Source organism: Magnolia sinica, chromosome 9 (assembly GCF_029962835.1).
Source record: "Magnolia sinica isolate HGM2019 chromosome 9, MsV1, whole genome shotgun sequence".
Classification (NCBI taxonomy): domain Eukaryota; kingdom Viridiplantae; phylum Streptophyta; class Magnoliopsida; order Magnoliales; family Magnoliaceae; genus Magnolia; species Magnolia sinica.
The window spans coordinates 73,834,154-73,906,242 of record NC_080581.1 but is presented as its reverse complement, the minus strand read 5'-3'; the positions used below and the strand labels follow the sequence as shown (position 1 = coordinate 73,906,242).

Genomic DNA, 72,089 nt, shown 5'->3' with positions numbered 1-72,089 from the left:
CCTTCTTAACCATTCCTCTCCTTTGCTAGGCTGGTCTATTTAATGGCTTCTTAACCTCTAAGTCAAAGGTTCGACGAGTTGGTGCCATCATCCTCAAAAGAAAAAGAGAAAAAAAAGAAGACTTGATTTTACAGTTTTATCAAACAACCCATAAGAATTTGTAAGATATTTCCTTTATTCTTCTCAGTTTCATTAATTTCTTCCTCCATTTTCTCTACTGATATGGTAGAGCCAGAACTGGAATATGGTAGAGCCATTTCTCCACAGCACACGTAGATGAGTTCTATCGATCAAAGACTGTCAATATACTGGGTCCCCATCATGGATGGCTTATGTTAACAGGTCACACCTGTTTAGAATTCTACCCATCAATATCCCTCACGGAATATTGATCTGCAATCATACTAGTTTTATTCAATAGACCAGACATCCAGGTTCAATCCAATGTGTTTTTTGAACATTTTCTGTTCAAAGAAGCTACTAGGTGGACAGTCTAGATATGTCTCCATGCTTCCAAATCTACTGTATCATCTTCCTTCAGGAGAGCTATTCTGCTGTGGATATTCTGTTTATATTTTGCTCTTATCAATCTCTAAATATTCACTAGGCATTTGTAAAGTTGTTTGTTATTTCAAATCGAAAAGTTGCTTGATTTTTGTTTTCCTTCCTAATGCCTGTCTCCAATTTTGGATATTTTACAGTTTTCGGTTCTTCTCCTCATAGATCATTGTGATCAGATGGGTTCTCTGATGTAGTGTGATCGCTACATCTCTGCTGCCCTTTTCCTGTCACGCTTTTGCTGACGTAAGAAACAACGGTGGGAGTTTGATTCTGCAACGTAGTCGCTTCATGACCTTTTGGACAACAGATTTCCCTCTCTTTGTAGCAGTGTCGGCGCTTGAGTCTGTCGCCCGCTCGAGAGAGAGAAGGGGGAACCCCGTTGCCGCCTCTGCAGGCCCTGTCAATCCTCAAATCTCCCCTGCGTTCCATGTCTCCTAACTTGGACAGCCCTGTGCAGACCCAGATGGCAGTTGCAGTCTTTAAAGGCACCCTGAGCAGTGGTGAATGTCGTGGAAACAAGAGGGTGGAAGGAAAGCCTGCTGGGAGGCGCCGTGTGTTTGTGCAAACTGATACTGGCAGCGTCTTGGGGATTGAATTGGATCGGAGTGACAATGTCCACACAGTCAAGAGGAGATTGCAATTGGCTCTGAATGTTCCAACCGACGAGAGCTCGCTGACTTTTGGGGATCTTGTGCTGAAGAATGATCTCAGCGCCGTCCGGAATGATTCCCCATTGCTCCTCACGAGAAACTTCCTGCATAGAAGCTCGTCGACTCCGTGTCTTTCACCTACCGGAAAGGATCTCCAACACAGGGATCGAAGTGGACCGATTGAGATACTGGGTGGCTCGAGTCGCTGTTCTAGAACCAAACAGCTTGTGAAGGATGTCGTGAAGGCGATCAAGAGTGGGGTCGATCCAATCCCTGTCCACAGTGGGCTTGGTGGCGCTTACTATTTTAGAAACAGTAGAGGTGAGAGCATTGCCATTGTGAAGCCCACGGATGAGGAGCCCTTTGCTCCAAACAATCCAAAGGGTTTTGTAGGGAAAGCTCTCGGCCAGCCGGGCTTGAAACGGTCAGTTAGGGTCGGTGAGACAGGGTTCCGAGAAGTTGCTGCCTACCTTCTCGATGATGATCACTTTGCTAATGTGCCGCCCACAATCCTTGTCAAGATCACCCACTCGGTGTTCAACGTCAACAGTGGGGTGAACAGTAGCAAGGTTCATGACAGGAAGCAGGTTAGCAAGATTGCATCATTCCAGCAGTTCATTCCCCACGACTACGACGCTGGCGACCACGGCACCTCAAGCTTCCCCGTTGCTGCTGTGCACAGGATAGGGATACTGGACATTAGGATCTTCAACACGGACAGACATGCTGGCAACCTTCTGGTTAGGAAGCTTGACAAGGTTGGAACGTTTGGTGACGTGGAACTTATTCCAATCGATCATGGCCTTTGCCTGCCAGAGACCTTGGAGGATCCGTACTTCGAGTGGATCCATTGGCCTCAGGCATCGGTTCCATTCAACGATGAAGAGCTCAAGTACATTGCAAATCTTGATCCAGACAGGGACTCTGACATGCTGCGCATGGAGCTGCCGATGATCAGAGAGGCGTGTCTCCGGGTCTTAGTCCTCTGCACGGTCTTCCTCAAGAAGGCAGCTGCATATGGTCTTTGCTTAGCTGAGATTGGTGAGATGATGAGTCGGGAGTTTCGGGGGCTTGAAGAGGAGCCGAGTGAGCTCGAAGTTGTGTGCATTGAGGCGAGGAGGTTGATTGCGGAGAGAGAAATGATGTTCTTCCCCAAAGATGAAGCAGGGGAGGAAGAGGAATTCCAGTTCGACCTCGACTGTGATGCAGAATTCTCCCCCAAACTGACAGATGATTTCACAGCCAAAGCATCATCGCCGTTCAGTTTTGGGTTCAAGGGGGCACATTGCAGGAACCCGCTTTCCAAATTAGAGGAGAGTGTGGAGGAAGAACAGGAAGAAGAGATTGAGGGTGAAGAGGAGGCCAAGCTTGCCCCAGGGACTGGTGGAGTTTTGGGCCCACTGCCTACTCGTGAGCGGGTCCCGTCAGTTTCCAAGCTGTCTGCATCACTGAAGAGCATTGGCCTGGGCGAGAAGAACCAGCGGTACCAGGGCTTCTCAAGTGGCGAGGGCCTTGCGTTTCTGGCATGTGGGGCAGCTGTGGGAAGCAGCAGCAGCAGCAATCGTAGGAGTGCAAACGAGCAGCTGCCAGCGAGTGCAAGTTTTGTGAAGCTGGCGGACATGAGCGATGAGGAGTGGACGCTGTTCCTCGAGAAGTTCCAGGAGCTGTTGCACGACGCGTTCGCCAGCCGGAAGTGCGGCAGTGTGGGGCCTAGGCAGAGGCAGAGGCTGGGGACTTCTTGCCAGTTTTGATGAGAAGGTTACTTGTTTATGCTCTGTTTGGTGTACAAAGAGGAGACGAAAGCCCAGGAAGAAGAAGAATAAGACATTTGGGAAGAAGAGGATTTGTAGCCTTTGTTTTGGAGATAGAATAGTTGGGAGACGTTTGTAAATATTCTTTAGAGGATAAGCCGGCTGCTGCTGCTACTCGAAGAAGGAGAGGTGAGTATGATTTTTCTTTTTATGCTCTTCTATGGAAGATGATCAGTAAAATAACCCCCCTCCCTCAATATCCCCCCCACCACCACCACACACACACCAAAAAAAAAGAAGAGAGAGAGAGAGAAAAAGGCCATGTACAGTTGCTCTATTTAGATTTTAGAATTGTATGCCACAACGATAGTGTATTAGTCCTTTTCAGATGATTTCCATCATCATCAACATGGGTTTTCTTATCTCTTTGTTTCTTGCCAGAGATCAACAAGATCCTTGTGTGACTTTGCAAGGGAACAATTGGATGGAGTTTGATATTTTGGGCTGCTGGATTTGGATTTAGGGGGTGTTTGTGGTTAGATGTTGTGGTCGATTCAAGGTTGTCGGTTGTGGGCCATATTCAATCAGATGCTTGCATGTATCAGATCACCGACTTGATTCTGTTGTGTTTGTTTGGTTGTGTTGTTGTTGGTAGGCAGGGAGTGTGTAGTTCTGTAACTGAATTTTTTTTTTTTCCTTTCTGACAATTGCTGTTAGATTACTTAGTCTCAGTCAGCACATGATCCGGTCTTATAAAAGGATTCTTGAGAGATGTACGTGGATGATTTATCCCCCCTTTTATTATTTTTTCATTTTGTTGTCTTTCATTGATTGGCTCAATCGTCCCATCAATGCAGGATTGGCCCAGCTTCTGGTGGTGGGCCGACTGATTCTTGGGCCAAAATCGATGGATCCATCTATATCTACCACAGGCAAGCCGCATCCTTCTGGAAAGGTCACTATGAATTGAGATTGGATATGATTCATGACAATTGCTGTCATTGTCTTCCGTTATAATTATATGATGAACACCGCCCAGTGGTTTCAGGGCCCATTCATGGATACTGGTATTTGGGGCCCACCGAGATAGGTTATGTGGAGCTACATAATAGCCAAGATGGCTGAAACTGTTAGGGCTAGCCTTTCTGGTCAGAAACATGTGTCGGTGGGCTTGTGTTAGCTTTAAAGGACGGGAATCATCAACCTGATGGGCCAGCATGGAAAGGCTGTGGTATGAAATTGCATTAATGGAGTCTACATGAGTGGTTAGATCGGTGATTTGGCAAGGATGAAAACTAAAAGAGAAGCTGTTTTGTGCTGCTGATCATTGCAAAGAAGAGGCATCTTACAATGGTTTTCAGCTTGTACAACGATCTAACTTCCAAGCCTTTGATACGATGGGCCCCCATTGTAAGCAGGTAATTGAAATTTCCCAGATTCTAGCCATTGAACCATTGGTTTTTCTTTATGTTTTTATTTTGTTTTTGTTTTTGGCCTCTGCATATGTTCCGCAACTATATTTGCCTTCTCTCTTGAATGTACGTTTGGCCTATCATATCAACAAAATGTTAGGCTTAGTGCATTCCGATCCTGGCCCCTTAGGTTGCTAATGGCTACAAAGTAATGGAGTCTTGTTGGAAAAGAGCAATGTTCACATGCAACTTTTGTGTGTAATCGTAGAAGAGAAATGTTCACATGCAACTTGATTTCACCTGCAACATTTGTATGTTATTTAAGTCACAACGATTGATTCTACCAACATATTACTGTTTTACATTTGTGCAGTGGGCTTACATCATTTTAGTAACCTGAGGCAAGAAGTAGGTGGTACATTCATCAGCCCATGGTTGGAATCAGCATGTCAAAGAGAACTTTTGTCTAATCCAGATGACTTTGTTCATTTCTTTCTTTCATTAACATTTAAGAATGGGTAATTGTTTAAAATTTGGGCATAATTGTATTAGTGTATTGATCCTATCCTCATGTTTGGGCCATCTTTTAGTCAATCTTAGCTAACGGATGTTTTCAGAGCATGCTGGCTAGGTAGTGTATTTCAGCCCAATTTCATATGAAAACAATTCATGAAAGACTGATTAATCCGCCTAGATCTGGATAGGATCTAACCATTTTGAAGGACATCACTCGGATCATCTTTCACCTAATTATGACCAGTAAACAACTTCTACTCAATGAACGATCAATCTTGACCATCTAATAAATACACGATCCAAAATCCAAGCTGGATGAGTGACTGTTTGTTTTGGAGCTCTGGATGACAAGCCAAGGGTGGATCCACATCCCCAAATGATCAGATGGGTGCACAAATCAATGGATTTAGGCGCATGGGTCCTACAATGACTGAGGGCGTAGAAAGCTATCTCGATTCCAGCAATAGGTATGCCCAAAAAGGATGAGGACCAGGCCTAAGGCTGCAATGCCAGTCCCAAAAAGATAAGAATCTGGCCCCCATGCCAGAATTTCTCACAGGCTTAAAATGCCAAGGTCTAATAAGGCCCATTGCAATGTACTTGTGGAATCCAAACCATGCATCTGCATCTGGACAGCCATGAAAGGCCAAGATTCGATAATTCGACCTGATCCATACCTCAAGTGAACCACACCAAAGGGAACAACAGAGAACACAATTTTTATTCTCAGCGTACACTTTAAATGCTGTAGTCTCAGTCACATCATACAATTAATATCTTTTCCATCTTTAAGTATGTAAGGCTACAGATGGTCCATGGGATTTGGTGGTCGTGGCCTTCGTTACACGAGTATATATCTAAAAATGAATGGTTATTTATATTCAACGCAGGAGTGTCATCTACCTTATGAATCGATGGTGGGTGGATTTTCCACCACAGAAAAATCTTAGCCGTAGAGATTATATGAAGATTGTATTGGGCTTTTATTGGTTGAATGGAAACACTATGTTGCGTTTTCCCTCTTAGTCGTTTTATATTTTCATTGACCACCCATTTGAAAGGTCTAGTATTCCTCACTCCTGGAGATTTTTGGTGCATGGACCGCTCATTGCATGACCCAAGTTATGGGGTTGCCAATGGGACGGGCTAGCTAATCGGGATTTAATTATGGGCCTGCCGGTCTGAGCTTGGGCTGAAAAGTAGGCCTAAATGTTGGACCGGGCTTAAAATTTAAGCCCGTTTATTCTTTGGATGGGCATGGGCTGTGCCTTAAGCCCATCATCTGGCCCGGGCCCAATTTAGGGACGACCCATTTAAGTTTTCAAGGGCATTTTTGTCAATAGTTTGCATGATTAGGCACGCCTAATCACTAGCCTTGCACCTAAAAAGGGTGGCTGGGCGGGATTGGGCTAGAGTCACACCTAGCTGATACATAATCATCATGATCTAGGCTCCGTTTTGGCCTATCATGGGCTTGGGCTGGATCGGGCCTAGGTTTTCTTTCCAGGCTAGGCTTGGACAGCTTGGCTGGCCCGAATCCGGCCGTTGACAGCCCTACATGATACTAACCGTTCCTTTATTCTCTCTTTGAACCGTCAACTTGGTGTCTGGAGATTCAAAAGATTAAGAATATCCTTCTGTAGAGAACTTCAGGGAGCAGTCCATCCATGATGGCTCCACCCGACCAGTGGTCTTGATCACTGAACTGGTGGGCCCCACTTTTACGAACTAAAAGACGACGTCAAACAGTCCAGATTCTAGCCATGTGGCATGATGAAGATGACGGAAGACCCTGACTTCCATGCTTCTACATGGATGAAGGGAAAACACATATATCAGCTTGATCCGAAACTTGTGTGGCCCCCAAGAAGTTATCAACGGCTTCCAATTCCCACTGTTTCAAGTGGTGTGGTCCACTTGAGCTTTGAATATGCTTAAATTTTGGGCTCATGCCTTAAAAATGAGCTAAAAAAACTGATGGACGGTGTAGATAAAACACAAAGATCGCGTCGGCCCCCAAAGAATCCACTAGCGTGGTCAGCTCAATAGACCACACAAGGCCAAGGGGAAACAGTGGGAATGCCTGTTCTACATCTTCCATCCTGTAGATGTAGAACTCACAATGGAGACTCTCATATGGTGGGAATCTTCTTTGTAATGGATCTGTGATAGTCAGCAGTGCATGTCGACCTCAGAGACTTTGTGGCCTAAGGTGGTGGGATTGCACCATTTTAATCACCATATGAGGTTGATAAGCTTCATTTGAAGGAATAAATGTTTGGACATTGGTAAGAAGAGCTGATGAAAGGCTTCTTCAAATTTTGTTTTTTTCTTTTTCTGAAATTACTCAACTTGTGAGGGTGATCGTGTTCTGCGTCATTCACTACACCTGTTAACATTGTTGGGCCTACTTATATTGAAGCCGTTCATCCGTTTGTCCACATCAATGTAGTGCATGAGCCCTATAGTTTGACGCTTTGAGGGATGTGATGAGGTTGATCACCATCTTCCTTACGGGATATCCACTCTGAATCCACATAGCTCTCTGGACTCCTCAGAGAGCTTCATCGAATCCATGAGGAATAAAAGCAAGAATAATTCTTAATAAATTTGAAATAACTTAATTAATTATATAAAAAAAATTACAACTCAAATAAGGAACTCAAACTTAAGATCGAGTTTTAGACTTAGATTCAACTCAAACACCCTAAAAATGTGACTAACTTACTATTTATAGACGGCATCTATTCCTACTACACTTCATGGTTTTCAGCCAAAAATACTAAGTGTCCAATTTGGCCCAACGACGTTATTCTTCTAACTTTTCTAAGCCCTTATCATTTTGAACATGACTTTTACAACTCAAAACGTTCAGAAGTTATACTGGAACTAAAACTTACTATTTATACTAAAAATGATGTTTATTTGTCATCCGATCTGTTTATAACGTCACATAGAGACATGGAGGGTAAAAACATTAATACCCATGACATTTGAAAATACCTGTGGGCTCACAAAGTTTTCAACGGAAGCCTTCATTTGATGGATGGGCCGCACTGAGTTGACTCAGAAAACTACAGCATAGTGAGTGACTCATTACACAATCCGCCTCCATCCGGAACATGACCCAGAATATATATCAGAGCTTTCTTATTCTTTGAATGATTTCAATGCATAAGATCACCACAAAAAAATAAAAATAAATCTCCACGTAATGGCTGTGATCATCGGAGGAACTGAAGGACATGGACCATTATATTTGGTGCATTTCCCATACCATACCTACTGCTAACAATGAAAACTCCGAATACTTTTGATGATTTCAGCAACTTTAAATCGTCATTGCAAAACATTGTCAACTTCTCTAGTAACAATTAATCCATCTGGGTTAATAGGCTGGAGTACATTATATTCATGGTTGTCTATATCAGCTACCTTATAGGCGTATTTAGATAGGATTTAATTTGTTAGATGATATATGTAATGTGGCACTTTTACCTCTATATATACATGGTTATGTTGGACAAAACAACACTTGCTCTCAACCGTCTGTTATATGCCCTTTTGTTGGCATTACAACATTCATCTAGTAGGTATGTAAACCATAATATACTGATTCCTATATATGCATGCCTTATAATTGACCTTGCTATAAACTAAAAATGGGACAATAATATATAAACAAGAAAATCAACATCTCAGCTACAGATTCCTATTATACTTTCATAGCCCACCTAATGGTTTTTAATTTTCTATTTATGATTTCTACTTGTTAGAATCTTCTAATGGATCAACTAGGATGGATAGAGGAGTTGTTATTATTTGTAATAATGATTATGACTCTGGCAACTATGGCCGTCGGGGAGTAGTGCCGAACATATTTATTTCACGGTCCCCCAAGACATGCAGATTATGAACGTGCTTGGATCATTGACGTTATCATTAGAGCTAGAGCATTAATTGCAATCTTAATTGAGAATGTGCCAAGCTTCTTTCTTCAAGCTTTGCTCTACTCTCTAGGACTAACATTCATTGAATCATGTGAAGTATGTATGTAAGAACAACTTATAATGTTCCTCCTCCATATGGTAGGGCATAATCTTCGTAACTAAGCATTGGTTTTTTAGGCCCTATGAAATTGTAAGCCGATAATTTAACAGAGTGGGATTTGATATTAACTATATTCCCAGACTATATGAAACAATCACGATCGAAAACCCCTAGTGAGATCATCTTGAATTCTAATTGGAGAATGTACTTCTAGGTAAGGGAAAGTACAATCCAGCAAATGGCCATGTAAGAGATATACCTATTAAGCAACAGGATTAATTATAGTTTAACAATAAATATATGATATTAAAATTAAACAACTTTAAAGCTAAACTATAAAAAAAAAGGAGGCTTAATCTTTAAAATTAACTATTAAGCACACTTAAAATGATGCTCAAAATCCTCTGATTTATCTATATGCTCATAACAAGGGTAAAATTGATGCTAAAATCCTTAGATTTTCCTATCTTCTGAAAGTTAGGGACGATGGTTTTATGATAAGGGCCAAAAATGGATTTTCATATTGTATTGCATATAGCCCGCTGCTTCTCTATTTTGAAAATTGCTAATTTGGGAGCTTTTTTGTGATCCAAGTACAATTATAGGATTGGATATGGCGGATCCTCCAAATACCAATTTGTGAGACTTATCAAAAAATTGGTTACTGACGTCATTGGTTTCTTTAGAAGAACACGATAAAGTTTTACATCAAGGAATCATGATATACCCAATGGTTTGTTGATATATAATACATGCAAGTCACCAAATGCTCGGGTTCTTATTAATAGGCATAAATATTGTGTTGGTTGAATTTTCTCACTCACTCATGAAGTCTCCAAAGGCTTGGCTTCATTTTAGATAGCAGGATATCATGTTAGCCGAATATCCCTCCACCATTTTTTTTTTTTTTTGCAGGAAAAATAGGCCTTTTATGTTATTATCATTATTAATGTCTTCTTTTTTTTTTTCCTTACTGAGAAAGGGAAAATCAGACACTATTGCCTCACAGACCCACTAAAACCACTAACGCAAGAGAATTGCAATGCATGAGTTTCAAACACAAGCAACAATCGAAATACAATGAAGGCTGATGGACCCATGAAGATCTGAAGAAGATAATGTGGCAGGCCCGCACTTAGTTTTACTTCAACAGGATGGTCGTTTTGGCAATCATGGAGGTGACGGTATATGGGTCCATGTTCGAAGCAGGCCTCCTGTCCTCGAAGTAGCCTTTGCCAGCTTTCTCCGTGTCTCGCCTGACTCGAAAGGAGGCCCCACGATTCGCAACTCCCCATAAGAAGGTATGGATGTCAGCCGTCTCATGTCGGCCAGTGAGGTGTCGCTCGTTCCCTTCACCATAGGCAGCAATATGTTCTTTGGTGGTTGATAAAGAAGATTTTGAAGATTTTTTGGCTTCAAAGGAGGACATTGGTTTTGGCCTATTTGAATCTTATTTTGAACCACACAAAATCAACATATGAGATAGTTTTGGATGAATCAGTGCAGAGTCCACGTTAGGTGAAATTGGTTTGATGTCCGAGTTAGGCTATGATGTAAATTTGCTATTTATTGAAACTTTTATACTTGTCAAATGTTTCTTGTCTATGAAGTTCTTGGTTTAAAAAACATTCAAATTTCTTTCTTAATTAATCAATATATATATATATATATATATTCAATCAGGTGCAATTGATTTAAAAAAATAAACATTTTTTATTTGTAGAAATTTTAGCGGCGTACCAAATCCGTCGCTAATGGCAAACTAAGCCGAAAATTCACATATGGATTTGAAGCCTGTTGCTTCTCCTACAAGTAGTGACGGACCATATCCATCGCCAAATTTTGGAATGACGAACAAAATCCATTGCTCGGTGGAGTTCCAAGTATCTGCTTGAGATCATGTCTTCTTAAATCTATTTTGGATGTAGAATATAATTTTGGTGCTTCTATATGGTTTCTCTTGCATTGCTAGGAATGAGCGGTTTGGTTGTAGAATTAGTAGCTTTTTTTTTTTTTTTTTTTAAAAAGAGTTCAACGACTAACATTTTGAGTTTTAAGGTGGATATGATCCATCGTTTTTTGGCGATGGACCAGATCCGTTGTTTAGGTTTTACGATATAACAAACTTCGACGAAACAACCGACGGACTGAGTTCGTTGTGAATCGCATTTTGTGATGGACTTTGTCTGTCATTTTTTTCACTGTTTTGGCCTAATGTCCCTCAAGGGGGAGTAAGTAAGAATTGGTTGATGGTTGGGTCGAAAAGACCCATGTAGATGTTGGGCTGTTGTGCACTATGGATGGACTGTGAGGCCCCTACTTGAAGGAGGTTGATCACAATGTCCTCTAGCTTACTCATGTTGAAGGCTAGATCGGCTACTGAAGGAGTGACTGTGGATTGAGGGGCTTGTCGCCTAGGTGACTTTGGAGGAGATCCTGAAATTTCTCCTTAGACATTGTTTCCTATGCGCAAGTTCGGATAATGCTTTCGTATGTGTATGTTGACTTTGCAGGGAGGTAGACCCACAACGGATGTTTAGGGTGCAATGGTTGCAGAATGGCCTACCACTCACTAACAATTGGTTCTTTTTTTATTTTATTTTATTTTATTTTTTATTTTTTATTTTTTATTTTGAATTCAATGTAGAGGTGTCTGCTTCCAAACAGAGAACTCAACTGTAGAGGTTTCTACTCCCAAACAGAGAACTCAACTGATCGCATCCTTTAATCTGATAACAATTATAACTAATAACCGAATTACACAAACGAACGTGATGAAAACATTTTAATTCCTCAATTCCCAAATCAAGAAAATATTTTACCCTACTAAAATTAAAACAAACAGATAATAAGAAAATCAACAGAATATCAACATCAAGATGATGCGTGCACGAACCAGAAGCTTGAGCTCTGACAAATCTCGCCTTTGCCTTCGACCTGATCATGATATCTACTCCCATTCTGCAGCAAGTAAGCCCTGCTCCATACTCTTCGCACTGAGATCGGATTGGCCGCAAGAGCTGCTGTTTACCATACGCAGGTTACTCAGACCTGGAATAGTATTCCGGAACCCGCTGAAACTGGACGAGATTCGACGGTTCCGAAGCTCCGAACCTACGCTTCCCTTCGCAGCTGCGACGGTTGAAGCTTGCATTTTACCGTGATGAAGAAGATCTGAAGCGTTACTATCTTTCTCGCGCGCCGAAGAGCAGCTTCGTTACTTACGCTGCTTGGAAAAGCGAAGGAATTTTTAAAAAGGGAAGAGTTGCTTACTCGCTACCAACTCAGCAGCGGAAAAACTCAAGCTCCTTGTTAGCTTTTTTTCTGTCATTTCTATGATACTCGGCCCGAGCATGTTGTAACTCCCTTCGGGCCACTAACAATTGGTTCCTTGCGCTTCTCTCATTTTTCTGTTTTTTCTATTTTTGATTCTATCGTCTTTTGCCTCCTTTTTTTTTTTTTTTTTTTTTTTTCTGGTTCTTACTCAAGGAAAGCGAACATATGGAATGTAAATGACATGATAGTAAATGGAACCAGTGTACATTGGAACATTAGGATATATGGGCAGAAAGGTAAAAAGGACCAGCGTAATAAACTAAATAGAGCAGAGGCAACTAAGAATGTAGGATGCTCGTGAGAGAGTAAAAGGGACTAGTGGGTATTGAAATGCAGGATGTAGGCAAGGAAGTAAAACAAACTAGTATAAATTATAAAGTTAGCAGATTGGTAGATTAGTAGGTTAACATAGAAGTAAAAGTGGAATGTTAGCAGGCCAATATTACACTAGAATATTGAAGTTAAAGAATCCCTGGAAAAAAAATTATAAAATCCCATGTTTCGAGTCGGGCCTTGGCTCGTGGCTAGCTATCCCTAGTGGAGTCGTCATTTTGTGAATGCCCTCCCTCATGCGGACGTGGGGGCATAACCATCACTTATCTCCGGCTAAACTTTCCCGTGGTGCTTTCTCAGGTTTGGATTAAGTGTGGGGTTGACTCAGGTGTTAATTTTTAATTTTTAATTTTTTTGACTTGGAGTCGCCATTAGCCAAATGTAGCTTTATAATTTATGATTGGTTAAAAATCATATAATCAACTAAATCTTAGAAAATTACAAGATTTCTTGACTTGAGAGTAAATTGAGTGATTCTTGTGGTTGATCTGCACCAAATAGGTAAGGGCATCGTTTATAGAAAAGGAAGGGGTTAGGTACCCTTTTCCGCCCATGTGTTATATAGTTTCTACTTTATAGGGCTTTACGATTAAAAAAATAAAAATTAGAAGAACTTCAGTGTTACTCTATTAGTCCATACTGCACTAGCCAAATGTAGCTTTATAATTTATGATTGGTTGGAAATCATATAATCACCTAAATGTTAGAAAATTACAAGATTTCTTGACTTGAGTGAATTGAGTGATTCCTGTGGTTGATCTGTACCATATATTCTAGGTAAGGGCATCATTTATAGAAAAGGAAGAGATTAGGTACCCTTTTCCACCTGTGTGTTATACAGTTTCTACTTTATGGGACTTTACGATTTAAAAAAAAAATTAGAAGAACTTTAGTGTTACTATTAATCCATACTGCACTGGGTTTTGAGACCCTGAGTAGGTGAAATAAAAATAAAAAATAAAAAAGTAGTAGAATAATATAGAAAGGATGTGCATGTGTGGAAGTAGTTGATGTTTATAGAATGTGCAAAGTGGAATGAAGTTTGATTCGATATGTGAGATGAAAAAGGGGAGATCGGACACCCTTTGTAATTAGAAGGGATGGTAAGATATCCTTGCTTCAACCTTGACTTCAACATCTTTAGCTTCCAAGGGCTCGTCCATTTGTTAGACAGAGTGGCATTACAATTGGACCTTTTTTGAGATGATAGAGGATGGGATAGGTTTAAGCATTTGTAGTTTCAAGTAAGTGATGACGCGTTGCACCCATAACTAAGCTTGAGAATCGGTTCCCGAGGGATTCTCCAACATAGGTTTAGCCTTTCCACGGCCTCTCTCTCTCTCTCTCTCTCTCTCTCTCTCTCTCTAGCCTGTTTCCTGTTGTGACCCTTAAATAGGCTGAAGAGGCCCAATAACAACCCTTCATGGGCCATTTTTGGGCCCACTCTTTTTAAGTTTACACATGAGTTGCAAAGCCTTTCGCAAAATATGCTGCAAAACCAGGCTACTTTCTAAAAAAGGCCCATGAAGGGCCATTTTTCCAAAAGGTCCTTTTTCCTAGTAGACCTTTTGGTCCCGTCACCTACCTGTTCTGGCTCTGGCTGATTGGATCCGGTGGTTATTTCCAAAGCATCTCGAGCATCCTTTAACTCGATTTTTGTAAGATGTTCATCCCATTGAAGTCAAGAAAATGCGATTCAATTGATTTACAGATTACTAACATCTTTGGGTGAATGGCCGATATTGAGTTAAGTAGGCTATGGTATTATTGATATGGGCCGTTAATCATTTTCGGGTCGCATTAATGGCCTTCTCAGGATTTTTTACTTTAGGCCTTTTTGGGTTTTATGCTCAGCCCGAGAGTATTTTTACCCAAATATTATATGCTTGACCCTCCTGAAAACATATACAATTGTGTAAGAAAACAGATTGATGGGCCACCTGATCGGCTGATCTGGCTCATTGGCTTCCTTCAAAACCATCCTGGGTAGTACCTTGTCTAATCTGCATGGCCGAATTCCCGAGTGTCAAGCCATGCTGCACTTTAATTGAAGTTGGTATTAAAGCCGATACTAGTTCTGGTCTCGTTCAAGGTGGGGTATATGTGGTAGTGAGTTAGGCTTGAGCTAAAAATGCCGCCCATTTATGTTAATGGGCCAGGCTTAAGTTGAATCCTACTTGACTAGACCCATCCGTATAGGTTATTAATGAGCTAGGCTAATAATCTGACAAAATCCATAGCCTTGAAAGAAATAATAGAAACAAGTTTACATAAAGGGCTTGACTGTCTGTAGTTACCTTATCCATGCGCAATCAATTTATGAACATGTCGGTAGAAACTCCTCCTTTGTATAGGATATGATAGGTAGGCCAGGGAACAAGAAAGGGCTTGACTGTCTATAGTTACCTTATCCAGGGTTAGGGTTTCCTCTAGCGTATGAGGAACGAGACGGGGCGCCCGAGAGATAGGGCTCCCTCAAGAGCGACATCAAAAATTGATCACCGATCGGATGTGAGAGTGGATAGATTCAGCATATTCATAGGAAATCTTCCCTTAAGCTGCTCAATGGAAGACATCTTCAAGATTTTTCAAAAATACGGTAGGGTTACAGAGGTTTTCCTCCCCCTTTTCCCTGGCACGAACAAGCCTAGAGGGTACGACTTTGTTCGTTTCCTCTACGAAGACAATGCTCGAGCGGCCAAGGGAGTTCTGGATGAGAAGAGGGTGGACGGAAGGGTAACCTCTGTTAAAGACACTCGCCCCAAAGTACACCAGAAGCCGAAGTTCCGTAATCGTCCTCCTCCGGCAGCTCTTCATCCCTCGATGTCAATCCCAGCTCCCTTTGTTCCAGATTCCCTGAGGTAGCCCATTAGAGGTTGGGAGAAGTTGGTATCTCGCCCAATCCTAGATCCGCAGAGGGCCAGATACGTCATTGCGGACCCTGCTTCTGTCTCCCAAAAATGCAGAGAGCTGGAACTAGCAGTGATGGGCTATACAGGTGAAAAATCAATCTCCATTCTTCATATTATAGATGGTTTCAGTGGTTCTGGATTCGTATCATCGGCTATTGATATAGCTAGGCTCTCCCCATTCAGTTTCATGACTGTATTCAAAACCAAGCCGGAACTTTCACAATTTGTTGCTGACTCTCCATTCTGCTAGAAGTTTGGCTTAGTAGAAGTTTTTCCATGGACACCTGATACTCATGTTGAGAAAGAGGAAACTTGGATCCACATCTTCAGTATCCCATCACATGCCTGGTTTGAATCAGTGATCCGGGACCTGGGAAACTGTTTTAGAAAGGTTACTCAAATAGACTCTCTATCCTGTTATGGTATTTTTCAGATGTTTGCCAGGGTTAAGGTTATCCTGATGGAGGAGCCTTGCTTCGACACACCTATTCGCCTAGAGGTTGCAGGAAAAGTTTACAGCATTTGGGCAAAATTAGAAGGTAAGTCTGATATAGTACCTGATAGTCAGGCAGGCACCAATGAAGAAGACAGAGTGGGAACCGCTAGTCCCAGAGATTGTTCTGATTTAGGTGATCTACCTGTTCGACGAAATGCCATGGAGATCCGATCCCCATCCCTAGCCAGATCAGATCAGCAGCGCTTTTCCCCTCATTCCAGAGAGATGGTGATTTATGATACTCCTTCGAATTTTTGAATGCTGATTGGTGACATAGATCTTGAAACTTCCCCAGCGATATCTCCCCAAGCTGCTGTACAACCCAAGGATAGTTCACTTTAGAACTAGGTCAACAACTATGTCTGTATTTAGGATAAGTCCCGGATGCTCAGTCCTCTTGCAAGTCTTCAAACTGCTGATCAGACGCAACCTTCTTCCAAGCAGTAGATAGTGGAGCACCATCGCTCAAACAACTAGTGGGAAGGTAGACTTGGCAGCTTATCTGTGATTAGATCTAGCTCTGACAACCTGTGGGAAGGCGGACAAAGATCAGTAGGTAACTCTCCTTTATCCCCTTGCTCTGATAGATTTGGAGATTATAGGAGTGATTCAGAGGACTCGCCCATTCCTCTCCCCGGGTCATTCCAATACAGTGGCAGGAGCTTTCCTCCTCTGAAGGGGTTAACAGATGGCTGTACATCTGTTTACCGATAGTTATAGCTAGCTGTTGATCTCTCCCCATGTAAGTTAGCCCTCAACAATGGAGGACCAAAATCCAGGAGAGAACAGAGAGCCCTTGAAATTGATTTCTCCAGGGTCATGGAGAAGCCCCTGCCTGAGGTTAAGCAGCTCTCAGAGGTGGAAGATCCCCTGGTTCAGGAGGGGGGCAGGTCTGTCTCAGGGTCTAAACAAGCCGGCCAACTGAAAAGGACGCAGCAGTTGAAGAATAGGGTTGGATTCTTTGGAAATGTTTCCGATGGATAGTATTCTAATCTGGAACGCCTGGGGTTTGGCCAATGCAGCCACAATTCGGACTTTGAATAGGATTATTCGGGCCCACAACCCCTCCATTGTAGCCATTTTCGAACTAATGGCCCGAGATAGCAGAAGAGTGGGTATTGGCCTGAAAATAGGCTTTCACTCCTCCATTTCTAATGAAACTGAAGGGGGTAAAATCTGGATATTCTACAGAAATGAGATTAATGTTTCAGTGATTGATAAATCTAACCAGATTATTTCGATAGATGTTTATTTGCATGATCAGTTAGACTATCGTAGGATTTCCTTTGTATACGCTAAATGCTCCAGGTTCAGCAGAAGATTTCTCTGGAGATCCGTGGCAGTTACGGCCTCCGGTACTATAGGTCCGTGGGCAGTGTGTGGTGCTTTTAATGTGGTGACTAATTCGGCTGAAAGGTTAGGCTATTGGAACTAAGATCCTGATAGTTCTAGAGAATTCATCGAAGCCATTAATACTGCCGGTCTCTTGGATGTTGGTTTTGTGGGTAAGAGACACCTGGAGCAACAACCAAGCGGGAAACTCAAGAGTGTGAGCCAGACTTGACAGAATCCTATGTAATGTTGATTAGATTAGCAATTTCCCAGGATTTTTTGTGAAACATCTTCCTAGGCAAAATTCTGATCATGCTCTGCTTTTGGCTTCCTTTCCGCGGGTCTGTCCCTCCGTTCCTAGGCCTTTTAAATTCCAAAGGATGTAGTTTCTTGGGGAAACCTTCCATCAAGTCACTGTAGAAGCCTGGGCCGAGGAAATGTCTCTCTCGCCCTTAATCAACCTTTAGCTGAAATTAAGGAAAACGAAAGCTCACCTGAAGGCTTGGAATAAAGACGTGTTCGGCAATGCCTTTGAAAATATAAAAAAAGTTGAGAGAGAGTTGGTGCAGCTAGAGGAGAAGGCCCAATCAGATCCTAGTATTATCCTGCTGCCTTAGAGGGAGCAAAGCAATTGTTGTCCAAGATGGAGCTAGCTAAAGAATTTTTTTTTTTTTTTTTGGAAATAAAAGGCCCAGACCAATTGGCTCAACGAAGGAGATAGGAACACGAAGTTCTTTCATCTATCGGCAACTGAAAAAGTTAGAAGAATGATGATTCAAGAGGTTCATTTGGAAGGGGCTGGAGTGATTTCTAACCAGGGTACAATCCAGGTGGAAGCAATCAGTTTTCTGTGCTCCCTACTATCTTCCAAGCATGCTGATGATTTGACTGAAGACACGGAATCGCTCCTTGGCTGCATTCCTTCTCTCATCTTCGAGGAGGATAACGAGATGCTGCTCGATGCCCCAACTCTCGAGGAGGTTAAGAAGGCTGTTCTTGCTCTTCCTAGAGACGGGGCGCTAGGCTTAGATGGGTTCTCTGCAGCCTTTTTTGCGGGTTGCTGGACCATCATAGGCAAAGATATTCACTTTACCGCTGTGGCCTTCTTCCGAGGTGACTCCCTCCCCAGGGCCTTCTCTGCCACTCTTGTATGCTTATCCTCAAAGTCTGGGAATGCAAAATCTTTTGCCGACTATCGACCTATTAGTCTATGTAATGTTGTTTATAAAATTTTTGCCAAAATCTTAGTAGATAAGCTGTTAGCTCCACTCCCCAAGCTGATTTCGTTGGAGTAGGGTGCTTTTGTTAGAGGATGCTCCATTACGAAAAACATTGCCTTGGGCCAAGAAATATTCAGAGACATTAACAGAAAGGTCCATGGAGGGAATATTGTCTTACAGCTTGATATGGAAAAAGCCTATGATTGAGTTGAATGGGTCTTCCTTAAGTAGGTTATACAGAAATTTGGCTTCCACCCCTCTTGGATAAAGTTGGCTGAGTCCTGCTGGAACAATAATTGGTTCTCCGTCCTTATCAATGGTGTGAGCTGTGGCTTCTTTAAATCCTTTAACGGTTTGAGACAAGGCGACCTGCTATCTCTTAGCCTTTTCATCCTTGCCTCCGAAGCTTTCAGTAGAGGCATCTCTAACCTGGTTTTCTTTGGTCTTTGCACTCCATTCAAGCTAAAGCAAGACTGTAAATAGATTTCACACTTGCTATATGCTGATGATACTATGTTATCTATCAATGGTTCCTTTAGGTCTCTTGGAGCAATTCAAAATTTCATTTGAAAATATCAGGCTGTTTTTGGACAAAGAGTGAATCTGAGGAAAAGCTCCTTCTTCTGTTCTGCCAAATTGCCGGCCTCCAGGATTAGAAGCATCAAAAGTCTGCTGGGAATAAACAAAGCATCAGCAGGTTTTGTGTATCTTGGGGTGCCTATCATTAAAGGGAGGATAAAGTGCAATGTGTTCAGCTATTTGCTAGACAAAATGGCGGCCAGAATTCAAGGGTGGTCTGTCAGAATACTTTCTCAGGTGGGAAGGATTGCTCTTATTTCCTATGTCCTAAGTGGGATCCCAGTCCACACTCTAGTGGCTATGGTGGTCCAAAAAAAATTTTTGAAGTCTATAGAAAGCTTATTTGCTAAGTTCTTCTAGGGGTAGCGAGAGGGCAAACAAAAATTACCATGGAGGAAGTGGAGCACCATTGCTACACCAAAGGATGAGAAGGGGCTGGGCGTGAGGAGGCTAAAGATGTTATGAAAGCGCTGCGGTTGAAAATGGCCTAGGAGGCCAAGTTCAGCCAGGAGGGTAGCCTTTGGGGTGACTTCATGCGCTCCAAATATATGGTAAACGGGTCGAAAAATCTGGATATCAGATCCCTCACATCAGTGTCTCCGTTATGGAAGGTGTTGGTAATTCTTTTCCCCGTCTTGGATAGGCATGCTCAATGGAAGATTGGCCATGGTAGATGCAACATGTGACTCAGTAATTGGACTGGGCTGGGCCCTCTCTCTTCGCTGCCCTCGATTCAAATCTCGTCGCCTATACGGGTTCAACAAGTGGCTGATTTCATTGGAGTAGACAACCTCAATCAGAATGCCCTAGCGTTTCTCTTAAGTTGGCTGTCAGACTATATAGAGCAGAGAGGCTTCTGCATGTCTAATATAGATGACAGGCTTTTTTGGCCGCATGACCCCTTAGGAAAGCTCACCACAAAATCGGCATGGAATATTTGCAGAGATAGCGGTACAAGGGTTGATTGGGTTAATAGAGTTTGGCACCCCAAAATTTCCACAAAAATTTCAGTCTTTCTTTGGAGATTAATGCAAGGGGCCTTGCCAGTTGATGCTTGTATTAAAAAGAAAGGTATTGTGCTGGCTTCAAGATGTTGTTGTTGTGGGATCTCAGCCGGCTCTAGCCACCATATTGAAACATTACAGCATTTATTTTTAGATGGCGCTCTAGCAGGGAAGGTCTGGTCCATGGCTGCATATTTCTTTGGCATTTCTTTATTTAGGCAAGTCTCGATTTAAGACAGATTGCATTGGTGGTGGAATCGGTCGCTCCCGGGTTCTACTAGTAAGTTGGGATTCCTTCTAGCCCATGCCTTCATCCCGTGGGAGATATGGAAGGCGAGGAATGCTGCAAGGTTTGATGATAAGGTTCTCTCTTGTCCTGCAGTCTCCTTTAAGATTGATCAGTGGCTGGCCCGGTTATCCCCTTGTCTTGGCAATTCATGCCAACATGGTGATTGGTCCCCTGATTATGGTCCGCTTGCTGTCCATTCCGGCTATCTCCGCCCTAGCCAGGCCTTTTTTGTTATTAAATGGATCAAGCCTAGAGTTGGCTAGTGGAAATTAAACGTCGATGGATCAGCCCTTTCGAATTCGGGTGCGGCTGGGGGTGGGGGAATTTGTAGAGATCATGTCGGCAATTTGTTATTTGCTTTTGTCAATGGCTATGGAGAGGCTTCAAACAATGCGGCTGAGTTGTGGGCAATTTATAAAGGGATGAAACTTTGCTTATCCTTTGGGATCTCAAAGGTGCTTATAGAATCAGATTTTATCTGGCTTGTAGGAATCTTAAGGGGCAGTGGCTCCAGTGCTTGGAAGTGGTCCTACTGGCTGTCTAGAATTAAATATCTTAATTCTCTAGGGGTTTGCTGGATTTTCCATGCATTGAGAGAGGCCAATGGGCCAGCGGACAGTCTGGCAAAAATCGGAAGTAGATCGCAATTAGCCAACAGTATTTTCAATAGTGTTTCATCTCTCCCCAAGCTGACTAAGGGCCAGTTTCTTCTAGACAAAACGGGGCTTGGTACTGTCAGGATGGTGGAGAAGTCCCTCCCAGGCTAGGCTTTTTTAGGGTTCTCCTGTTCTCAGTAGCTCTAGTGGATGGTTTTCTTGTCGTGTCCTTTTCCTGTTTTCTTGTTGCTTTCCTGCATAGCATTGTATGGGTCTCATATGATAGGCTGGGTCCGTTTTCTTTTTGTTAGGACCCACCCGAAAGGCTGTATTTCCCAGGTTCATCTATAAAAATTGGGCAAATTTTTTTTTTTTTAAAGTTTACATAAATAGGCATGTTTATGTGTGTGAGATCTATGGACCACTACTCTCTCTTGGCTAACTAGTCATAGAACTTGTATAGTCATGGCCAGGACAATGAGATCTATGGACCACTACCCCCTCCTAGGGCTGAAAGTCGGGCGGGTTGGGTCGGGTTGGTGCTCAACCCTAGCCCAACCCAAGATTCCTATACCTCAACCCTAACCCAACCCAACCCAACCTCGGGTTGGGAATCCTCAACCCAAGCCCAACCCAAGCGGGCTCGGTCGGGTTGGCCGGGTTGTTCGGGTAGATATATGCTAATATTTTCATTATTACATTAGTCTTTTATATTTTCAATACAAGTCTTATTTTTTTTTGTACCTATAATTTTATTGATTATATATGATGAACAAGCTAATATATAGGACTACTCCTTTAAAATTTGTATTGTGTATCAAGCGTGTATCAAGCAATCTATTTGGGAGAGAGAAATCCAGCGTAACTTGTTACCTTGAGTCATCGGAAACGACGTGGACCAATGAAACCTAACGGCATTGGAATTTCCTATGCCTTCAACACAAACGATCCACACTCAATTATAATTAATTTATAAGGAACTTATATATTGATCGGGTTCAGGTTGGGTCGGGCAACCCGAGACCTCAACCCGAGCCCAACCCAAGTTTTATCGGGTTGGTGTTTGTATGGCCCAAGCCCGAGACCAAACGCAATATATCTTGCCCAAGCCCAACCCAATGTCGGGTCAGTCACGGGTCGGTCGGGTTGAACCCGTCCAACTTTCAGCCCTACCCTCTCCTGGCTAACTAGATGTTGTGTCTATTCTCAACTACTGCCTAAAAAATTTGAGATTATCTTATCAAATCCATATGAATAAACATTTTCCACAAGAATTATTTAGCAAAAAAAAAGAAAAAAAAGAAGCATAATCCTAACTAATTAACTAACGAACTAACTAACTAACTAACTAACTAACTAACTAACTATATATATATATATATATATATGTATATATATATAGAGTTGGGTAGGAACTGACTCAACTCATTCGACTCGTTTGGACCCGACTCGACCTGAACCGAATGGGTGAGTCAGTCCGAATCGATTAGGCTTCGCCCAATTCGAACTCAAACCGAATCGAGTTCGAGTAATCCAGTAACTCGACTTAAAAATCGATCCAAAACCTGACTCGACTTGGGTTGTCGAGTAGGGTATATATATAAAAAAACCTAATGCCTCCTCTACCCTACCCGCCGCACGCCCCGATAAAAAAAAACTCAACCCTCCTGTTTGGCACTCATTGGCCATCCCGTCCCGTCCGGTAGGCGGCAACAACCCTCCTCCTCCTCCTCCTCCTCCTCCTCCTCCTCTCTCTCTCTCTCTCTTTCTCTCTCTCTCTCTCTCCTTTCCTCTCTTCTCCTCTCCTCTCCACTCCCAGCAGGCGATAGCCAGTGGCTGATCAAGTGCGTCCGTCTGATTTTTTTTTTTTAAATAATATGTTAAGAATAAACAATGGACCATGACCGAGATGATCTCGGTCCAATGAAAGCTATTTCGTTCCTAGCTCCGAGCCTCACCTGCGTAGAAGTAGTTGGATGTGGGACCCTGTCGTCCCCCTCCACCATCCTCTCTTTGTCCCAAGCAGTGTGGGATTTCAGCCGATGCGGATTTCTTGCCAGAGCCTTTTGCTAAGAAGTTTCCTGGGGCTAAATGTGACAACTTGATTCGAATAGCAGCCAACTCGATCCGACTCGATATCTCTGATGGTCGGGTTAGCCCAGCCAAGTCCTAGTTCGAATTAAGTCAGGCCCGCTGGATTCATTCCCGAGTCGGATCGAGTTTGGGTCAGGAATTTGACAAAACCAAATCGAGTCGAGTTGGACCTAATTCAATCCGACTTGACTCGTTGCCCACCTATATATATATATATATAAAATTTTTTTTATTGGACCTACTTTGATGTAAATTAGCTTGAATGTCCTACTAAAGATCACCATTGATTAAATGATTTATATTTGTCAGATAAGTTTAAATGGATGTGATGTTCGCATCATGGCCCATGAAATCTGCACTCAAAATGATGAACAGTCTGAATCAGTGGATTTTACTAAGTGTTCTAGTGCAACTGGAAGAAGAGGATTGAAATTATTTAGGGAAAAGTGATGTAGAGCAGGTTGTGGATAATTTCATGGCCAAGATGGATCAAAAAAGGCCTGATCGGAAGTGAAAGTGATCCGGACCGTCAAAACTTAAAACGAACGCAAACCAGAATGAGCTATTGGACAGACCATATATGATTTTGGGGTAGGATGAGCTACTTTAGCCACCCAACCGAGGTTGCTCATGTTGAATTTGGAAATACCATCAGATCGATGGTCAAAATCCCATTTTTTTTCATTTTAACTATTTTAGTAAGTTTTAGTTTGAGTATAACTCTTCATGATCTGTTGTGCTTTAGGAGTTGCGCCTAACATGAAAAGTACTTAGAATAATTAGGAGAACATCATGGTTCAAATAGGACACTAATTATTTTTGGCTGAAAACAATGCACGCGAGTAGACGTCATGACAATTTATAAATAGTAAGTTTACTATTTATAGGAGTTTTAGTTGTAGTTTGATTCCAAAACTTCTCCCATGGCTTAATATCCCTATTTAAAGGGTTGTGAACTCGTTGATTTCATTTATCAATCAAGTTACGGATTTTATAGAATTTATTTTCTATTTTTTTTTGCTTTTTCCTTGTGGGTTCGAGAAGTCTCTTTGAGGAGTCCAGAGAAGCTCCGTGGATTCAGAGTACTTATACCCTTGAGGAAGTCAGTGAGTTCATCCCTGCGTCAAAAAGCCACCATCTTGATTCATCACATACTGAGGGAAGCAAACAGAGTGGCAGATGGCTTGACTCATCTGGGTAGCAAAAGTCGATTGGACAGGGATTTCAATAAGCTTTCGGATCTCCCGCTCCTGACTGAAGGGGCGCTCCTTCTCAACTAATGTAAAACATGTCACAGAGATATTCCCAGCATGGTTGAGCCAAAAGAAGATGGACCGTGAATTGACCATAACTTTTGATCCGGGTATCATTATTGGGCAAATAACTTATCAATCTTTACTGAAATGGGCCATCCGAGGTGAACCGACCCCCAAAGTGGGTCGCATTTGTCCATTTCGTCAGAAAATGCGCGCTTTCAGCACAAAAACGAATTTTTAGAAAATTTTTACTATTTTTGGTAATTCCAATTTTTTAATATTTTTAGAGTTTTAGATTTTCTTTCCTTTTAGAAATAACTTTTAGTTATACTAGGACTCTTCTAGAGAAAGTTTATTTGCAATTTTTATTTTTAGAAATTAGGCCTTAGAAGAGTTTTATTAGAATTAGGATTTTTATTAGAGTTAGAATTTTGCTATTTTTGGTAATTACGAATTTTAGTTTATTTTTTTTCCTTTATTAATGGTGTAAGGAGATACATTAGACAATTATCAATTATCTATTAATCAATTTTGAATTTTATTAGAATTTATTTCTATTCTCTTGCTTTCTTTCCTCGTGGATTCGAGAAGTCTCTGTGAGGAGTCCAGAGAAGCTCCGTTGATTCGGAGTAGTTATCCTTGAGGAAGACGGTGATTGACCTCATCACGTTCATCCCTACGTCAATTGGTATCAAAGCGAGGATTCTTCTCGGGCCGATGGTAAACAACAAAGGTATGAACCAAAATTCTGTGGACCATGATCTAGGGATTCGTTATCTTTCGGAAAGAATGAAAGCTTTCCATCAGGAGAGTCAGTTGACCATGCAAGGGCTGCAGGCAACCCTCAACAATATTGCGGATGCACTAATTCCGCCCCAAGCTCAAAGTGATGCTCAACCGCCTGTGACCGCTGTACGACACAACCCCAATTTCTGCAAAGCACTATTAGATGATGGTAAATCATAGGTCACCACTTCGATTATGAGGAAGCCGTTATACATGCCAAAGGTAGAAATATAATTACACCGAGACAACATCTTTCGAACAAGGTGTACTGTATACAAAAAAGTCTGCAATGTGATCATCGATGTCAGGAGCGATGAGAATTTCGTGTCGAAAATAATGGTGGAAAAGCTACAATTGAAAATAGAAAGACACCCATCTCCATACACGATTGGATAGATCAAGGAGGTTAACAAAATAGAGGTAACTGAACGATGTTGTATATCCTTTTCCATTAGTCAATATTATAAGGATGAAGTAATGTGTGACATGGTCGACATGGAAGCTTGCCACATGTTACTTGGTTAACCCTGACAAAATAATATTAATGCTGCACATAGGAATCAGGATAACCTATTTATCTTTATTAAAGACGGTAAAAAGATTATCCTCACCCCTATGGAAAGCGAGAACCAACCTAAGACTTCTAAAGTGGAGGGATAATCTCTCACAACTGAACAAATTTTTGTTAAACAATCTGAGAAGACAAGAGATATATATCCATTAGTTAAAAAGAAAAAATATGTGGAGCATATAAATATCCCAGAAGATTTGAAACCAGTATTGCAGGAGTTCAAGACGAATGAGCTCGATAAACTCCCTAATAAATTGTCTCCCATATGAGATATATAAGACCACATTGATCCCATCTCAGGGGAAAGCTGTCTAATTGCCCATGTTATCAGAAAGAATGTAAGATCTTGAAGGTAAAAGTGAAGGAATTGATCGATACTAGTCAAGTCAAGAAAAGCATGAGGACATGTATTGTATTAGCTAAAGAGCCTAATGTCAAGTACAAGAAAAAGGTTAATAAACATCGGCGTCAGAAATTATTTCAAAAGTTATCTCAGAATCATGAGTCAAGTCCCTTGAATAACTTGAGGACGAAATTTTTTCAAGTGAAGGGGTCTGATGTAGAACATGTCACAGAGATATTTCCAGCATGGTTGAGCCAAAAGAAGATGGACCATGAATTGACTATAACTTTTGATCTGAGTATCATTATGGGGCGTACAACCTATTAATCTTTACTGAAACAGGCCATTCGAGGTGAACCGATCTACAAAGTGGGTCGCATTTGTCCATTTCGTCAGAAAACGCGCACTTTCAACACAAAAACGAATTTTTAGAAAAATTTTACTATTTTTGGTAATTCCGATTTTTTAATATTTTTAGAGTTTTAGATTTTCTTCCTTTTAGAAATAACTTTTAGTTATACTAGGACTCTTTTAGAGAAAGTTTATTTGCAATTTTTATTTTTAGAAATTAGGCCTTAGAAGAGTTTTATTAGAATTAGAATTTTTATTAGAGTTAGAATTTTGCTATTTTTGGTAATTACGAATTTTAGTTTATTTTTTTCCTTTATTAATGGTATAAGGAGATACATTAGACAATTATCAATTATCCATTAATCAATTTCGAATTTTATTAGAATTAATTTCTATTCTCTTGCTTTCTTTCCTCGTGGATTCGAGAAGTCTCTGTGACAAGTCCAGAGAAGCTCCGAGGATTCGGAGTAGTTATCCTTGAGAAAGACGGTGATCGACCTCATCACGTTCATCCCTGCATCATCAACCGAGCGGGCCTAGGAATGGTTAAGGAATCGTAGCGATGTTTTGTTCAGTTACAATCTAGGTTATGATAGGCTGCCTCCTCATCGTTTTGTCCTAGAGGTCCAGTCCGAATTGGATGTCATCTGTACAGTTTCCTCATGGATTAATGAATACAAGTCTTCCTTTAAAAAAAAAAAAAAGAACTTTTAGCGATCTCAAAGCACTGGAGCATCCCTCAGCAATACAAATATAACAATATCAATGTTGATGGTACACTTATCCTGGAGCATCTCTCTACAATATAAATATAACAATATCAATGTTGATGGTACACTTATCCTGGAGCATCTCTCTACAATATAAATATAACAATATCAATGTTGATGGTACACTTATCCGCGCAGATTCAAAGGCACTACTCTTATTTTAACCAACAACTTTGGAAATTTACATGCAATCTATACATCCATGTATGTGGACCATCCAATGTACCAATTTCAATCCACTAATATCTTATTAGAAGCTGTATTAGCTTCCTCAAACCTGGACGAGCTGTTGAATATTCATCGGAGTGCATATGAGGGTGGACTCGTTGAAGCATCCAATGCCGATCAAGGCATTTACGGCTTGAGACGGGTGGTATGCATCCCAAAAGAGATGCTTGTCCCTGTCCTTGCACGGTGGTTGATCCGGAATGCAAGATTTAGTCATCATGGTTGCCTACGACACAGCATGGTATGTTCGTGTAATTGAAACCTAGCACAATCAACATGGGCCGATCACTCATCAGTCTGTAGATTTACCAGAGTGGAACTCATATGGACCACACAACGTACAAAAATTGAGAGGGGTTACCCTCCCATTAAAACATTCATAATCATTTGTTTGGCCCACTGAGATGCAATTCACAAATCCAGCCCATCCGTTATGTGTGTCCCACTTGGATGAGGGGTCAGATCAAGTTTCAGTCACATCCAAATTTTAGATGGGCCCTAGCAAGTGATTTTATATGTTTTAGATATGTTTTCACATGATTTAGATGGTATGGCCCACCTGAGTTCCGTATATGGCTGATTTTTAGGATATCCCATAATTTAAAGGGGACCCGTCAAATGCATGGTGTTGATGTTCGACACGCATCACAGTGGGGCCCACACAACTCGACCTTATGGAAAGTTCCATGAGGTCGACCACAAAGAACCATTTCCCATATATATATGCACACTATACGGTAGAGCTCATAGGAACTCCCCATGAGGTTGAGCTGTGTGGGCCCCACCATGATGTGTGTCAAACATTTACCCCATTAGTCAGATGCACCATTCCATAGTGGCCCTAGGGCTTAACAATCAAGTCAATCCGTGACTTGTGTGGGCCACACCACATACAAAATTTGAGAGGGGTACGGTTACCCTCCATTAAAACCTTCATAATCAATCTTTGGGTCCACCGAGATGTGGTTCACAAATCCAGACTATCCATTATGTGTATCCCACTTGGATGAGCGGTCAGACTAAGTTTCAGATGCATCCAAATTTCAGGTGAGCCCCACCAAGTGCTTTTATATGTTTTAAGCATGGCTTCACATGAGTTTAGATGGTATGGCCCACCTAAGTTCCGTATACAGCTGATTTTTGGGATATCTTATAATTTAAAGGGGACCCATCAAATGCACAGTGTCAATGTTTGACATACATCATGGTGGGGGCCCACACAGCTGGACCTCATGGGGAGTTCCCATGAGCTCGACTGTATAAACCTTTGTTTGACATACATCATGGTGGGGGCCCACACAACTCCCATGGGGTTGACCTCATAGTACCTTTTCATATATATATATATATATATATATATATATATATATAGAGAGAGAGAGAGAGAGAGAGAGAGAGAGAGAGAGAGAGAGAGAGAGAGAGAGAGAGAGAGAGAGTCATGCGCTCACATGCGCATCTATGCACGTGCGCACCTTTGCACACATGTCATGGGCATCTAATTCGAATAGTCCATGTGATGTGTAATCCCATGAAACCCCAGGAGACAAATTTTTACCATGATCTAATATTCTAGTGGACCATAGCAAAGAGAAATGCAAATTGGGCCACCAAAGTTTTGGATCAAAGTAAAAATTGGGCCCGGGGGGTTTCATGAGGTGCTGCTTCACATGGACTGTTCAGATTTTGGAGTCACATCACGTATGATGAATTCTCAAAAAAGTTTGCATGATTCTGTACGAATCAATGCACGGCTGAGCATTCAGCTACATGTGTGTGTCTATATATATATATATATATATATATATATATATATATATATATATATATATATATATATATATATTAGGGAAACGCTAACCTGCAAACCAGTTCTACGTACAAACCTTTTTGGGAACCCATCATATGTGATGTGGATCCAAAATCTGAACTGTTCATGTGAAGCAGCACCTCCTCAAACCCCCCAGGTCCAAGTTTTACTTTGATCTAAAACTTTGATGGGGCCATGAAAAATGAAAACAGTTTCCTCCCTTGATTTGCATTTCTCTTTGCTATGGCCCACCAGAATATTAGATCAGGGTGCAAATTTGTCACATTGGGTTTTATGGGATTCCGCATCACATGGACCGTTCAGGTTAGACACCCATGGCACGTGTGCAAAGGTGCGCACGTGCATAGGTGCGCAGGGGAGCATGACTCTCTCTCTCTCTCTCTCTCTCTCTCTCTCTCTCTCTATATATATATATATATATATATATATATATATATATAGAAAAGACATTTCAGATATGAGATGCCGTGTAGCTGATGGGGAGGCTGTAATTCTGGCAACTGAATCTATTTTGACTTATGATTTTAGCCTGTGGAGACCGTTGCACCCGACCCAACTCAATTCAACTCAGTATTTATGACTAGGTTGGACTCGATCTGGAATAGTCCAGGCCAGACCTGGACTTAGATCGGGTTAAGCATGTTGGACTCGATATCAACTCGGGTTGAGTTCACGTCAAGCCTATTTCAAAACTAGATAGAGCCGGGTTAGCCCTAACTGGGTCCGACTGACTCGATGACCAGCTCTAATTGTTGGCACCCAATGTCGATCTTAGGATTGTGTAAATCATATCGAGCCTGTCAACCATATTAATATTAATAAAATGTAATTAGTGATTATTGAGAGATTAGGGCTTCCCCTCTCTCTTCTCTTTATTTATATTAATAAAATATTATAAAAAAATGTATGATAGTCTGTGAGACTATGAACGATTGATGATCATCCATATGCCAAACAATGGCAAATATATTTATGCTCTATGCAACTTACATGGAAAACATCAAAATCTTCGATTGGATGTAAGCCAACGAGAACATGCACGATCCCTCCTGGCCAGATCTAATAGTTGAAGGTTTGTAAATCTCAAAGCTTTTTTTCTCACTTGTTGTGTTTCTACTTGGTTCACAGAACCAGATTATGTAGGCAAAGATTGTAGAGATATTTACATTTGAACTGTTTCTAGCATTAGATCTGGCTAAGTGATCAATGCACTATCTGATTTCAGCAATGAGATTCAATCTCATCCCTTCATTTTACCTGCTAGCTGTAGATTGAGTCTTGCAAGTGAAAATCACCATTAATGGCTTTTTAATGCCATGGTACTAAAAACCATCCCTACCCATCAAACATAGGTGTTTCAGAATCTCACCGAAATAGTAAGGACTGTGGTAGATGACGTAGCCAGGCAGGAAAACTTGACCCTGAATGAAAATCGATCCTTCCAGGAGGGATTTCAGTTTCGTCAGTAGAATTGAAAGCTGTGCATTGTACGTAATTACTAGCCGATTTACTTCTTTGTCGCAATCTTTACTAAAATCTATTGTGTTCGTTATGCTCGGCATACACCCGAGTATGCCAATCTCAAATACAATGATCTTCCTTGCTCCCAGTTTATACAGTCTCTGAGAATTACATCAGAAAAAATAAGTAAAGAAGATGAAAAAAAATGTGATTTCCATAATGGGTGATAACAAATCTATGGTTTTCTTGGCCGTCGAGATCACTGGACCCAAAAATCAGGCTGAATCACTTGTTGTGAAGGCCATGCTCTCGAGATGAAAGGATGGCCAAAATGGTCTGGTTCGGTGTACAGCTTTGGCTCACCTAATGAGTGTATTAGCCATTTTCTAGGGTTCGTGATTTTGATGGTGAGTCCCACCATTCACATGACTTGGATGTCCCACAGAAGTGAAACTTTTTGGTGAGAGATGGGGTTGCATGCTTGGCATACAGCTAGCTGTAGGTGGTCAATTCTCATGGAAAATCTTGTTATAATGTGTATGGAATTTCTCAAAGCTCCACTTTTATTGTTTGTGGGATCGACTACAAACCTTTCTACATTAAGCTCAAGGTACAAATTGGCGTGTGGGGCCCACATAATGTTTTAATGTCTATTCATCATTTGTGCCTCCTATTTTTCTACTTGGGTCCTAAAAATCAACCTGATCCAAAACTCAGGTGGTCCACACCACAGGGAATAGTTGCGATGGGGACGTCCCCTATTAATAGACTGTATGTGGGGCCTAAGTTCTTTCATATATGTACATTTAAATCCATTTAAAAGATGTATCCTTATAAGATGATAAAAATCAGGCCATTCCAAAACTCATGTTTGCTACTTAAAGGTCTTAGGCATGATTTTATATTATTTAGTGATGTCAGTAAAACATCATGGTGGGCCTCACATATCAATTTGTATCTAAATCTCAATTTAGAAATGTTTGAATTGGATCTGGCCCCTTCTTGTTTTCCCAAGATTGCACTCATCTTGACGGGCTGTAAGATCATTATATGGAAATTTCAATGCAGGGTATGGTATGGCATCTTTTGTCATTGTACCCGCTTTTAGTGATCCAGATTCATCAGATGGTGGGCCCCATGGTCAGTGGATATGCCCTAGAGGTTTTCCCCATCAGATGATCCTACCATCCAATTGAGCCCCTTCAACTTTTGACTGTTGGTTGTATTTCTCCATCTTTCATCATTAGATGGATAGGATCATCTGATCACCAAGATATTAGAACATGGTCCATCAGACAATAGGACAACCAGATGAGCAACATTGAATACGAACACGTAAAAAGTTATTCACATAGTTGTAAAAAGTTACTCATCTGCCATCCACCTTGCTTATTTCCCTGTTCACCTACTTGTACTCGAGAGGACACATGATATTTTATATAATCCATAATCCAACCCATGCATTAAGTGCGTTCCAATTTGATGATTGGATACTCCAAAAATCAGGCATATCTAATCATTAGGTGAGCTACACAATAGAAAACAATTGATAAACTACTCAAAAACCTCCAAATTTGAAGTGGTCACCCATGAGTGGTTGGATCAGCCTGATCCTTGGTGCGTCTAAATTTCAAGATGAGATGATACTTCTTGAAAGGTTGAATACGACACACACCATGGTGGGTCCATGTGGTATGTCTTACATCCAACCTCTCCAACAGATGCACGCTAACATTATTAACAGATGAACCCAAAATCTGGAGATCCAATCATTAAGTGGGAAAATACATTAAAAAAAGAATCCGAATCCTTTGTTTGTGACAAACAAGAAAATTCTGTTTGCGGCCACTTCATTGCTGCATTCAATGCTGGTAGTGATGATGTGGCCCAAACACAATGCAGGATTTCCTTTGTCACAAACAGACTATTCAAACTCTAAAAAGTAATATGCGCCTCTCAAAATATTCCAATTCAAGTGTAGCCAACTTGATGATTTGATTAGCCTGATGTTTTGTCCGTGTTGGTATGGTGCATATGTTGTTAAATGTTATAGGCATACCTTGTGGGCCCGGTTTCACTACTTTTTTAAAGAAAGAAATAAATGAGGTCATTTTGTAATTTCATCCATTGGACGCCACCGCCATGCTGTTTCTAAACGTGGAGGCATTATTTGGTAAAATATAGATTCCTAAAGGAATTTTGCAGTAAAAATGAAAAAATTATGTGGTACATAAAGAAGATTAAAAGGAAATACATCAATTAAAATGATTAATGGCCCGTTTGGCCCGTTTGTTTTCTCATTTACAAGCTAAATAAGTGTTAAATGAGTAATTATTACCTACCTTTGTAAATGTTTTTGGGCCCACTATTATCTATGTGTTTGATCCGTGCCATCTATCCATTTTCCCCACTCATGTTAGGGCATGGGTCCAAAAAATGAGGTTGATCCAAAGCTCACGTGGACCACACAGGAGGAAATTGGATGAATTGAACGTTTATCATTTATTTCTTTCCTGGGGCCACAGAAGTTTTGAATCAAGTTGATATTTGTGGTTTCGCTTCATCCATGTCTATGTGAGGTTATGAACGGGTTGTATGACGGGTACACATCCCTGTGGGCCCTTGGCTCATTTTAATTTCAATGGTAGGCATTGAATTCCCCATGTTTCCTGTGATGTGATCCACTTGAACTTTGTATCTGCTTCATTTTTTGGCTCATGCCTTAAAATGGGTTTTTAGAACAGATGGTAAATAAAAACCTTTGGATGCAATTAAAAGGAGTACTTAAGAATAGGATAATATCATTTCACAAAAAGAAATTTCGTAAAATTTCCTAACATTTGGTGCAACCAGACACATCCTAAAATTGTACATTTTCGTTTTAAAAATTATGAAGTTAAAAACGGAGTTTTGGTAACTATGGTCCAGTACCTAATTCATGGGAAATGAACTCGTGACACAAAAATCATATAGAAAAATGATCCTATCCACCGAAAATTTGTCTTTTTTACAACCATCAATTTTCGTCTAAGCCATGGATGAGAGGCTAGGATAGTCTGATCACAGTAATACTTTAGATCACAAACAACCTGATGGGGCCACAAATGAATGGTTTCAGTAGTTGATTGGACATATCATCCAAATTGTTCATTCATTTTATAGGTTACAAAACAAATGTTTGTAATTATCAATGATCCATGTGATTTTGCTACATGTTCCATGATGAATGCATTATTGCTATTGGGCATTTTAGATTATTGATTGGATTATCCACGTGTCCCAATGAAACTAAGGAACTTGGATCATAGCTCTTAAGATTTAAAGAGATATTCATGGTTTCAACCATTTTTACCGTCAAATGTTGAGATAATTCATCCACCAGCAATCCAGCAAATCTTTGAGGAGAAAAGTATTTGCTAGAATTATAGTAATCTGGCTGTAGATAGTTGTTGATGTAGTCATTGCTTCCAACTGAGACTAAGAAAATGGACTTAGATAAGTGGTTGAAAAGGGCTTGCGGCTCAGTGAAATTCCGTGGAAGGTCTATTTCGACAGTCCTTTGGAAGTAATCAATCTGTTCCCCAATTGGAATATTCTTTCCCTGCACAAATCCAACTTAGTAAGAAAAATAATATGAAACCGTGTGATGCACCAGTGCACATGTGTGGAAACATAGCAAAGATATTCATGCAAGATCCCTACGTTTACTCTAAATCAAATCTCATAATTTTATCTTTGTATCGAATAGAGTTTCGGTGATTGACGAAAAGGTTTGAAAATGAGAGAATACTTTGGACTTATAGTGAGTAAATTAAATACATGTAAGTATAATGAGTACAGTCATCAGTAAAAAACAAAGTACTTGTATCTATATCTAGATAAAGTTAAGAGTGGGACTCCCTACATATATTTGAATTACCAAATTGATAAGGCCATCATCTGGATTCTTCGAACTAAACACTGATATATCTTTGCACGGTAGTCTAGAGCCTAGTAGAGGTAGGGGATATTGTAGAGATGACATCATGAATCTTATTTTCACATTTCATTAATGGTGAAGTCTCTACCAATGTTGTGGAACCCAGAGTGATTAATGATGGTCTAAATTACTCTCCGTATAAGCATGAAGAATGTAATTGTCAAAAGTGACTCCAAAATCATAATAGATGGTTTGGTGTAAGGTTCTAGTATTCTATGGAATATTCGGCATGGGTGGGGAGAAATTTAAATAATAGCCATGAAAACAAGTGCGAAAATTTCCCATATTCTTGAAGAAGGCAACGAAATGGCCGATTTACTTGTATATGTAAATATGGGATATTCGACTATAGAAAAATTTCAGTGGCAGATCTTCCCAAGAAAGCTCAAGTAAATTCTTTTTAGATGAAGTTAGTTTAGTCAATTAAGAATTTCCTGATGTACATGGTTTTGTTATCTTTGTATAGTTTCCGTTTGATGGGTGAGGTAGGGCCCTCCTGTGGCTAGGTGTAAATATCTGGCTTAATATAAATAATCTGTGATGGCACTAAACTGCCTTCACCTAAAAAAAAATCTTTTTTTTGTTTTTTTAAAAAAATAAAATTTCATTGATCGACAGAAATAATTACATTCAGGTTGCCGCAGGAGAAAAAGGACCTGCAGGAAACCTATCATGAGAAGCCCAAAGCCTAACAAAGCAAAAGACAAGACATCAGGGGCGGCCTCCGACCCGACTGGAATTCCTAATAGCCCCTAAGCCCACCCTATCTAGGAAGATGAGGCCTCTGACCTGGTGGGGAAGCTCGGATGGGTCCCCATAAAGAACCGAGGATTGGTTAGCGCTACCCAAGTTAGCCAATGCATCAGCTGGGGCGTTACCTTCCCGGAAAATATGGGAGAACACAATCTGCCCTCTCCTTTTAAACGTGTTGATTCTGTTCATCCAGTAACCCCATTTCCAACCTGGCTTGGATTCTCCCCTTAACACTTGCACGACCTGTTGAGAGTCCGACTCAACTATAATCTTGGTGAGGCCCCTGGAGAGACAAAAACTGATTCCATCATGAGCCAAACGGATTTCCGCGTAGCTGTTTGAATCCACACAGTAACCGTCCTCAGTTCATCAAGTGAGCCAAATTGAATTGTTAGTGTTACAGTAGTGTTACAGTAGTTAGTGTTGCAGTAGTTAGTGTTGTCCAGAAGTGTTAGTCGTGGAGCCTATATTAGTTGTTGTAGGTTCCTTGTCTCTATATATTGAAAGTGAAGAGCTTTGAAGGCATTAGTGCAAAGCTCAGGAAACGAAGGGTTTTATAATGTGGGGTGCATGAGAGATTCCATGAGGGCCTAATTCCATTCATTTGGTACTACCCACTATGAGCCGTCATATAACAAAAACCATCGCAGTACATTCATCAAGTGAGCCAAATTGAACTGTTGGACTATTCTTCTTATTGCTATTTTTTTCAACCTGCCTTAGTCGTATACAAACATTGTTTTTTCTAGGGACGTTCGTACACTGCACGCTACTTGTTGAATGGTTAGGATCTTTGGCACGGTGCCACCATGGAAACTAGAACCCACATGGGAGCTGTCACTGTCATCTGGGGCTTGTGTTTTATCAAAACAGGAGAAGATTATGAATCTTTGCTAGGCCATCTGAAAAGAGACTGAATAGATGTGGTTCTTTTGTAAGAGGGTTTTTGTGTTTTGTGTTTCGTTTTTGTTTTTTGTTTTGTTTTATTTTGTTTTGTTTTGTTTTTTTGTTGGATTTTGATATGTAAACCCCTGTTTTTTAGTCCATTTCCTTTAAAAAAAAAGGAGAAGGAAAAAAAATAAAATAAAAATCTCCTATTATGATTTCAGAATAAATCTTTGTCATTTTCCTGTTACGGTGAAAGCATCGATCATTTTGACTTTGATTAATTTAAAAGTGATAGAAAGGACAAAGATGGAAAATAGTGTTTTGCACTTAGTGTCCTATTTATTATTCTTATTTTTTAATGATAAATAATGGTAAATCAACAGTGACGAGTTTTCACCATCGTTTGAAAGAGAAGAAAGTAGCTGTGTAGTTATACTTGGAATATGGAAATCGTTTTTTTTCCAAATCGGCTGGGATTGAGTTAGTAAAATCCATAACTCCCACTGTGATGTATGTCTGATCCATACTGTCCATTCGTTGTACTAGATCATTTTAGGGCATAAGCCCAAAAACGAAGAACATTATAAGCTCAAGTGGAGTACACCACAAGAAATAGGGTGGATAGCGGCGTTCATCGTTGGAAGCTAAAACCTTCCTAAGGCCCACAGTAATGTGTATCTGTCATCTAACCTCTTCATAAGGTTAGACATATATGCATGAAGGGAACATATGATCTTCATCCAAAACTTCTATGGCTCATAAGCAGTTTTCAAGGGTAGGCATTCAATTCCCCTTGTTTTAAGTGCTGTAGTCCACATACTCTTTGGATCTATCTCATTTTTAGGATTATACCCCAAAATGATTGGGTAAAATGGATGGATGGAGTGGATCAGAGCATACACCATTTTGGGCTCCTCAAATTTTAGTTTTTTTTCTCATTGTGGATCCCATTTTGGGCTCCTCAAATTTTAGTTTTTTTCTCATTGTGGATCGTAATTGTGAGCCTCATGAAGGGTAGTTGGCTGTAATACCTAATGTAAATAATAATTACTTATCCAAAGCCTTTTTATTTTTTTTTATTTTTATTTTTATAGTGCAAAGATAGAGTAGTCAATCTTTCTTCTCACATTGCCGTCATATATCTTTTCAAACGTACTCTTCACCGTGATTCGTGACATCCTAACTTTTTCCGTATAACCATCCTTCTATAGGCTGTCTGTTGGGTGCTTAGGATCATCCAACAGGTTCAATTTCTCAGAGTTGTGGCAGCTCCCTCTCTAGGCCAACAGCTCGGATGGTCCATGTCAATGAACAGATGACCATCCACAGAGACAATACCAAGTATAGAACATGATGGTCCACGTAATTATGCTGCAATTCCTCATAAGCTTCACACTAGGTTGTTAAACTGGGTAGTCCGGTCCAAGACCAACACATGAACCTTAGGGCCCTATGTCGGCCCTGTGTCTATAGGTCAAAAACTCGAAGACTGACTCCATGTTCAGCGGGTTGGGTTGACTCAGAGACCTGACTTTATTTAACTCGATACTTACTAAATACATAAGGATATTTAAGTAGCAATTATTATTTAATAGGTTATGAATATAAAATTTTTTGATTTGGTTGAAGCAATTGACTTTCCAATTAACTAGAATTGTAGGTTTGAATCTCTTACTCCGCAATAGTGAATGAATCAATTGAGTCACCGAGTTTTAGAATTATGCCTGTGTTTATGCCCATCCGGCCCAAATCAGGCTTAGACCAGCTCAGGCATGATCTGGCCGGTCTAACCCACAGGCCACGATGCTCAAATAAAACCCATCCCAAAGCGGATTGGGTTAGTCTGGGCCATGCTAGCTCAGGCCATTTGGACCATATATCACACTAGAATGGAGCTGCTACCCTTCTTACCAATCTGCTTCCTGTTTCTGGAAGAATGCCTGCAGACCCAGATGCGTAGTTCAGACCTGTTATGATTTGTGATCTCTCAGCCTCTGAAAGGCCCAAGTATGGTGGGGCAAGCGGTAGCCCAAGCAACTGAGCTGCAATGGAAAAACAACGACAAAAGAAGTAAGAAAAGGACACAAATTAGCACAAAAGGAGCCCTAACTTTTGTTACTTGAAACCAATTATCTGACCATACTTTCCTCGAAAAAAATGTGAGTGAAAGATCCTACTGAATTGAATTTGGTCCATGAATCTAAAAAATATTGAGAATTCTTGATCTCTCTCAATTCAAAGTTACAAGATTTGAATTGATGTGTCGTTTCATTGATTCCTACTAAAGAGTCCATTTCAATTGAAATTTAGTTATTCACGATGTTCGATGATCCTAGTTAAGCATCCATTACTGAATGGTTAAAGCTAGCGCCCAATTCATAGTTGTCACCATTTTGCAAGTTCGTTATTATGGTTAGTTCCTAAAAAGAATCGAACTATTGACATATACAATACTTGAATTATCAATATAGATGCTGCATAGTTGGTTCTCATCCTTCATAGACTACGAGTGCAATAGGAGCATCCGTGGACAAAAGGATCACCCTAAGATGATCATTTCATGGCTATTGAGAACAAATCGATAATGGGCGGGAATCCCTGTCACATTTAAAATGAGATTTTTAAATCCCAACAATTTGATGATCGACAATGTATAGTGTCAATGAAATACAAAGATATGTTGGTTTTTATTTTATTTTATTTTATTTTAAAGACAATATATAGTGTCATGGCCAAGGTTCACAATATGGTCCATGTATTTGTATTTATTACATCAGCAGATATTTTTCTGAGGCGTGGTTTCTATTACACCATCAGGTGAATTTATCACAATACATTCCTAATTTGGTGTAACAAATTCATGCAAGGAATATGATATTAAAGGCTGAAAGTTTGTGTAGTATGTTTGATTTTCACTTTGTACAAGTGGGACATGGTTCAATGATGCAAACCATTAAGATGATGGGCATGAACCAAAAGTTCTCCCTGTTAGAAAATCCTAGCTGTAGAATATTTTGCCCTCTTTTTAGTTGAATATGAACAATTGTTGTGTTTTTCCTCAACCTTCTATTCATTGGGTAGCCTTTCGAAGGGTTAGGACCTTTGTTTTTTTTTGTAGAGTAGATTTTCATAGTATGGATCACTGAATCACTGGCCCCACTTGTGCAAACTCAAAGCTAAGACAATATGTTACAATTAATTATCTTCATACTAATGTGAAAGATTTTCTTTGTTTTTGGTTACCAATGAAATCTGCCATTGTATTGCCATTGGTGAATCTTCCCGAGACCCCGCCATTGAAATCTATTCCGTATGGCACGTAATTAGCTTTTGCTTGCGTCGGTAGACCGTTGTTGTTGCCACTATCGGCTAGAGAGTCACCCAAGACATAAAGAGCCGGTGCAAGTGGCTCTTCTGAGGATTTTGCTGATAATGCATTAAAGAGAAGGCTTAGGAAGGGGATGAGGATAAACATCGAGCTCTTCTTTATATTCATTGGTTTCATGACCAGAAGATCTGAATTTAGTTTGGGTTGAAGGATAGGTCTTTATATAGAGGTAGAAAACATGTTTGGAATTTGGGTTTCTACAAATAGGGCGGCCCATGGCTCTGTGGTCTAAACAGTTGACATGATGGGGCTGGCCCACGCACCAATCCCCACTCTGGCAATTTTCTAATTATATGAAAGATATGATATAATAAGCTAACGATATCGAACCTTTCCATGCACCTAGTGGCATTTGCATTTGTTTCATTTGGTCTGATGAGTGGAAGGATATTCTGTGTGGTTGGTGATGCTGTTTGCTTGTGTGGTTGATGGAGATGTTTGCCGCTAGGTGGATATATTGTCTGTTGTGGGGTAGTCTGCAGTGGTTGTCTGTTGTGCATCTGGAAGCCGCGGAGGCGTATTCTTAGAGGCTGGCCGGATCTGTTTCTTCAGGTTTAGCAGCTTCTTTGTTGTGTTCGCCCGTGCTCCACCCTTCTATTGTCAGCATTGTCGTCAACCACAGGTTCTACTGTTCTGTGTTTTCCAGTAGCAGCTGTGGTTTGTTGTATTTATTTATTTATTGTTTGAAGATTATATATTTTATATATCAAAAAAGGGGGATATACAATCACTTCGGGTGGGCTAGCTTCACAAAAAGGACTAAGCCACGCCTATCATATGGGCTGGGGAAAAAACTAGCCTTCCCTGAAGTAACCTAGACCCAGCCTATCCAAAAATAGAAGGCCCCTAGTGATTAAAGGGAGCTTAGCCTGAGACTCATAGAAAGAGGTGACTTGAGAAGCACTTCCTCTCTTGGCTAGATCATCCGCAATTGCATTTGCTTCCCTAGGAGTATAGGTGAAGGAGATGTCCAAAATCTCTGATAATGATCTAACCCTTGCGTACCAGTAACACATGGACGGCGTTGGAGTGGAATTCTCCGAGAGGATATTCACGATGGATTTGGAGTTGCTTGCCACTTCAACCTTAGAATAGCCTAAGTCAGTGCACTTCGCTAGGCCCTCCCAGATTGCTCGAAATTCAGCCTGGGAGTTAAAGCCCACCCCATAGCGTGAGGAGAAACCAAAAATAAAATTTCCTTCGCGACATCTCCCGATGGGCCTAGGTTTCCTAGTGTGGAACCGTCGACATTGATCTTAATCCAACCCCTTTTGGGCCGAATCCATTTCACTACCCTAGAATTCTTGGGAATGGGCGCCGGGTTGACAATGCGAAGAAGCGAGAGAAGTTGGGTGGATTGCCTATTAAGGCTATTGCGGAGAGGTAAACAGGGGCCGATTCTCATGATCCAACGGTGGATTTGGGCTATGACTCTGGAAACGCTGAATGTCAAGCTGTCTAATAGAGCTCTATTCCTTTCCAGCCATATTTCCCAGAAGATGAATGAAGGGAGGATGGCGCGCAAAGGATAGAGGCGGTCTTGATTGGAGTTTGTCCTCCAAAACGTGGCCCTATTCATAGCTGAAAATTGAGCCATACCGTGCACCTTGAAAAGGGATTGCAAGTAGCTCCAAATCTTCCTAGTAGCTGGGCTTGCTGAGAATAGATGTTCTATGGTCTTAGAGCCAGGCTGAAGAAGAGGGGGGCAGGACGAACATCGGGACACGAGCTGGATGCCTCTAGCTTGGATTCTGGCGTCCACTGGGATAGCTTTATGGAAAATCTTCCAATGGAGCAAAGAGATCTTCAGGGGAATGGATGGGTGCCAAACCCATTTGGCCTAGCCATAAATGGTCCTTGCTGGTCTTAAAATATTCCCAGTAGATTTAACTTTAAAATTCCCAAACGAGGAGGGCACCCAGATTCTTCTATCGTCCTCTGGTGTGGTGCAGATTCCTTCCTCGATTATATGATCCACAACCACTGACGGGAGGAGGGAACGAGTTCTCGTCAGGTCAAGCCAGCCATAGGGCCCTATAAAAGCAGCAATGCGTTTCCAAATAGGGAAGGAGAGTTTAGATCGAATGGACCCATCAACAGCTGCGATATCTACCTAATATTTGCCCTCGACGAAGCTTGTCCAACTGCCGATTTTCCCAGAGCAAAGGACTGGTCAGTTTCATTCTGAAAGCTTTCATAACTAGTGTGAGTTGCTTGATCCCTAGGCCTCCCTCCTCCTTTGGATGGGAAATGAGTTCCTGCCTTAACCAATGACAGCACTTGCGGGCTCCCTCCCAGCCCCAGAAGAAGTTGGCACAGGCTTTTCAAGCTCCCCTAGAAGGGATGAAGGGATCTCAATCGGTGCCATAATATGAACCGGGGATGCTGTTGAGGACGTGGTTGATGAGCGTGGCCCAATCGGCTTGGGACAGCAGTTTGGTCTTCCAACCAGAAATTCTGCATTGAACCTTTTCTAGCAACGGTCTAAAAAATGACTTTGATGCTCTCCCTTTGAAGATTGGGACTCCCAGGTAGTTGAACGGGGTTGCTCCTTGATGGAAACCGAGAGTTCTTTGGGTTGATTTGATCCTGGATTGAGATTGGGAGGAAGAGAGAATGAAGAAACTTTTGTTGTTGCTGATTTTCTGGCCAGAGGCTGCTTGGAACATGCTGAGAAATTCAGTGATTTTTACAAGTGTAGGCTTCCCCCCGTTAGTGAGCAGCAATGTGCCATCCACGAACAGTTGGTAGGTGATGACTGGGCAATGTCTGCGAGTGGCATAGGGGAGGTAGGAGCCATTCGTGAATAGGTGATGGAAGCCTCGGCTGAGCACTTTTGATGCTAGGATAAACAACCCAGGGGAGATTGGGCTGCCTTGATGTAGGCCTCTGGAAGAACGGAAGAAGCCACAAGGTTCATCGTTAATGAGGATTGAAAGCCAAGAATTAATCAAGCATGTTTCAGTCAAAGATATCTAGGTAGGATCGAAGCCAAAACGGTATAGGACTTCCTTGAGGAAACTCCAGTCCATCCTATCGTAGGCTTTCTCTATGTCCAGCTTGATAAGAATGTTTCTCCCTCTGACTTTCCTATCGATGTCCCTGAATAACTCTTGAGTGAGAGCGTAATTCTCTGCAATAGATCTTCCTTGAATAAAAGCCAATTGCTCCTGAGAGACAATCTTGGGAAGAAACCTTCTAAGCCTGTCTGCAATCAATTTGAAGAAAATTTTATAAATGAAATTACATAAACTTATGGGGCGAAAATTAGGATTTTTTTTGGGTTTGCAGATTTGGGAATGAGGCAGATTAGTGTAGATGTGAACACTCTCGGGAGAGAGTCCCCTTTGAAGAAGGATAGGGCCACCTAATGGATGTCATGGCCTATAGTTTCCCAGTGACCTTGGATTGACATAGTGTTTTATTATTATTATTTTTGTATAGTTGTGCTAAATGATCAACGCCCATCCTTTTCTTGTGGCACCCACCTGAATTCGAGTACAGTTTTCTTGCTAATATTCAATGAAATTATAGCTGGTGTGCTCCCACCTTTCTCCAAAAGAAAAAAAAAAAAAAAAAAAAAAAAAAAAGCTTCCTTGGAAAAATCTTAATATTGGTCAGATGATCCGAACCCTAAATTCAGTGGCGCACAAATATGGATGGGCAAGATCATTCATCGAGGATAGGTTGAGTGAGATGTTTAGGACCATCAGGATGTAGTATTAATTTGCAGATGAAGAGCAAATTGAACCAGCTATTCCAAATGCATCTAGATGTATGGAAAGGTCTCTATTCACTGGGCCAAGTTGATCATTTCTATCATAGAATGTTTGATCTTCCTGGTTGAATTGAGGTTATAAAAATGGTAAAAATGGAAAGTATTCAGCCCATGTGAATTAACTGGTGAGAAAGGACAGTATTCCCCAATAGTTCTTAATCACCAAAGTGTATTTATTGGACGAAAAATGATGGAAATAGGCTTCACCTATTTTTAATAAATGTAGTGGAGTTGAGCATTGTGGTACCTATATGGTGTATGTGCTTGTGTTATAAAATCCAACCTATCGAAACCTCACCGGATGAATATAAAACTAAAAAAATCAGGCGCTTAATGGTTGGATCCGCTTGGTTTTGAATCTTCTGATTCATCATGGTGGGGTACACCTGTTGGATGGGCTGGATTTCATATATAAATGTCATGGCCCAGAAGATCTTGCTCTGCTTTTTAAAAAAAGCAATACACAAATGGCATTTTGGTCATTTCACCTTGACGAGCCACCATAGGAGGGCCATTTGGATGCTGGGTAGGGCTGTCAACGTGCTGTCCAGGCCTGGGGTAGTCTCGGCACGAATTTTAAACTGTTTTGGTCTTGGCTGTTGGGCTGGGCCTATCTACAATTCTGATTTTTCAGGCCCGAGCTTCCTCCACTGACATCGCTAATGCTGGGAAAGAAACGAAAATAAAAATTAACTGTAATGATTATTTAATAACGATTTCACATTATTTTGTTGGACATGGGCATATGAGGCCCTCTTGTGGGCAATCATAAGTGGATGGATCCACGAAGCTTTTTTTTTTTTTTGGTTTAATCCTATGTTTTCTCTTAGTGGTTTGAAGTTGAATTTTTAAAAGTATATTGGATAAGGAGATACGATGAGAACAGATAATATTGGGCCTCATCCAAACTCCTGAACCTTCCCAATGGTAAGAGGTTCTTTCGTAAAAATCATCTCAGAAACTTTGAGAGAAAAATATAGAGGCTAATACTATCCATATTCCACACTGACTTTCAGTGGTATCAGAGATACTCAACGACGGATCTTTGATTTAGTGTACTAGTTGTGAAAGGTCAGTGGTCCTTCCATAACATTCTTATCCTTTTTTTTTTTTTTTTGTACTTTTATTTTAATTATACATCGATAGTTACTGTTGGATTCTTCTTAATTGAGTAAAAGAGGAAAAAAACTTAATTATGTTTATCTTGATTTTTTTTTTTTAAAAAAAAAATCTTTGAGATAATGGAGATTAATAAAAAAGAAAATAATATTAAAATATGATACACCAAGGATTTGAATGATAAAGAGATTTGGGGTTTATGATTTGGATGAGATTTGGGGTTTATAATTTGGATGAGATTAGAGAAATTGAAATTGGATTTGAGAAAGAAAGAAAGAAAAAATAAAAAACAGAGCAGGGAGAGGTGGTATTTGGGCTTAAAAAACCCAAAAAAAATGCAACCACGACCGCTTCCACTAGCAACAGTGGCAGCAACTATGGTCGTTGTGGTCGCAAGCAGCAGGTGCCACCAGCAGTGGCATCAACCACTACACCCGAAATCAGGTAGATCGTCGTATCCTGTGAGCCCACTCTTCCATGCCGACTTTCATATTTATCATATGATATGTGAAAATTGAAATATATCTCTCACATTAGTCACTGTTGTTTTTATAGTGTTAAATCAAGAATGTACATTTAAGTTTTCATCTTAATGCAAGCACTTGATGGTGACATGATTCGTGTTCTATAAGTGATCTCTAAAATGTTGTTTGGGACCTGCGAGAGTGAATTATTTAGTAGTTTCAGCCCATGTAGGTACATTAATCATAAATGCGACTGGTTTGAATAAGTTACAGAACCTTCATATCACTAGAGGATAGTTGCAGAGCCATTGGATATCATAAGAGGATCTTATGTTGGATTTTTTTAAGTCATTAGGATCATCATCATCTTAACATTTCTCCCAACAATTTTAGTAGTTTCAGCCCAATGTGATCTTCTACTGCGGTCTTTCCTAATGCAGAACGTTGTTAATATTGTAGGTTCAACTGAAACCATTGGTTGATCAACTTACAAAAGAGAAGGATTGACTGTTCCTCAGTTTCAGCCACTCCATCCTTTAATTATAATTCCTATTGTTTCAAGGTCAAATGCCCTGCATCTTGCCATGACACAGGTCCTGATCTTTAGGCATATATAAATCGATATTTCTTCTTATGAGTGTCGAGAGGTCCGGGTTTTTTTGTTAAGGTATTCGAAGCTATTAGGATTGCATTGCATTTGTCTGCATTGCATATATGCCTTTCTTTATTTGTCTGCATTGCATTCAGTTCTCTAATCTGTCAAAAACAATATGTTAGAACAGGATTCGATGATATAGAAGCGTGGCATGTGGAAGCCAAGGGACTGTTTCAGCTGAGGAAGTACGGCAGGGATTTATGAAGTCTACGGATACAAAATCTCTCCTTTATTATTATTATTATTTTTTGGGCCAAATCCATGAATTTCATGATTCCATACCTCCATAAATCCTTGGATTTTTGGGTCAAATCCAAATCTTCCCAAGTGTTGAGTGTCAAATATTGCATATTAGACCTCATTTATTACCAGAGCAACAAACATGATACTATTTAACGGCCTGCTTTAATCGTATTTGTGATGCAAGGTGTATTTAGGAGCTTGGACTAGAAAAGGGTCCTAAAAGCATGGATTTAATGCTCATAAGTCACTAAGGCAAGGGACGGACTCCAGGGGACCGAGATCGATGATTTTATATGGCCGAGATTTAAGAAAATCACGTGTGTCCTACTAAAGAGGCCTGAAAGTCATCTAGAATGCAAGATCATAGGGTTCCCACCATTCGTTCGAATCAAAACTTTATATATGACCTGAGGACAATAAATTAACCGTACATTTCAAATTTTAGCCATTGAATTCTTTTGGAAGTGGCCCAACGGACAGATCAGCCTACATATCAGTGATTTGGGGCCCACCTGATTTCTGGATATGCTTGAGTTTTGGTCTTAATGTGTACACACTCGCCATGTACTGCAACACCAAAGTCGGTTAGCGTAACGCTGACCGACAATTTTTTAAAAAACTCACCAGCGGACGCACTGCGTTCACTGGTTTTGAGTAGTGGGGCCTACCCATCATCCATTCGGATGATCTGGACCATCTATTATGTCTAGAGGGGGGCAAGACCCTCATCTAGTTTTCATTTTTGGTCCATGCACGTGTACACACATGTATCGTCAGAAAACGCAGGATGAACGATGAGTTGAGTTGGTATAGTGGGTCTTGTCAGAACCTATCAAAACCACTCCTTCTCGACTAATTTTTCGTCAGGAATCCAACGAAAGGGGTGAATTTCACCAAAAACATCACCATGGGGCCCGCCGAGCATCCCAGCACAAGTGCATAAGGAATTCGCACGTCTGGACGCACATGGCCTCCATGGGCCATTATACAACCATGATCATGGTCAGTTAGATAATCTGAACCATTCAGACGACACATCAGGGTGTCTTTACCTCAACCATGAAGCCAGAATGGGTTTCTTGAACATCCATCCGCTGCAAACGCACTTCAAACGCATGTCTCTTTCGTTGTTGAGTAGAGGGATGCGTCCTTCCTGCGCAAACATAATTTTCAGCCGACTGACTCCTCCGGTCTATAAAAGAGAGAGAGGAGAACGTGGAGAGGGGGCAAAGATCCTTAGCAGTGGAACAAAGGAGAGGGCAACCGTGGAGGCGTGGTGTGGAGCGTGGGCCAGCTTCAACAAGTTTTTCCTTCTTTTTTTACTTCTTGTTTGTTTATTTTCTTTTAAGTGATCTAGCTTAATCATGGTCTTGATTGGCTAAATTTCTTAGCTAGGGCTAAGAGGTGAAGCTTGTAGCGTGATGGGTTGGTTTCTAAGGCTTTGATTCATGTGTTAAACTTTCCTTGATTTAAGTTTGATTATAAGATATGTTTTGAGTTTTTAATGGTTTGTTATGACTTAAATTACAATGGATCTACAATAGCTTTGAGCATGTTCGTAGCATTATAAAGATTATGACTTTGGGAACCCTGTTGTTCACCATCATCTCCTGGGCATGGTTGGATGATGGAACCCTTCCTAATGTTCGTAATTCCCTTGGATTGATTGTGGATTAGTTAACTTCTGTTGTTTGCTTTGTCTCATGGGCATGATTTTGTGATGGAATTAAGCCGAGTTCACACCCTTCTCATCTCTTGAAAACTAGATCAAAGGAAGTTCAGATTGAGCTTTAGTGATATATCTTCCAACTGGATGAAGATGGGACTCGAAGTCCAGTTGAGTTCATGAATCAAACGTAGATCTCCCTGATCTCTACGAGTGGATCCTTGGCACCCTAGTTTCTTACCTTTGATTTCTATAAGTTTTTAATTTAATCATTCACAATTTTTCTCTTATTTTCCTATGATTTAGGTTTTATCTTATTCTTGTTCTAGTTCTGGTTATTTTTAGATTACGTACAAGGTTTAGTCTCTGTGGATTTGACCTCGGTCTTACCGAGTTTATTACTACATTAGAACCCTATACTTGGGTGTGAACACCAAGTCAATCCACAAAATGATTCTCTGTCAAGATAAAAAAAAGTTATGCCCTTGCGGCCATTGTATTAAATGCCCCTCAAATCCATGGCTTCATTACCAAACAGTGGCCTTTGGCCTTTATCAAATCCAAGTCCAATGCAGAACTTGATCCCAAACAAGCCTAAAAGTTTAACTGGAATTGCTAGTCTCAGAATATGAATGGTAAGGACATGAATGTCAAGAGCACAACAAGTCTTTGCTTTTGGATATGTTCAAAATTATGGTATTAGCTAGAGGGATAGGATCCAAGGGCTGCTGCATATAATCCTATCTCCATTTGCCTTTACAAACATCGAATGCTCAAATATGCTCTCTAGTTGGGTGTGAGCTACAATTGACATTGGCATTTTGTGCTTCTGTAACACCATGTGGTGGGTATGAGTTACAACAGAATGATCTATGCACTGCTCATGTCACCATCAAGGTCAACCTAAGCTGTTGGTCAGATACATATATAGAAAATAGAAAATTGTATGTCGTGAGTAGGAGCCCACATTCGGAGATTAAAAGAAAATTTATTATGTTTTTGTGGGTGGTTGAGTGTTGATTGAGAGTAGAGATTGATTTATTTCTATGATCATGCTTAACTTCAATGTACACATACGAACCAATTTTATTGCATTCAAATCTTAGTGTCATTTGTTTTTCAAATGGTATATATATATATATTTTGTGACAATTATATGCATGAAAGTGTTATAGTGTCATTGAGATTCATGATTTTGGACTTGGTTTTGCAGGAATTAACTCCCATTCAGCTACAAGAAGGTGAGTTTTATTACCTTTAATCAGAAGTTAATCGTGTAACTCTCCTCCCCTTACACATTCTAAGAAAAATTACATTGAATATCTTTGAAGCTAGTTTGCATTTTGTTCTTCTAATGATAGTTGATCATTCTGTGTAGAAATAGTTTTGAAGATACATTTACCTATTTCTTCACCTTCTTCCAGCACTCAGCAGTAAAGAAGAAAAAGGAAAAACTTCGAAAGGCATGGGATGGAAGCAACGTTATTTACAATGTTCCGTCTTGGGGTGCCACTGCTATTGGGTAGGTTGTTCTCCCCTTAGTTTTGTAATACTCAGCAGTGATGCTTTTTTTTTTTTTTTTTGGGTGATTGCTTAGCTTCTATTTCTATATATTATGGATTGTGTTTCTCCCGAGTCAAGGAAACCATTTCTATTGATATATGCAAGCTACTATCCCAATTTTTGTATCGAATGCTGATATGTTGATCTCATTATAAGCTTGAGCTTTTGGTACTCTCTACATAGAAGCATTGCTATGTATTCTTTGTCATGCATGCATTGGTTTATTTTATTGTTGAATATGAAATTTTTAGATGAGTTGATCTATCAGGGCATGCACTAACAATGGTAAGCCATTATTTAAAACAGATAAATAAATAAATAGAAAATAGCTACTAATATTAGCCGTAGCCCTAAATACAAAAACTGTAGCTATTACTTACATCGGTTAATAGCTACGGATCTAATCATACTTTTAGTTACACATATTATCCATAGCTGTATGTGCATTTTGTTACAGAAATTATAGCTACGGTTTATATCTGTAGCCACTTACATCTATAGCTACGGATTCATTCCGTAGTGATACTTATGGCTATGGTACATACGACTAACCGTAGCTATTTTTATTTAGCTACAGTTTTTATTCGTAACTTTTCCCCCCCTTTTGGTAGTGCATATATTCGTCCATTTGGCAAGATCATTTTAGATCTTGATCCCAAAAATAAGTAATTTCCGAGGCTCAATTTGAGCACACTACAAATAGCAGTGGGGCCTAGCATAACATTAACTTTCCATCCAATTTGTTTGTAAAGTCACATAGACCAAGATGAAGATAAAAAAACAAGTATCATATTGATCTAAAATTTCTGTGACTCCAAAAGGGTTTCAATGGCAGGCGTTCAATCCCCCACTTACATGGGCGCAATCCGCGTCCATCATCAAAATCTGCAATTCCCGCCCAAACTCTCACTGAAACCCCCTGCAACCCATCGTCCAAACCACCTGCACCGCCTGTCAGCAACCCCTGAACCATAACCGAAACCCCCTGTAACCCATCACCCGTTTTCCACTGCATGCCTGCAATACCATGGTTGAAACACTCCACACTTGGCCGACACCTCCAACGATCCCATTCAACCCCATCGACTAAAACCCTAGACCACCCGTATACAATCTCTGACATGGCACGCACAACCACTGGTTGCCTGCAACACCGTGGTTGAAACCCTTTTGCTTGCATGCACAACCTCACCCGTTGAAACCCCTACATGCTCAACCATCTGTCATTGAAGCGTTGGTGTAATTGTTTCCGGTGACTAATCTTACACGCGTCTTTCTCCCTTGGCAAGCGTTGCTGCCATTGTTTTCAGTGAATGCCCCTGCATATTGATGCCTGGATTACCTTGTTGCTTGCTGAGTAAGTTGTTGCACAGATCATAGCCATGGAACCTTTCTATAATGATATATTTTATGACCCTTTGCCTTTAACTTTTCGTCATCACATCTAGCACTAGACGCACAATCCACTCGTCCTCACTTTACTTGAGTGAGAATTGATGAACCGATTGATCTCTGTATTTTTCAAGCGGTTTCTTGTCCCTTGACTATTGATCCTATTTGCGTGGTACGACGTGATTGGTCAGCATGATCTTGCTATTTCTTTCCTTTCCATATTGGTAGATTGTGTGATAAATTATGGATAATCAAAGAGTGGATCTGCACCTTGGTTTATACATTACGACAGTTAAATTCGTGGTGACAATCTGCAAAGATTTATCTTGAGGGGGAAACAAAAGTTGAGTTTTATAATGGAAAGTAAATCCAAATCATCTTCCAATGATTCCTTCATTCAATCAAGCCTGGTTTCAGTAAGTGATGTAGAGTAGGTCGTAGACACTTTCACGGAAAAGATGGACCAGAGAAGGCCTGATAAGAGGCGGAAATGATGCGTACTGTCAGGACCTTAAAACAGTTGTATCTCGCAAATTGGGATCGATGAGTTTTTTGATATATTATATATGATTTTGGGTAAAAGAAGCTAATTTAGCCAACCAACCCCGCTATGCTAGGTTGCCTACACTGAATTTGCGAGATCCATCAGATCGACAGTCAAAATTCCCTTTTTATTTTTCATTTTTACTATAAATGGTAAGTTTTTTAAAACTCCATCCTAAACTTGAGATCATTATTTAAAGTGTTGCAATTTCGTTTCTATCATCAATCAATTTATTTTGTATTTATTAGAAATTATTTCTATTTTTATTCCTCGTGGATTTAAGGAAGCTCTCTGAGGAGTCCAGAGAGCACTGTGGATTCAAAGTATTTATTCCCTGAGGAAGACGATGATCGACTTCATCATGTCCCTCCCTTCATCAATTAGTATTGGAGGCAGGAGTCCAATGAGCTCCATGGATTCAGAATAGTTATTCACTGAGGAAGATGGGTGAGGATTCTCCTCGGCCGGATGGCAACTACTAATAGAATGGTAAGAAATCATGTGAACTGTGATTCGATGATTCGTTATCGATTGAGAAGAATGAAAGCTTTCCACTAGGAGAGCCAGTTGACCTTGCGAGGGTTGAGGGAAGCCCTCAACTATATTGCGGATGCACTAATTCTGCCCTGGGCCCAAGGCAATGCTCAGCCTCTCGTGATCACTGTATGACACAACCCTGATTTTCGTAGAGCACTTCTGGAGGTGAATTGTGTGGCTACCCCAGATGAGTTGAGCTCTAGTGATGAGGACATTGGTGGCGTCGTTACTCGACAACCGGTCCTTGTAGACAAGCGATTATATTGTGCTAATTAAAAGAGACTACCAAGGTAAGGTCGAGCTTCTTAGTTTTAATGGTTTATTACTTATAAAAGACATCCTCGATTGGTTGCCGAAGTGGAGTGATATTTTGATTACATGGATGTGCCAGAATATAGAAAGTGAAACTGGTTGTGTTCAAATTAAAATTTGGTGCTTTTGCATGGTGGGAACAATTACAACTCACACGTGCCTGATAGAACAAGACACCCATCTGATCATGGCTGCGGATGAGACGCATTCTTTGATCATTGTTCCTCTCTAGTGATTATGAGCATGTATTGTTTCGGTGATACCAAAATTGTTGGTAGCGGAATCGAACCGTCACAAATTACACTGAAAATTTTTAGCAGTTGGCAATGCGGAATGATTTGTTGGAAACCGAATCACAGAAGGTATCATGGTTCATAAGAAGTTTATGACTGACATTTCAGTACCAAGTTTAGATGTACCCGATCAAGACTATGGATGAAGTGGTTTATTTGATAGGTATGACAGAAAATGTAGCTTGCAAGAGTCCTTACTTAGCTTTATCCTTTGACTCAGCCCCCCATGAAGGGCCTCACATAGGATTCAATGTTGGCCAAATGGAAAGAACTAGTAGGAGGGCTTATGAAAACCTCCTACAACTGCAAACTATGACACAATGAGTGGTCCATCTAAGCCTCAACGTGCAACACTCATAACAATGGGTCCGAGTAGGATTCCAAATCCTTATAATCGACCAGGGCCGAACAATTGTTACCACTGTGGCCAACTGACCCACTTATCAAACATCTGCCCTAACTACCGTACAACCCACTTGGCCATTAACAAATGGGGCATTGATGGTGAGGAAGTGGAAGAAGGCCCTGTATTTGATGAGGATGAACAAGCTGTTGAAGGAGTGGTGATGAAGAATGGCTGGTCTAAGATCACAGCGAGTCGTTGGTTGTGAGGCGACTATTGTACACTCTAAGGAATGAGGTCCACCCACAAAGGCACAATATATTCTGTAAGCGGTGTACCATCAACGAGAAGGTCTATGATGTAATCATATACAGTAGCAGTAGCGAGAACATCGTATCGAAGGTGATGGTAGACAGGTTGCAAATACCTATAATAAAGCATCCTTTCCCTCACTCAATTGGCTGGATAAAAAGAGTGAATGAGACCAAGATAACAAAATAATGTACTATCTCGTTTTCGATTGGTAAGAATTATAAAGATCAAGTACTCTGTGACGTGGTCAATATGGAAGCATGTCATATGTTACTCATTTGACCATGGCAATTGGACCGTGATACGACCCACTAAGGACGAGAAAATGTTTACGTATTTGTCAATGACAGTCGAAAGACGATCCTTGCCCCTAAGGTACTAAAGAACCACCCCGAAGCTTCTAAAGTGGAGGGCAGTTCCCTCTTGATCATTCAGGATTTGTGGAGTCTAAAGGAAATTGATGAGGTATATACGGTGGTAGTAAAGGGCGAGGAATCAGAGCCCTTAGACATTCCTCTAAGTTTAAGGCCATTGCTGAACGAATTCAAAGAAATATGGCTTGAAGAGTTACCCGATAGATTGCCCCCCCATGCGAGACATCCAACATCACATAGAACTTGTCCCTGGGGTTACCTTGCTCAACCACCCTCACCGTCAGATGAGTTTGAAAGAGTACGAGATACTTTAGAGATAGGTGGAGGATGAGCCCATGTGTCATGTCAGCTTTATTAATACAAAAAAAAGGGAGCTTACACATGTGTGTTAATAGTCCAACAATTAATAATATTACCATTAAATATCGATTCCCTATATCGCAGTTGGACGACATGCTTGATATGTTAGAAGATGCTAAGGTGTTTTCTAAACTAGATTTGAGGGGCAGGTATCATTATATTCATATCCAGCCTGGTGATGAGTAGAAAATGACATTGAAGACCAAGGAATGGTTGTATGAGTAGCTGGTCATGCCTTTCGATCTATCGAATGCATCAAGCACTTTTATGCGTCTGATGAATTAAGTGTTGAAGCCGTTCATTGTCCGATTTGTGGTGGTATATATTAATGACATCCTAATATATAGCCAAGGTGAGACAGAGCATAAGGAACATTTTAGGCAGGTGTTATAAGTCTTAGCAGTTAACAAGTTCTACCTTAATTTGAAGAAGTATAGTTTTTTAATAGACAGTTTATTGTTCTTAGGATTTGTTGTGATGTCCATGGACATCCATGTGGACGATGAAAAGGTGCGAGCCATCAAGGAATAACCGATTCTAACGAACATTCATGAAGTGAGGAGTTTTCACGGATTGACAACATTCTATTATCGATTCATGTAGAATTTCAACACTATATTTACACCCATTACAGATTGCATGAAAAAGTCCCGTTTTAGTGGACCAATGAGGTTGATGAGAGCTTTGCTGAAATCAAGCATCGATTGTCCACAACATCGGTTTTGGTTCTTTCTAGTTTTGACAAGTTGTTTGAGGTTAAGTGTGATACCCTATCTATCGAAATTGGAGGAGTCTTATCATAGGAAGGCAGGTTTGTAGCCTGCTATAATGAGAAGCTTAACGAAACCCGAAAGAAGTAGTCGACATATGAGCTTGAGCTGTACACAGTGGTTCAAGCACTGTGACATTGACGACATTATTTGATTCAGAGAGATTTTGTTCTCTACATTGACTATCAAGCTTTAAAGTTTTTTCATAGTCAAGCTAATGTGAATCATGTGTATGCTAGATGGGTCACATTTTTTCAGGAGCTCACGTTCATTCTGAAGCATAAGTCAGGTCAACAGAACAAGGTGGTTAATGCATATAGTCATCGCGCATCACTAGTTACGATGAACAATGAGGTGGTTGGCTTCGATTGTCTCAAGGAGTTATATGCCGAGGACGAGGACTTCAAGGATGCATTGATGTGGTGCTAAAAGGGTCATCCCAGTGGTTTTTTTTTTTTTTAAACTAAAGTCAGATTTCATTAAAGATGCAAATTACAGTGAGGACTTTTTGGTAGAGACCCCAGGGACAAAAGGGCATGGCCTGCCTATAATATCCTGTACAAATGGGACCTTTTTCGCTTCCTAATAGAACACACATCGACTTTGTCCAGCAGAAATCTACCTCTGGTCAACCTAGGTTGGTGAGAAATCTCATGAAATGTCCGACCTTCATTGGACTTATTGCCCAGTCTGGCCAAGCTGTCAGCCAGCCCATTGGCCTCTCTGGGGATGAGGGAGATTCTAAAGCAACCCTTCTGGAGAAGAGCCTTAATCCTAGAAAGCCAGTATCTCCATTTCCAAGAAACCGACGATATCTCGAGAATGCAGTCCACGACCCACTTAGAGTCGGATTCGATTAGAACACGGGAGTAGCCTGCTCTGACACATATCCAAACCATAGTGAAAGGCCCTAAGCTCCACCCTGTTATTGGAGAAGACACCATAGCCATTGTCAAAGGCAAACAAGAGCAAACCTGAGCTTCCCCCAGTAGCTTATATATGCAAGACGGTTTCCTCTTCAAAGCACTACGCCAAAACTGCGAAAAAAGGACGGTCCAAAACCGTCTCAAATGGCCAAAAAGGACGGTCATGGACCGTCGCAAGGGCCGTCAAAATTTGACGTGTCGTATTACTTAAAGGACGGTCGAAAACCGTCATTTTTATTGACGAAAAAAAAGACAGTCATGGGCCGTCCCAAAAAAGGACGGTCCTGAACCGTCCTTAAAAAGGACGGTCTTGGACCGTCCCCTATAAGATTTTAAAGGACGGCCATCGACCGTCCTTAAAAAAGACTGTCGTCGACCGTCTCTTATAAGTCTTCAAAGGACGGCTATAGACCGTCCTTTAAAAGGACGATCATGGACCGTCCTTAAAAAGGACTCGGAACCGTCTCTTATGACCATTAAAAGGATGGTCATCGACCATCCTTCAAAAAGATTGCTATGAATCGTCTCTTATGAGCCTTTAAAGGATGGTCATGGACCGTCCTTAAAAAGGACTGTCATGGACCGTCCCTTTTGAGAATTTGAGAAGATCACCTGTTACAATATATTTCATCGTATTCTTCCTAATATACACCTGTTATATAATATATTTCATCATATTCACATTCACATCCATCTAAACAACCCAAACCACATAAATCCAACATAAACTACATCCATCTAAACACAAGTAATCTTATCCACATTACATTCATCCACACATAAATACATATAAGTTTAACATCATAAATAAAAAAGAAAAAAATTAGCAACAATTTTCTTTGTGTGTCTTTCACCTGAAAAAAAAAATATTAAATCAACAAAACATTATAATTCAGAATCATGAAAAATTGCATAAACTTCTTCCAAAAAAGTGGGCACTTTTTAAAAATAAAACTGATCATTAAAACATGTTTAGGTTTAGGTTTTAAGTTTTAGGTTTAGGTTTTAGGTTATAGGTTAACATTAAGGTTATAGGTTTTGGTTTAGGTTTAGGTTTAGGCTTAGGTTATAGGTTTAAGTTAAGGTTTAGGTTTTAGTTATAGGTTATAGTATATAGGTTATACCTTTAGGGAATTGAGAATAGGTTAAGGTTAAGGTTTAGGTTTAGGAAATCGGGTCCGAGTTCGGGATCAGGTTTAGGTTTGGGTTATCAAGTTTAGGTTTAGGTTTTAGGCTTATGTTTAGATTATAGGTTTAGGTTTATGTTAGGTTATAGGTTAAGGTTTGGGTTTAGGAAATCGGGTTCGGGTTCGGGTTCGGGATCAGGTTTAGGTTTGGGTTTTCAAGTTTAGGTTTAGGTTTAGGTTAGGGAGTTGAGATTAGGATTAGGTGTAGGTTTAGGTTTAGGGATTTGAGAATACATTTCGATTTTAAGTTTAGGTTTAGGTTTTAGGCTTATGTTTAGGTTATAGGTTTAGGTTTAGGTTAGGTTATAGGTTAAGGTTTAGGTTTAGGAAATCGGGTTTGGGATCGGGTTTGGGTTTGGGTTTTCAAGTTTAGGTTTAGGTTTAGGTTAGGGAGTTGAGATTAGGATTAGGTGTAGGTTTATGTTTAGGGATTTGAGAATACATTTAGGTTTTAGGTTTAGGCTTAGGTTCTAGGTTATAGGTTTAGGTTTAGGTTAAGCTTTAGGTTTAGGTCATAAGCTATAGGTTTAGGGAATTGAGAATATGTTAATGTTTAGGTTTAGGAAATTGGGTACGGGTTCAGGATCGGGTTTAGGTTTGGATTTTCAAGTTTAGGTTTAGGTTTAGGTTAAGAAGTTGAGATTAGGATTAGGTGTAAGTTTAGGATTAGGGATTTGAGAATACATTTAGGTTTTAGGTTTAGGTTTAGGTTATAGGTTATTGGTTTAGGTTAAAGTTTAAGTTTAGGTTTAGGTTTAGGTTTAGGTTATAAGCTATAGGTTTAGGGAATTGAGAATAGGTTAAGGTTTAAGTTTCAGAAATCGAGTTCGGGTTTGGGATCGGGTTTAGGTTTGGATTTTCAAGTTTAGGCTTAGGTTTAGGTTAGGCAGTTGAGATTAGGATTAGGTGTAGGTTTAGGTTTAGGGATTTGAGAATATATTAGGTTTTAGGTTTAGGTTTGGGTTATATGTTATAGGTTTAGGTTTAGGTTTAGGTTTAGGTATAGGTTATAAGCTATAGGTTTAGAGAATTGAGAATAGGTTAAGGTTTAGGTTTAGGAAATCAGGTTGGTTCGAGATCGGGTTTAGGTTTGGGTTTTCAAGTTTAGGTTTAGGCTAGGGAGTTGAGATTAGGATTAGGTGTAGGTTTGGGTTTAGGGATTTGAGAATACATTTAGGTGTTAGGTTTAGGTTTAGGTTATAGGTTACAGGTTTAGGTTTAGGTTTAGGTTAAGGTTATAGGTTATAGGTTTAGGTTTAGGAAATTGAGAATAGGTTAAGGTTTAGGATTAGGAAATCGGGTTCGGATTCGGGATCGGGTTTTGGTTTGGGTTTTCAAGTTTAAGTTTAGGTTTAGGTTAGGGAGTTGAGATTAGGATTAGGTGTTGGTTTAGATTTAGGGATTTGAGAATACATTTAGGTTTAGGTTTAAGAAATCGGGTTCGGGTTCGGGATTAGGTTTAAGTTTGGGTTTTCAAGTTTGGGTTTAGGTTTAGGTTAGGGAGTTGAGATTAGGATTATGTGTAGGTTTAGGTTTAGGGATTTGAGAATACATTTAAGTTTTAAGTTTATGTTTAAGTTATATGTTATAAGTTTAGGTTTAGGTTAAGGTATAGGTTTAGGTTTCAGTTTAGGTTATAAGCAATAGGTTTAGGGAATTGAGAATAAGTTAAGGTTTAGGTTTAGGAAATCGGGTTCGGGTTTGGGATCGGGTTTAGGTTTAGGGTAGGCAGTTGAGATTAGGATTAGGTGTAGGTTTAGGTTTAGGGATTTAAGAATACATTTAGGTTTTAGGTGTAGGTTACAGGTTTAGGTTTAGGTTTAGGTTTAGGTTATAAGCTATAGGTTTAGGGAATTGAGAATAGGTTAAGGTTTAGGTTTAGGAAATCGGGTTAGGGTTCGGGATCGGGTTTAGGTTTTGGTTTTCAAGTTTAGGTTTAGGTTTAGGTTAGGGAGTTAAGATTAGGATTAGGTGTAGGTTTAGATTTAGGGATTTAATACATTTAGGTTTAGGTTTGGGTTATAGGTTACAAGTTTACGTTTATGTTTTGGTATAGGTTAAGGTTTAGGTTTAGGCTTAGGTTTAGGTTATAAGATATAGGTTAGGGAATTGAGAAAAGGTTAAGGTTTAAGTTTAGGAAATCGGGTTCGGGTTCGGGATTGGGTTTAAGTTTGGGCTTTCAAGTTTAAGTTTAGGTTTAGGTTAGGGAGTTGAGATTAGGATTAGGTGTAGGTTTAGGTTTAAACATTTGAGAATACATTTAGGTTTTAGGTTTAGGTTTAGGTTATAGGTTACAGGTTTAGGTTTAGGTTTAGGTTAAAGTTATAGGTTATAGGTTTAGGTTTAGGTTTAGGTTAAGGTTAAGGTTTAGGTTTAGGTTTAGGTTATAAGATATAGGTTTAGAGAATTGAGAATAGGTTAATGTTTAGGTTTAGAAAATCGAGTTCGGGTTCGAGATCGGGTTTAGGTTTAGGTTAGGAAGTTGAGATTAGGATTAGGTGTAGGTTTAGGTTATAGATTTAGGTTTAGGTTAGGTTATAGGTTAAGGTTTAGGGAATTGAGAATAGGTTGAGGTTTAGGTTTAGGAAATCGGGTTCGGGTTCAGGATCGAGTTTAGGTTTGGGTTTTCAAGTTTAGGTTTAGGTTTAGGTTAGGGAGTTGAGATTAGGATTAGGTGTAGGTTTAGGTTTAGGGATTTGAGAATACATTTAGGTTTTGGGTTTAGGTTTAGGTTATAGGTTACGGGTTTAAGTTTAGGTTTAGGTTAAGGTTATAGGTTATAGGTTATAGGTTTAGGTTTAGGTTATGGTTTAGGTTTAGGTTTAGGGAATTGATAATAGGTTAATGTTTAGGTTTAGGAAATCGGGATCGGGTTTAGGTTTAGGTTAAGGAGTTGAGATTAGGATTAGATGTAGGTTTAGGTTTAAGGATTTGAGAATACACTTAGGTTATAGGTTTAGGTTTAGGTTTAGGTTAGGTTATGGGTTAAGGTTTAGGGAATTGACAATAGGTTGAGGTTTAGGTTTAGGAAATCGGGTTCGGGTTCAGGATCAGGTTTAGGTTTGGGTTTTCAAGTTTAGGTTTAGGTTTAGATTAGGGAGTTGAGATTAGGATTAAGTGTAGGTTTAGGTTTAGGGATGTGAGAATACATTTAGGTTTTAGGTTTATGTTTAGGTTATAGGTTATAGGTTTAGGTTTAGGTTTAGGTTTAGGTTTCGGTTTAGGTTATAAGCTATAGGTTTAGGGAATTGAGAATAGGTTAAGGTTTAGGTTTAGGAAATCGGGTTCGGGTTCGAAATCGGATTTATGTTTGGATTTTCAAGTTTAGGTTTAGGTTTAGGTTAGCGAGTTGAGATTAGGATTAGGTGTAGGTTTAGGTTTAGGGATTTGAGAATACATTTAGGTTTTCGGTTTAGGTTTAGGTTATAGGTTACAGGTTTAAGTTTAGGTTTAGGTTAAAGTTATAGGTTATAGGTTTAGGTTTAGGTTTAGGTTTAGGTTTAGGTTATAAGATATAGGTTTAGGGAATTAAGAATAGGTTAGGTTTAGGTCTAGGTTTAGGTTTAGGGAATTGAGTTTAGGTTATAGGTTTAGGGAAAGGTTCGGTTTAGGTTATAGGTTTTGGGATTTGAGAATAGTTTTATGTTATAAGAGGTTGGGTTATAAGTTAAGGTTTAGGGATTTGAGTTTAGGTTATAGGATTAGGTTTAGTTTTAGTTTTAGGGATTTGAGTTTAGGTTATAGGTTTAGGTTTAGGTTCTAGGTTTAGGTTTGGGTTTTGGGATTTGGTTTTGATTATATGTTTTGATTTAAGTTATAGATTATAGGTTTAGGTTTTAGGTTTTGGTTTTAGGTTTAGGTTTGTTTTAGGTTTTAGGTTTTAGGTTTTGATTTAGGTTATAGGTTAACGGTTTAGGTTATAGGTTTTTGGATTTGAGAATGGGTTCGGGTTTAGGCTATAGGTTTTGGCTTTGGTTTAGGTTACAGGTTTTGGTTTTGGTTATAGGTTATAGGTTTAGGTTTAGGTTTAGATTATGGGTTATAGGATTTGAGAATGCATTTGGGTTTAGGATATAGGTTTTGGTTTTGGTTATATGTTTTGATTTAAGTTTAGGTTATAGGTTTAGGTTTTAGGTTAAGGTTATAGGTTTAGGTTTAGGTTTAGGTTTAGGTTATAGGCATAGGTTAAGGTTTAGCTTTAGGTTTAGGTTATAAGATATAGGTTTAGGGAATTGAGAATAGGTTAAGGTTAAGGTTTAGGTTCGGGTTCGAGATTGGGTTTATGTTTGGGTTTTCAAGTTTAGGTATAGGTTTAGGTTAGGGAGTTAAGATTAGGATTAAGTGTAGGTTTAGGTTTAGGTTTTAAGTTAAGGTTTAGGTTTAGGTAAGGTTGAGGTTTAGGTTATAGGTTAAGGTTTTAGGTCATAGGTTTTGGTTTAGGTTAAGGGTATGGTCCCTGCAAAGCAAATACAGATATAAAGACGGCCATCCGACACAAATGCCAGGCCCCTCCAATCCTCCATAAAAATGGACAGCTTCATCATGGTCATAATAGCGGTTCCCTCTTTCCAGGGGAACCCCGCTCTTCCGAATAGCTCGACGCACATCCGGTCCGCTCCATTAATTTCGATCAAATACATAAACACGGTTTGTCCAAATGGCGAGGCCCCTCATGCTGTCCATAGGAAATGGACCACTTCATCATGGTCATAACAGCGATTCCCATCTTTGAGGGACCCCGCTCAACATCCGAATAGCTCCGACGCACATCCGGTCTACTCCATCAATTTCGAGTAAATACATAAATATGGCTCGTCCAAATGGCCAAGCCACTCCAATGTTGTCCATAGGAAATGGACGACTTCATCATGGTCATAACGAATTCTCACCTTTCACGGACCCCAGCTCAACATCCGGATAGCTCCGACGCACATCCGGTCCGCTTATTTAAATAAAATGGATTATCAAGATCATTTAAATAAAATCAGGTCCAATCAATAATCTGACCTGGAGGATTCTGTTAGCATTGTTGACGGCACCTCGAATCTTGTTTTAGGGCCTAGAAAGTCAAAATTAGATACAAAAATTAGAAAAACCAAAGAAATTTAAGAAAGATAGTCAAAGTCCATGTGAATGAGCACAAGTATGCACCTACATATGAATTCTGAAAAGCTATTGCATATCACAAAAAATAATAATAACAATAATAATAAATAAATAAATAAATAAATAAATAAAAATCCTTGCGTTTGGTTATTCAACAAAATGGGTTAGAATGAATTCATTTACCTAATTCATGGAAACCTTGCGTTTGGATATTCAATAAAATTGAATTGTAATAATTTAATTTGGTTCAATAAACTCAGATTTTTGAGAAGGATTTAATGGTTTTAAATCCATGGTTTTCTGGAAAAGGTCCATTTCCTGAACGTCAAATTCAACGGGAAAAGTAAAATGGTTAATATTACTTTTCACAATGCAAAGTTTCAATTATGTCTCTTCTTGACCTTCCATTTTTTTCTTAACAAGAAAATCCATATTTACTAATATTTCCATTTTTCTATTTTTCAAAAGAATGAGTTCGGACTTCGAAAGCGTCGGCTCCAACACTCATACTTTCAGCCCAAACCCTAACCAAGGACTCCAAAATTACCAAGTACTCATAAACATTCATTGCAAGCATTTTCTGTCCATGTGCATGACAACCATACTGTTAAGATCAATCCTCTTATTTTCATTTATAGAAACTAGTGGATGACAAATTATGTGTAACATATAGAGACGGTTCAGCCACTTGTGCAATTAGGGAAGGTTCAAAAGGGCCAGATTTCCACTTTGCAGACCTTGAAAAATAGAAGGCAAAACAACTCTATCAAATTGGACACTAAATAAATAAGCAGCATTGTCTAAATCATGAAATGATATACTTCACATAAATAATATGAGAAATATCTGATAATCTATCTGAACATTCTCATTTCAGCTATGTAATCATCCTAGATATTTACACAGTTGTGTCATTTTTTTAAATGATGGAATTTTATTAATAATCCAAAAAGCCACACATATACTTGCAGTTATAAACAAATTACTGTTGCAAGCTTAGCTGCAGGACGAATCGAATCAACAACAATGTAAGGTAACAATGCAAGGTTTCTCAAATTACTCGAAGCATGAGGAATCAGACCAGCCAGATTGTTTCGTAGCAACGTCAACTCAACCAAATTCTTGAAATTCCCTAATTCTTTTGGTAACTCCAACAGGAATGTTGCTACACATTTTAAAAGTCACACTTTACAATTCAGAATGAGATCCAAGTAGTGAATCAGGTGGGCCTTTTCATGTTGCTACACATTTTAAAAGTCACATGATTAGTTAGAACAGTCAACAAATGAACACCCATGGATAGAAATAAGCTATAGCCCGCATTCAACCAGAAAAATCCTCATTAAATGGCTTGAACGATCTGACCATGGTTCTCCATTAGCAAAACTAATTGCTAGGGCAAACATGTCTAAGACCTGCTGGCATAATATATCATCATCATCATTATCATCTAAGCCACGACAGTACTTACCTGATTCCATTTCTAATGCAAGTCAGCCCAAGCAACATCTTCTTGCAACTGGATGGAGTGTGTAAGTGCAAAGAGGCTTGTTGCAGGTGATTCGGTCCTTTTTCATCTGGTATGCTCGTTCAGATCCTCATGCCACCTATCTTATGCATGCAACATTTCAACCTGCCATGTCATATAGAATTTGCATCTAATACTAAAATATATTAGTTTCATCATCAGGAATGAAAGAATCAGTTAATCCTGGGAATTTGGCATGCTAATCAGCCACAAACAGTCATGCCTTTGTCACTATATATATTAACTTCTTAAATTGTCTTTCATAAAAAGAAAGAAATAGTTACTGACCATATGCAGTGGTGGATTTCATGCATGAGGGTTTGTATGTGGATTTCACAGGGTTTGTACTCTCAAGGCAAGGAGTGATGATATACTCTTCTCCATCTCTTTGAGTGTCCTTAACAGTTGCATCACAATCAAATTTTCACTGGTACAATTTGGAATGTACAAAATAACGGAAAGTAGATTACTGAATCACAATTTCATGTAAAATCTTTCTGCCAGCTCTAGATTCCTGAGGTATTTCAAATCTACCCTATGATTAGAAGCTAGATTTGAAGAAAGAACATTATGGAATCAGGTCACAATGTGCACACTGAAAATAACTTAGAAAAGGATGAAGCTTGTGGAGAAAGTTTTTGCAGCTCTAGCAAACCCATTTGTAAGTATTAGATCATTCAAGTGCAAATTATTAAGAAAGTTTTTTAGTGTGGTACATGTGAATTAAAACTGCACTAATAGTAAACTGTTAACTATAAGAGGAACTAAGGCAATGGTAATTAAACGATAAACAAAAAATAACGAAAAAAAAGATAGATCTTATCCAAATAAGTGTGTTGGCATGTGTGACAAGCAAGCATATTTGGTTGAAACAGAATATAGGAGTTTTTGTAACATTGCTAGATAGGTCACGGATTCTAATAAGGTTGCAAGTACAAAGGAACATACCAACAAAAAAGTAAGATTAAGAAATCCTATGAGCCCTTAGGCTCTAATAACATGTTAAGAAGCAGGAGAGAATTTGTGAGAAAAAGAGCATATGGGGCTGGAATGTCCAGCTCACTCTTATTTATAATATTAGAAGAAAATGAAAAATTACATATTATGCCTTATACTAAGGAAAAACTAAAGGGTAAGGGGCAAATAAAGAAGGCATGAAACAAAGATAAATGGCTGAAAAATTGGGGATAAAGGTCCATAACATATATAAAACCCAGGTGTATTTACCTGTGGACCCAGTCATCCTTTTAAAAAACTTTCCTCTTTTAAAAAACTTACTACCTCCACCCATATCCTTTGGGGCCTCTCCCTTAGAGCCTTCAACTTGAACTGACCCACTCCTAATTGTCGCAGTTCTTGGTTTCTTGCTACCTCCATATATATATATATATATATATATATATATATATATATATATATATATATATATATATATAATAAAAAAGAGGCAAAAATATATTTATTTCCTATATATGTTTAATTTAAATCAATCAAGCCAACACATGTTATCCATCATACAAATATACATTTAAGATATTTTTATTACCCTATGATGTTTCATACCTAGGTAGACTGGGTTTTACATCATAGTAGATTGGAATAAATTAGAGAAAAAGAAAGTGATTGCTGTTGCACTGGGGAATGCTAATGCGGACCCAACTGTCTTTCTTCTTTTCAAACTATAGAATGAGAATGACTCCCAGGAATATAATTTAAAAGTGCCCTAAGCTTACACTCGTAAGCTAAGAATACTTATTTAAGATTAGAATCACTCATCAGTTAAACCCCACTTGGTAGATTTCATGGCTCAAAATTGAGGGATGGGATCATTAGATCGGCAATCCATTGTAAAGATCCAATTATATGCCACCCAAACAAATAAGAATTTGTGTGGCCCACCTGATGATTTGAGAGAAATTGATATTTTGTACATCTAAAAGAATTGATGGGGCCGGGTGCACCTGTTGGAAGGGGTGGATGGGTGTTGGGGCCATGATGTTGGACTCTTACCTTATAGGTTGGTCTACTCATCAAAAAGAAAAAGAAAAAGAAAAAGAAGAATGTTGCTATTCTCTCATTTAACCCAAAATAAATAAATTCAACAAATTAAAATTAAAAAAAAAAAATAATCTGGATTCAATGAAAAGAATCTGAAAAGCAACATTCCATTCATTAATGCAAGAACAAATGAAAATCACAATAAAATTAAAACATAAAAAACCATTTCAGATTCAATCTAGTGAATGTAAAAAATCACAACTATTGCATTCAAAAAAAAAAAAAAAAAAAGGATGTGACTTTTGCAATCCTTCAAAATAGCATAGTTGTATATATGCTATCCACTGTTTCTTAAATGGTGCATTTAGCATTCATGTATGTCAGTCAAGACCATCTAGATGTTTGGAGGGTAGCACATACCTTGCACATGATTGGAGGGCAGAGTTGCGTTCGCAAAATCATCACATACAGCAACTATATATGAACTTTCACATTCTGCATTTTTTCCCACCAGAGTTGCATTTGCAAAATATTCAATACATGCAAAAGGTGAGTCACATACCATGAAACTTGTTATAGAAATTGGGCCAATCTACTCATTGGGTGCCATAAGTCAAAATTAATGGCCAGCTAATGGAAATCTAGCTAATCACATGACTAAATGTAATTGTCCCGCCGACATGGATTGGCCTAAAGTTCAAACCAAGTAATCAACATTTTGTGAATGTAATTGTTCCGCTGACATGGTAAGTTGACTTCCCAAATATTGAAAAGCTCGAAAGCTACAACAGAACCAAAAGTAGATATACCTTGCTGGCCACCTTATTGCCAAGACCAAATTTATTAGCAGGCTTTCCATCTGGAATCTTGTAATCTCTAAACCAGTCCCGAATTGCAGTGAGAGTTCCCTGCATCAAAGCAAACTAATAGATGAAATCAAGGGCCGGAGGATAATTCCAAGTTGTGAATGAAAATGACCATTGAATGTATCTCACCTACTTTGAACAAAGTTTTTCATGGTTCAAACCACATCATAAGAAATAAGCAGCAGTCTCCAGACATGTATCAACAAACTCCAAAATGAGACATGTCAGCGTGTATTAGATGATACATTCCATGTGAGTACTGATTTAGTGCATCACTAGAGATGACAAATGACAATACAATGTTGAATCTTCATTTTATCATATGATGGTGGCATCAGTACAATTTCTACATAGCAGGAAAGCTGAAAAAATCATATGAGAAGAAAATGAAGTCAACATTCATTGAAATAAAATATCTATCCATATAATCAAAGTGAAGGAGTCTTATGCATTAGCGCACAATGATCAAACATTTGCAAATACGATATATGGATTATGCCACTTCAATCTCCATCCTCAAAAATTAAAAAGCATTAATGATGCAGGACCATCTGACCATCCACCAGGAGACCCAGAGTGGTCTCACTACTATCATCCAACGAGGACATCTGCATTTCGCAGAAGCAGAGCCCATGTATTCCACAAAATTGACATGATAAGATGGGCTAAACACCCCAATCCTCAAAATCTGCTCCATAAGAATGCAATGATAAAGTGCTGGGTCCAATCTCAATCATTTCTCATCTGCCGGTAAACAAGCTCCCGTCCACATTTGGCATACATCCCATGTGGGCTATGCTCACAGATATCTGGAAATGATTACAAATCCAATATTGTCTCCAAAATCCAGAAAGGACACAACATTATAACTAATCCAACATCTGTAAAATACCTACTATCAAAGGAGAAAATAATGATAATATTTCATACCGGAAAATGTTTCTCAACATCAGCAACATCGTTCACGAGCGAAGCTCTCGGATCGTCCAACGATATTGCAACTATTTTCCAATCAAGCTCCCCCTCATCAATCATAGCCAAACCTGCTAGGGTCTTGACCTTGAGACATTCAAACGGAAAAAAACTCGAGAAAACCAAAAAATTTGGAAGAAAGAAAATGCAAAAACCGTGGAAAAATCAAATGGCGTATATGAAACCCCAAAAATCGCTGCTTCGGAAAATTTACACCAAAATGCAGAGATTTTCTTCTATTATGATAAATCATAGAAAGAAAAAGAGGAGGAAATCGAAACGAGGTACCTGAAAATCTCCCGATCGCAAATTCCTGGCAACGTAAATGAATGTCTAAACAGGAATTCCAACGAATTTTTTGAAGGAAGGCGCGGCCTCCTCTACTTGGAAGATGGATTTGGAAGATGGATTCGGAAATCCTCTTCTAAAATGAATGTAACTTTCAAATCCAACAGTTGTGAGTTTTTCATCATTTATAAAATAAACTATATTAAAAGCCATACATATAATGGACCATTTACAAATGATTAAGATAGTCTTCTATAGGAAAAAAGTATAAATATTAGCCATTTACAACTAGACCCATCATTTAGATGGTCTGGATAACACCATCTCATTGCCACCATTGTTCTGAATGAGTCACCACCATTTTACATCAAATACAAAACTCACACATTGTCACTGTACAATAAAAAACCAACCGGTTGAGCTTTGGATCCGGTAGCGTTGAGCTTTGAATCTGGTAGGCTCTATGGGTCCCACCATGATGTATATGTTTTATCCCCGCCATCCATCCATTTCTTAACGTCATTTTAGGGTTGATCCCTAAAAATGAGCTTGATATAAATCTCAGGTGGACCACACCCCATGAAAATAATAGTGATTGGATATCCATCACTAAAATCCTCCTAAGGCCCACTGTACTGTTTATTTGACATCCAATTTGTTTATTAGGTCATACAGGCGGCCTAGATGAAGGGAAAAACGAAAATCATCTCAATCCAAAACTTTTATGGCCTCCAGAATATTTTTAATGGTTCACGCTCATTCAACATTGTTTCCTGTAATGTGGTCCATTTCAGATTGGGATATACCTCATTTTTGGTCTCATGCCGTAAGATGATTTTTAAAAATAGATGGATGACATGGATTAAACACATACATCATGGTGGGGCCCATAGAGCACCAACCACCAACCATTGGCCGGTGTCCGAAGGAGTAGCCAATCCGTTCCCCTTATTTGTGGTGCGGTCCATTTAATCTTTGGATATGATTCATTTTTTGGATAATTCTCTAAAATGATCTCGAAAAATGGATGAACGATGTGGGTTGATCCCAAATTTTTGGTAAATCCAAAACTTAAGTGAACCATGCCACACGAAACAATGTGAAATAATGATTTCCACCGTTATTACCTTCCTTGGGCCCACAATAATGTTTATTTGTCATCCAACCTGTTCATAATATCAAAAAGATATGAATGAAGAGAAAACACAAACATCAGCTTGATCCAAAACTTCTATGGCCTCCAAAAAATTTTCAATGGTAGAGGTTCAATCACACTATTTCTTGTGGTGTGGTCCACTTGAGCTTTGGATATGCTTTGTTTTTGTTCTTTAGACTTCAAATTATCTGTTAACATGGATGAACGGAGTGGATAAAATAAATAAATAATGGTGGACCGCACAGAATTTACTCAATATGCTAAGGGTAATTTGTAACTCACCTAAATGGAGTGGGGAGGGGTTTCCTTAAAACATTCATAATCATATATTGGGCTTGACTAAATGTGATTCACATATCCAACCCACTCATTATGTGTGTCCCACCAAATGCTATTATATGTTTTAGGGATGTCTTCGCATAATTTTACATGCTATGGCCCACCTGAGTTTTGTATACAACTGATTTTTGGACTTAAAGGGAACACATCAAATGCATGGTGTTGATGTTCTACACACATCATGGTTGGGCGCACAGATTAACTTCATGGGAAGTTCCCATGAGGTGACCTTTTATAGTACCATTTCATTATTTAGGTAACTCCTTCGTGGGTGTTACTCTAACCGTGTAGGGCCCACCTTGATATATTTTATATATATCGACTCTGTCCATTCACTCTATTTTACTGATCATTACCCTTAATTTGACTAGTTACTCGCCTCGATCATACTACATATGAGAAAGATATTGGGCAAACAAGATTGATCAACAATTTGAGTGAATTTTGATTTAAACATATGAAGTTATTTACTCTTCATGTTCGGACTAATCAGATTGTCCAAAAACAGTTAAAGGTTGTTCATAATATCAAAAATATATAAATAAATAGAAAATGCAAACATCAGCTTGATCTAAAACTTCTATGGCCTCTAAGAAATTTTAAATGGTAGAGGTTCAATCACACTATTTCTTGTGGGTCCACTTAAGCTTTGGATATGCTTCCTTTTTGTTCTTTAGACCTCAAATTATCTGTTAACATGGATGAATGGAGTGGATAAAATAAATAAATAACGGTGAACCCCACGGTTTACTCTGGTAAAGGTAACGAGTAACTCACTTAAATGTAGTAGAGAAATGATTCCTTAAACATTCATAATCATATATTGGGTCTGCCTAAATGTGATTCACATATCCAACCCACTCATTATGTGTCTCCCACTTGGATGAGGGGTCAGATCAAGTTTCAACCGCATCCAAAACTCATGTGGGCCCTACCAAGTGCTTTTATATTTTTTAGGATGTCTTCACATAGTTTTAAATGGTATGGCTCACTTGATTTTTGTTTACCGATAATTTTTGAGATATCTCATAACCTAAAGGGGACACATCAAATCCACGGTGTTGATGTTCGACACACATCATGATGGGGCCCACAAAACTTACTAACATCAATTCTTAGGTTCTCACGAGGTCTGTAAGTTGGGTCACAATTTTAACCAGAATATTTGGCCCATTTTACATGTATAGTCCATTCACTCTATTTTACTATCAATAATCTCAATTTGACTAGTTACTTGCCTCAATCAAGCTACATATGAGAAAGATAATGGGCATGCAAGATTGATCAACAATTTCAGTGAAATTTGATTTAAACATCTGAAGTTATTTACTCTTCAATTTGAACTGATTAGATTGTCCAAAAACGATTAAAGGTTCAATTAGTGGATGTGCCTAATAATTTAGTAATTTTATTTTTCACATATAAATTTAACTTCTTTTTTTTCAAAGTGTATATATATATATATATATATATTTTTTTTTTACTCTTTTAATTAAATATCATTTTTATTATAAATAAATTTAACATTTTTTTTTTACAAAATTTAGTTTTCTTTTTTAAAAAATATATATTTTTACAATTTGTCAATTTTTTCACAATTTGGTTTAATTTTTTAAATTTTCTTTTTAAAATATCATTTTTTTATCGAATTTTTTTTTTCAAAATTATCAACATTATTCAAAGTTCTTAATTTTTTTTTTCAAAATCTAAATTTTTATAAAATTACAGTTTTTTTTTCAAAATTTAAAATTTTCTTAAACATTGTTAATTATTTTTCTAAGCTTCTTAACTTTTTTTTTTGAAATTCATAATTTTTTTAAGCTTCTTAATTTTTGACCTCAGCATTAGAGACGGTCTTTGACAGAGCTATATGACGGTTTAGGACCGTCTCTAATAGAGACGGTCTTTGACAGTCTCTAATAAAGACGGTCTTTGACAGGGCTATAAGACGGCTAAGAACCGTCTCTAATAGAGACGGTCTTTGACAGTCTCATATTACAAGTAAAAGACGGCCTATGACCGTCTCTAATAGAGACGGCCAATGACCGTCTCAGATGACCGCATATAAGACGGTCAAAGACCGTCTCTAATGCAGACGGCCAATGACCGTCTCAGATGACCCATATAAGACGGTCAATGACTTAGCCACCTTTTATAGGCGGTTCATTCGAGGCTTCAGTTCTATTATGGCTCCCATCACGGACTGCATAAAAAATGGAGAGTTTCAATGGACAAAGGCCGCCTCGAAGGCCTTCAAGGAGATCAAGGTCAAGATGATCGAAGCTCCAGTCACGCGACTTACAGATTTTTCAAAAGCTTTTGAAGTCGCATGTGATGCATCAGGAGTCGGCATAGGAGGAGTACTTAGTCAAGAAGGGCACCCTGTTGCCTTTTTTAGTGAGAAATTGAATGAGGTGAAACAAAGATTTCCACCCACGACAATGAATTCTATGCAGTAGTGCAAGCACTACGCCATTGGCGTCATTACTTATTACTACAAGAATTCATCTTATTGTTGGATCATGAGGCCTTGAGATACTTGAACTCTCAGAAGAAATTAAGCCCCAGGCATGCTAAGTGGGTTCATTTGCTTCAAGAGTACACTTTCGTGCTTAAACACAATGTCGGTGTCGAGAATAAGCCTGTCGACGTGTTGAGTTGTTGAGTCGCATTACTCAACTCCATGAGCATTGAAGTTATGAGCCTTGAGCGCATCGAAGAAGAGTATTTTACATGTCCAGATTTTGGAGTTGTGTATGAGACGTTATTAGAGAGTTCGTCAGGAACTAGCAGTGAATATTTGATTTTTGACGGATATTTGTTTAGGAGTGACCGCTTGTGCATACCACGCACCTCCCTCCGCGATTTTCTTATCTGGGAGTTGCATTCAGGAGGGGTCGCAGGTCATTTTGGTCGTGAAAAGACCATTGCCCTAGTGGATGATAAGTTTTATTGGCCAAGCCTCAAGCGAGACGTGACCAAAATTATAGGGCAATGCCGTACTTGTCAACTAGCAAAGCAAAGGAAACAAAATATAGGATTATACACACCTTTGCAAGTCCCATTCATTTATTGGCAGGACATCAGTATGGACTTCGTGCTTAGACTTCCCAAGACTATTTAGAAACATGATTCCATATTTGTTATCATGGACCGTTTCTCTCAAATGGCCCACTTCGTTCCTTATTATAAGACCTTCGATGCATCTCATGTTGCCAAGCTATTCTTTAGTGAGGTCGTCAAACTGCATGGGTCACTAAAACCA

At 39.5% G+C, this 72,089-nt stretch overlaps 2 protein-coding genes across 6 annotated transcripts in view; one reads left to right on the top strand and one right to left on the bottom strand.

The window, feature by feature from the left end:
* The window catches only part of LOC131255684 (phosphatidylinositol 4-kinase gamma 5-like), a 6,095-nt gene extending 1,491 nt beyond the window's left edge, over nt 1–4,604 (top strand). Inside the window, exons 2-4 of one of the 5 annotated variants that reach the window (XR_009176246.1) lie at nt 702–3,151; nt 3,820–3,917; nt 4,011–4,604. Coding sequence is in view for 2 of the 5 variants with exons in the window: in XM_058256475.1 (XP_058112458.1) it covers nt 989–2,962 (1,974 nt within the window). In the remaining 3 variants the exon portion in view is untranslated. Of the gene's footprint in view, nt 1–29; nt 161–701; nt 3,745–3,819 lie in introns of those variants that run through there. The other 4 variants (XR_009176245.1, XR_009176244.1, XM_058256475.1 and 1 more) reach the window with 4 other exon arrangements.
* A 25,982-nt stretch (nt 4,605–30,586) lies between these two features.
* On the bottom strand, nt 30,587–39,841 carry LOC131255121 (GDSL esterase/lipase 7-like). Its single transcript, XM_058255816.1, has 4 exons — nt 39,589–39,841; nt 38,257–38,387; nt 34,078–34,326; nt 30,587–30,886 (listed from the first exon to the last, which is right to left on the bottom strand). Exons 1-4 carry the CDS (start codon nt 39,839–39,841, stop codon nt 30,587–30,589), a joined length of 933 nt encoding a protein of 310 aa, XP_058111799.1.
* Between the last annotated feature and the right edge of the window lie 32,248 nt (nt 39,842–72,089).

What these genes read in the sequence shown, in the direction of transcription:
- LOC131255121 (XM_058255816.1), bottom strand. Translation starts at nt 39,841, where the DNA reads ATGAATATAAAGAAGAGCTCGATGTTTATCCTCATCCCCTTCCTAAGC. An exon ending in CAGAAACAGGAAGCAGATTG is followed by an intron (nt 34,327 to 38,256) that starts GTAAGAAGGGTA and finishes GGATTTGTGCAG; the next exon opens with GGAAAGAATATTCCAATTGG. An exon ending in AATTATCTCAACATTTGACG is followed by an intron (nt 30,887 to 34,077) that starts GTAAAAATGGTT and finishes TGTAATTCTCAG; the next exon opens with AGACTGTATAAACTGGGAGC.